The sequence below is a fragment of the Cricetulus griseus genome, chromosome 3 (genome assembly GCF_003668045.3).
Source record: "Cricetulus griseus strain 17A/GY chromosome 3, alternate assembly CriGri-PICRH-1.0, whole genome shotgun sequence".
Classification (NCBI taxonomy): Eukaryota; Metazoa; Chordata; class Mammalia; order Rodentia; family Cricetidae; genus Cricetulus; species Cricetulus griseus.
The window spans coordinates 145859350-145931172 of NC_048596.1; the positions used below are offsets into that span (position 1 = coordinate 145859350).

Here is a 71823-nt window from a genome sequence, read left to right on the forward strand (position 1 = left end):
TGACTGCCCTATAAAGCAAAGGATCTTAAGGATTCTGGTAGGATAGCAGCTTTTAAAGCTGTGTGTGCGTGCGTTCGTGTGTGCGTGCGTGCGTGCGTGCGTGCGTGCGTGCGTGCGTGTGTGTGTGTGTGTGTGTGTGTGTGTGTGTGTGTATGTTCAGTCTTCAACTAATATAAATCAGCAGTATTGATGCATTCCTGTAATTTCAGCATCTGGGAGGTAGAAGCTAGAGCATTAGAAGTGATCATTCTCAGCCACATAAGAAGTTCAAAGCAAGCATGGACTGCATGAGACTCTGTCTCAAAAAACAAACAAAACAAAAAACAAAACAAGTATACCAATTTTTTGTGTGCTTTGACACCAATATTTAATGTAGTTAATGTTAAATGGGACATCAACACATAAAGTCAATAAAACTGGAGCTCCACACTGCTTCTTGTGTACTTTCTAAAGTTTCACTTTAAAGTCAGGCATGAGAATATAGTCGTGAGAGAGAGTCTGCAATGACTTAACTAAATTCTTACATAACTGAAAGGGTCTAAGCTGTGACAAAGTGTTGCACGTGATGATTCCACAGGACTGGTTTCTCTGAAGCCACACTTGGTGGCATGTAAGTGAGTCTTGTTGTGTCTTCCTGGAATCTTCCTTTGGTGTATGTGTGATCCCGTATTTTCTTATAAGGATACCAGTTCTATTGTATTAGTTTCTTCTTTGAAATCCCTATCTCCAAATACAGTACCACACTCTGAGATTTTTGGGGCTAGTTAGGTTGTAAATGTGGATTTTAGAGGGATCCAATTCAATCTTCATTTTGCATTCCTCTTGGGTGATTCTCGTGCTTACATTGAGAATCTATATTCAAAATGAATATAGATTTATTTCTTTATTCTTTATTTAGATTACTATATTCTTTAGTCAGAATTTAGAGGGAACTGATATAATTGTCCAGTAATGTTGTAGTGGGTAATAGTACCAGTTTATTCTTATTCCTTTATTAATTTGATTTGTTTCCCCTGGAAACTTTCAGATCTCTTAAATTTCATGATTTCTTTTTGTCTCTTAAAGTTTATATCACTTGTAATTTAGTGGATCATTCCATCCAGAAAACCCAAGTTTTTCTTTTGTCTGTTTGTTTTGTTTTAGCTTTGGAAATTTTTAATTAATTCTTCCCTCTAATGCCAATTAAAAACCAGAACATTGTCTTTTTGTGTATATTCAAAAATTCCTTAGCTCAAGATTGCTTAGAATAGTGGTTTTCAACCTGTGAGTCATGACCCTTTTGGGAGGGGGTTGAATGCCTTTTTCACAGACTATTACATTATGATTCATAACAGTAGCAAAATTATAGTTATGAAGTAACAATGAAAATAATTTTATGATTGGACATCACCACACAAGAGAAACTGTATTAGAGGGTATGCATTAGGAAGGTTGAAAACCACTGGCCTAGAGTGAATTTGCATTACATCCAAGTATATTCAGCCACTTACTCATTCACTAATTTTAAAAAAAAATTCCATTTTTTTCAAATTTTTGTTTCACTATATAACCCAACCTGGTCTTGAACTCAAGATTTTCCTGTCCTAGCCTCCTGATTTCTGGGATTGCAGTTGTGTGCCACCACACTTGACTCTGTATAAATTTTAGCACATCTAATTTCTTTACCCGGCCTATTCTTGCTTTCTGGTTGGTAGGTCATCCTGAACCTCTGCAGATGTTAATGACACTAATTGACAAGTCTATTTTCTCTATTCTGTTCTCTTGGTTATTGGTTCTTTTGACTTTAGGGTTCCTCATAGTTAGTGCTAGTTTTTACAATGAATTCAGGATTTTTGGCTGTCTGTTTATAATTCTGAGAATTTCTGTTTGTTCACCTCCTGGTAGATAGCATTTCCAAGTGAAGGAATTTCCCTTCAATTGTGGGCCAAGGATAGCTTATGCTGTGCTGTGTCGTCTTTGGCTGCAGAAGGAATTTCCAGCCCCTCTGGAGGTCACTAGGTCTCTGGGAGTCTCTCTAGGCTACTTCTTCTTCCTCTTCCTTTGTTTGTTTGTTTGTTTTGTTTTTTGAGGCAGATGCATCTTCTTAAAACAGCTGGTTCTCCAACATATACATGAATTCTGCAGGCTTAGGCCGAGAAACCACATGCCCCCTTTTTACCGTCCCTGGAGGAGATAATGCCTAACAGGTCATTGGGACACACAGGGCACAAAGGGACAAAGCATTCAAATGCAGATCTCTAATGCCAAAACCCTTTACACAATGACCCTTAGCTTGATCATGGTCTGTTCAGCAAACATTTTTGAGCAATATAGCGTGCGTGCGTGTGTGTGTGTGTGTGTGTGTGTGTGTGTGTGTGTGTGTGTGTGTGTGTGCATGCGCGCACGCGAGTGCCCTCTCATATTTACATCTATATCTAACTTACAATCAGATTCCTATAGAATGCATATTTTGAAGCACATTAACACTACACACTGGAAAGGAAAAATGTAATAAAAGTTCTTATTCTTTTTCTCTTACTCCATTATCTCACATGTTCCCCAGGCTGCTGCTCATCATTCCCGACTTTAGAAATCACAGCTCTGCACTGTGTCACACAAAAGAAGGAATATTTTTAAAAAAAGAATCTGCAGCCTAGGAATCTCTGCTTCCATCTGCTCATCCAAACTCGTCTGAAAAGAAACATAATTGGACCCTGATGTATTCAATGTCAGCCACATTCTTGAAGTAACTAGGGCTTTTTGCTATTTCTATGCACCAGTGATCTGACATTTGTCTTTGGTTCTCATTTCAAAAAGAGAATTAACCCTAACCTGCCAGTCAAAGGTTGATCCTGGCCCTGTATCCTGTCTGTAAAAGGTGCAGAAATGGACAGATGGACACCTGAGTGTGTCACATGGTGGTTTCTACCTAAGCTGGGTAATGACACTGTCTTTTTTTTTTTTTTTCTGAAAGGAGCTGAGACTGGAAAAAGCAAATAGCTCAATTGTTCACATTATCTGAGCAGTTTTAGTTGGTCACTTCTGTGACGACAGTGTTTGTTTGTAATACTCCTCAGCTTGAGAGCCCTCTGCTGCATCTAATTCTCTTGGGTTCATTTCTGTCTCTGTCCTTTTATCTCTGCTTTTATCTCTGAAGCACAGGGAGAATATAGGTGCAATCACCCCTTCTACAGATGAAAAAGCTGGCTGCAGTAGTTCCATGCCACTAGTAAACAGCCAAGTCAAGGCTTGGATCTGGTCCTCTGCACCAAAGGCCACAGCTTGGTGGAAATTTTCACTACAGTGGTATTATACACTGTATACACTGTGTGGGTCTGATGCCCCCACACAGAGAAAGTACAAAGTCAACTTCATCTTACACGAAGAGGTTAGCAGGGCTTTATATAATTAGTCCCTTGGAGTCAGGAGAGGCTGCTCTTATATTGAAGCCCCTATCAGTAACCTTGAGTAATGCAGTCCCTGAAGTGGCTACCACAGGCAAGCAAACTGACAGGGCCAGTGAAGTAAAGCACCATTCAGTCTGTGAGACTGTCCTAGGAGCTATTTCAGTGAGCTGAATAGATGCTCACTGGTCAGCTGTATCAACAAGATGTCCAATGTCTTTTGAAGCCATCCCTTCTTTCTCTTCCTGTTGCTCCTCCTCTTTTGTCCTAACGCAGATGTCTTGCTAGACTAGAAGCCCTCACCAAGCTTCCCACCTCTTTCTCATCTGACACACCCACCAGAGTCATTTGAAGCAGATCTGACCATGGAAGCAGAGGCCTTCAACTGGAAGGCCTCTTGCTTGTGCCCCACTGCCATGAGATCATGTTCAAAAATTTAACATGGCATTTAAGTTGCTTCATCTTACTCCAAACCTGCTTTCCAACTTCTCCTCAGCCCTTCCTTTATCCTATCTTTCAGCCTCTCCAGTTTAATCGCTGTTCTCCGAAAATAGCCAGGGCTTTCATGCCTCTATGATTGCTCATGTCCTGTGCTCTGCCTGGAATGTCCTCCACCTTCACGTCCTCCATGGGGAATCTTCCTCATCCCTCAGAAAGCAGCACACATGATGCCTCTTCGAGAGAGCCTTCACACCTCCCCTTTCCAGGAGGGATGTGCCTCTCTGGGTCCTGAGGCCCCAGAATTGTCTGGGGAATTTTTAACTCATTAGCTCTTGAGCTTGTGAGGGCCTAGGAGAGTCTTGGTGATCTGTGAGTCCTTGGTTTTGATACCTAGCATGCATTCAGAAGGTTTTGTTTGAATTTTTTGTTATAACCCCAGCATTCAGGAGGCCACAGCAGAGGAACTTGAGGCTATCCTGGGCTATTACATAGGAAGAAGACCTTCGCCTCTCCCACAAAAAGGCGAATGTATTCATATAACTGAATGATTCTGATAATTTGTTAAAAGTTAATGTATTATCGTTTGCATGTGTGTGATGTATGCAGGTGTGCACATGTGGAAGCTCAGAGGACTTAAGTGGAGTAGGTCTTCTCTTCCACCATTATTCAAGGTTTGAGACTGGAACTCAGCTTATAAGGTTTTTCGGCAAACACTTTACCTTCTTTGGGCGATCTGAAGAAGCCAAATTCCCACCATATCTAAGATAAGCAGCGACTCATAATGTAGAAATTCAGTTAAAAACATTACTTATCTAATGGTATAGTCATCTCATTGACAGCATTGAACGGCAGTTAAATGAGATTCCACTGTGGCTAAAGCTCTCTTATTGGCATTACTTAAGTTTACACTGTCCTGATGGTGCAAAAACACTGGATAGCTGTTTTGTGGGGGTTTTTTCCATGCTGGGAACAGAAGCTAGTGCCTTTACACATTAGGCAAGTGCTGTCCACTGAGCCATACCCCTAGCCTATCTGCAATGGGTGTCTAGTTACAGCTTTGCTGCTAATTAGCTGGGCACCTCTCTAGTCTCTTTATCTGTAGGGTGCTCACACTAGATGAGTAGACTTCTGAGGCTTCTTCTAAGTCTATAATTTGATGATCCTTATTTTCCAGTGATATAAACTAAGCCTTTATTTCCCTCTGAGCATGAAATGCCTTTCTCAACTGGAGTGGTCAATCTACATTGTCATTAAAAACACCTGTGTCTTTGGTAGTCCTATTAATAAGATGTATTAGGAAAGGCTCAGGATAGCTTATAGCGTGGGAGTTCTTCATATGGAGAGAGGGAAAAGCCAGAGCTCCCAACAAACAGGAATTTCATGTAGTGCCAGAGCAGCCTTTTCCTTCCGAGATGGATGTTAACAACCCAAGGAGAACTGAAACACTGCAGAGACAGCTCGCCTAAACTGAGTGTGTGGCTCACACCAGATCTTGACGGGGGAGGCAGGAGGACTGCCATAAGTTTGATGCCAGCCAAATCTGCAAGGGGAATTCCAGGCCAGCTAGAACTTTCTGGTAAGACTGTGCCAATCAATCAATAAATTAATTAATCAAGCTTTCTAAAAAGCTGTCCAAAATTGACATTCAGACTGGTGTGTGTCACTGTGTCTTGGGACACAAACGGACATGTGACAGCCTTTCCTAAAAAGCTGATGTTTTCATTTCTTGAAACTAGTTCTCATGTTTTAGTAAATATTGGGGTACACAGTAGAACTGGGTAGAAGTAACAAGGTTTCCATATATCTGTAGCTCAGGTTTGCTTCAAACATAGTTCAGGGAGGCCATGACATGATAGTAATCCTCCTACTTTGGCCTCCTGGATGCCAGGACTACTGATGTGAACTGATACTCCTGGTAAAAATAGGCTGTGTTTTATTTGTATTTCCTTTATTTAAAGATTAGAAGACAAAATAAATGGCTTTGATAAAATTTAATTATGATTTATAATGTGTCTCAGAAATTTATTGAGGATCAGATATCTTGGGGATGGCAGACTTCAAACTTGATTCTGAAATATTTTGCTGCATATGTTGTCACAGGCCAAAGGATTTCAACTGATGATTCATAAACCAAAGAAAAATGTATCTCTTAGTGAGACTGTATAGCGTCTGTCAGTTGCAGTGTGACTGCCGAGACAGTGAGAAGCTATGTGAGTAAGAAACACTGTTCTGAGATTAGCTGGGATGTAAAGACATCCTGGGAGAGGAGTTTGCCTCTCATTTGAGAGTACAAGAGAGGAAGTGATCACGTGGGTCATAGGATCAGTAGTGCTGGGAAGAGACTGAGCGTGGTGTGAACTGCAGAGCTTTTTATAGCTGTGGATTCTCTTATAGCTGCTGAGAGATGGTGAGAGGAGTTGAGTGATAGCTATTGTTGATTTACTTGGTAATGTTTCAGGTCTACGAATTCCTTTGGATTGTGGGTTGTCTCCAAATCCTAGACTTTCTAAGCACTCTAAGAATTCTCAGAGGCTATGGAACCAGAGCAGGCTAACGACAAAGGTTGACAGCAATGTTGACTGTCTGCAAGGAAAGATTGCATTATGCATTCTTTGCTTGATTGTGAAGTCAGAAACTTTGGGAACCATTTCAATAACAAAACCTTTCTTTTCAGACTCTAAGGTAATTGGAAATTTTCATATTCAATTATGGTGATTGAGAAGAAATATTAGAAATGAAGGTCATACTTTGGGGAATGATAATCTTAGACATTTGTCATGTGACAAAAAACCCAAAGAACCAGAAACATATACTTAGAAAAGACCTGGAGATGATGGGGATATGAAACCTATGGGAAATCTTCAAATATTTGATAAACCATCATATATAAGGAAAGAATCAATTTCTTTCAAGAAAATAAATGGAGCTGGCAAGAATGGACTGGAAAGAAATCAGCTGAGTGGTTAAAAGCACTTGCTGCTCTTCCAGAGGTCTTGAGTCCAATTCCCAGCAACCACATGGTGGCTCACGACCATCTGTGATGGGATCTGATGATCTATCCTGGTGTGCTGGCGTATGTGTGGACAAAGTTCTCATGCATAAAATACAGAAACAAATAAATGTAGAAAGGAAGGAAGGAAGGAATCAAGGAAGGAAGGAATCCTAGCACACAGGAGGCAGACACAGGTGAAGCTCGGAGTATGAGGCCAGGCTGATCTGCAAAGCGAGTTCCAAACGTTGTCTTAGGAAAAAAGAAAAAAAAGAAAGAATCCTGAAACCAATAAGTGAAGAGTAGCTGATGCATTGATTTTATTTCAACATAAAAGAAAAAAAACGTAAGCTATTTTACAGGTAATGCTTTATTTTCCACTCTGTAGCAGCGAAAGAAAATGAAACATCTTACAGTCCACTCTGGGAGATCAATGCAGTGGCTCCCACCTTCCTGAGGCTGAACGGATGGGCAGCTTGGCAACCTGTAACCCATTTCCCGAAGTCGATGGTGGAAGACCTTCGATTTTCAAAAGCAGTAAATTTTTTATCACAGGAGACCTTCAGGTAAGGTCTGGCACCAATCCAGATGGAGTATGATACAGCAATTTGAAAACTATATCTAGCTCCATATGCTTTTTGATGTATTGTTTTATGAGTTCAAATGAGTGCATAGACTCAAAGGATCACCGCTCTTGCTGTTAACTCTGTCAGCTTGACTAGATCTAGAATCAACTAAAATACAAGCTGCTGGAAACATTGGTGAGGAAGTTTCTAGGTCAGATCTTTTGAAGTGAGAGGACCCACCTAAATATGGGTGGTCCCTTCTGCCATATCAAAGGGAGATGGAACCAGAAAACTTTGCATTTGGCCTGTTTGTCTTGCTTCACTCTTGCTGGCAGTTTCCTCCATCCTGTTGGCCGTCACGGTCACAATCCTTTACTGACATTACTAAAATATTATGTTATAATAAAGACCAATAGCTCTCCAAGAAGTTCCCAAGCCTTCAGCATCAGATTGAGAGTGCTGAGGCAGTCAGCATTGTGGATTGAGAAACTATTGAATTCTCGGTCTCTCCAAAATGAGACAGCCACTGTTGGATGTCCCAGACCATTATCATTAAGCCAATCTAGTAAACGCTCTTTGAATATGTACACTTGTTCTATCAGTTCTATTCCTCTAATGAACCGAGACTAATACAACCCTAGATTGTCCTATGCTTTCTTTTACGGTCACATTGACTTTTGTCCTAACCACTTGTAACCACTAATCTGTTCTCCATCCCAAATGTTTGCCCTTTCCAGATTGTCATATAAATCAAATTATACAACAGGCTGGCCTGTTGGGTCAGATTTCTTCCACAACAAAAAAGCAAGGCATATTATATTCATAGGCAAAACAGACTTAAAGACACAGAGAAAGCAAGCATCAGACACCAGCTGGAATACAGCAAATATGTTGGAGTGATCAGACTAGGAACTTTAAATAATTTTGATTCACATGAAAGAGGAGCATAGACAATATGTAAGAGTGGGTAGGCAATGTGATCAGAGAAATGAAAACTCTTAAGAAGCAAAAAGGGAAAAGTCCTGTAAAGAAATGAAGGTTGCCTTTGGTGGGACCATTAGTCCACAAGACACAGTAGGGGAAGGGTCAGTGAGCTTCAGCATATGCTTGCCGACTCCCCAGACTCAAAACAAAAAGGAAAAAACTGGGGATCAGTTGGACAGAACAACTGAACACTGTGGGTCAGTCAGGAGAGATGCTAACCCACAGAACAAGAACACCAGGCTGGAGAGAGGGAGAGATGAGAGAAATGTTTGGAGCACTGATGACTGAAAATCTCTCCAAATTAATGTCAGACACCAAAGGACACACCAAGCAGAGTAAGTAGAGAGCTATTTGATTTGCTTTTTCTAGTTGGGGACAGCTATGAATAAATGTACTATGACTATAGGGTCTTATAAAATGTCTTTTTAAAGTGCTTAGCTTTGTTTTTAAAGGTAATGTCTGAGAAGATATTCTGAATATTTGTGTAAATCAGTGTTGAGCTTCACAAGAAACAGCCAAGATACTTTCCAGTGGCTTTATTAGTACTGTGTGAGTGGTCCAGCTGTGGACATCCCCACTAGCACTGTGTGAGTGGAGAGTGGCCCAACTGTGGGCATCCCACCAGCCCTTGGTAGGGCAGTTTGTTTGGTCCCTAAGTGTTAGTGATTCTAATGGTAATGTAATAGCATTTATTGAAATTTTAGTCTGCAAGTTCCCAGTAAGTAGTGGCATGGAACCTCTTTTTTTGATTCCCTTTTTCATATACTTATCATCATAACATTTCTTCTGTAGTAAGTCAACAGTTCAAATATGTTTCCTATTTTAATGTATTGGGGTTGTTTTTTATTGTTAACTTGAGGGTTTCTTTATTATTATTATTTTGTTTGTTTGTTTTTGTTTTTGTCTAAATGGAGGTCCTTTGCCAGATGTGTGATTTGCAAATATTTTTCTCAGTCTATGACTAGTTTTTCATTTTGAGCATTATCTTTTATGAGCATTTTTGAAGCATCATTCTGAAGTCTTGTTTAGCAATCTTTTTCTTTCATAGGTTACATTTTTGGAGTTGTACATGAAAGGTTTCTACTTAACCCAAGGTAGCATTTCTCCTAAATGTCTGTTAAGTTTATATTTTATGCTTAGGCCTGTTATCTGTACAGAATAATTTTTTGAAGGGTGTAAGGTGTAGATTGGGTGTCATATTTTTGTGTGTGTGGCTACCAACTGGTCTAGCCCTACTGATGAAAAACACTGTCCTTCCTTCCCTAAACTGCAACACCAACTGACTAGATAACAACAGTTATTGTGAGTTTATTTTTGGACTCTCTAGTCCATTCTATTGGCTCTGGGCCTGACTAAAATTTCTGGAAAGTCAGACATTATGCCTATTTGTTCTTTTGGGCCCATTCAGTACATTTCTTTTTTTTCAGGTGAATTTTAAGCTCTAAAATTCCCACTGTTCTTTTCTTAGAGCTTCTACTACTCTGATGAGAGCCTTTGTTTGCACGCATTTCAGGAGAATTCATCTTTATTCACGAAGGCATCACAATAGCAGTCACTTAATTTTTTTTTTTGTAGTTGTTTCCTAACTATTGATTCTCTTCCCTTCAAAGCTGGCCAGAACTTCCTTCCCTTTTGTTTTGTTTCTTTTTTACCTTTACATTGGCCAACTAATTTCCAAATATACCATACAGCTCTGAGTATTATGTATGAAATCTATGTTCCTGTTAAAACCCTCTAGTGGGTGTTGTTTTCTTCATTGCTTGTTTTGGCAGTGATCACCTGACGTGTCACCTTCTGAGGGTGGAGGTTCCAGTGTTCCAGGTGAGAGATTAGGGGGAAAGCAGGTATCCCCAACTCACTGCCACGCTGCTCACTCTTTCAGGTGCCTGCAGCATTTGCACTGTCAGTGGAGAGAGCCTGTGTTAGGTTATTCTGCCTTGACTAATTTAAGAAGTTTTCAATGACAATTTGGATACTGGAAGATTTTCCTAGATTATTCATCTTCATAGCTAGCAACTAAAAACACAGACACAGGTTCAAGAACTCTACCCTATACCAGCCTTGGGAAATAGAAACCCCAAAATTTATAGGCCACACCTTACTGGTCCTTGTGGGTGTTTTTTTTTTTTTTTTTTTTTTTTTTTTTTTTTTTTTTTTTTTTGATATAGCCATCCTAACACTGGTTTAGGGGCCCAGCATTAAGGTTGGAATAGTAAGCGTGTGAACTCTTCAAGGTAAGATCTCCAAGGTCCTTCAAGACTCTGCATGTGCCAGGATGACTCACTCACACAGCTTCTCCTTAGCTGGGTGCCAGTCTACTCACTTCCTCCGATCTCTGTGGCAAGCTCTGGATCACGTGGGTCATAACAGAATCTCCAGTGCATGCTGTGGATGGGTCATAACACAGAAGATGTTCTAAAGAGAACAGAACAGTTCTGGAATGGAGAAGTAAAGTGAAGGCATTAAACCCAACAAGAGAATGAAAGGGATCCCAGTGTGTAAGATTCCTTTCATGGCAGTGGCCACTTCCTGAAATAGTAGCAGCAGTCAATTCTAAATCTGCTTTATGTGCTATTAGCCCAGAGGAACGTCCTGTGTGTTGAAGTCTGAGGATTAGTGGTTTCCCTGGAGCCCCCGTTTCCTCCTGAGGACCAGCTCTTTCCCATATGCTTGACGACACTGGCTGAACGCCCTTTCCACTTATGCACCCTGGGTCATTAGTGTGTTTCAGTGAGTTTGCTTTTCATAACGGACCCCAAAAACAACTCCTTAAGATCATCTTTAAAGGTTAATATAATTTCTTTTCATTTTTCAAAACTTTTGCTAGCACAAATAATAGTGTTTTGTTACATTTTCATGCATGTGTACATTATGTTTTGCCTTACCCAACACCCCAATTACACTCTCCTCTCAATTACACGGATGCTCTTCCCCTTCTTAACTAGTCACCCTTACACTTTCATGTCTTTTGTGGGGAGCAGTGAATTTCACTGAGGTTGCTCACAGAGGAGAAAATTGGTTCTGAGAGGTTAAGTACCTTATCTAGGGTGCCCAAGGGGCACTAGACACTGGACTTCAGCTCCTAGGCCATGCTTTTTTACCTCAGTGAGCTGAGTGAGTGCTTGGGCACAGTACCTCCAGGCATTTTAACCAGCTGGGTCAGAGGCTGCTGGGAGGTGGCTGAACTCCAGTTGATGCATTTATAAAGGGAACTTTGATCAAAGAACACTTCAGCTGTTGGATTTGCAGCTTTGAAAGTACTGGCCAGTAAAATGGCCACAGCTTGCCAAGTTGTGACTTAGTACATCCTATTCTCTGGTCTGTGAAAATTGATGGCCTCTGGCTATGTTCCCCCAACCCCCACCCCCGACCCATTTTCTCTGTAAGTCCCACATCATATATTTGGAGTTTAATAAGGAAAGCAGAACTATTGTGAGTTAGGAATAACTTTTTTATTCTTAAAACAATCATTTTACATAACAATCCCAGTTCTCTCTCCCTCCCATCCTTCCTCCCCATCATCTTCCTATCCTACCCCCTCCATTCACTCCTCAGAGAGGGTGATACCTCCCATGGGGAATCATCAAAGTCTGTCACATCATTTGGGACAGGACTGATGCCCTCCTCCCTGTATCTACCTGAATAAAGTATTCCCTTTTTAGGGAATGGGCTCCAAAAAGCCAGTTCATGCACTAGGGATAACACTGGTTCCACTACCAGCGGCCCCACAAATTGCCCAAGCCCTGTAACTGACACCCAGGTTCAGGGGTCCTACTTCAGTTTGCTTATCACTCCTCCCTCTCTACAACTGGACTACAGGAGTTCGGCCCAGTGCTTAGCTGTGGATCTCTGCTTTTGCTTCCATCAGCTACTGGATGAAGGCATTTAAGGTAGTCATCAATCTCATTATAGGGGGAGGGCATTTAAGGTAGCCTCTCCACTATTGCTTAGACCTTAGCTGGAGTCATCCTCATGGATCCCTGGAGATTTCCCTAGTGCCAGATTTCTCGTTAAGCCCATAATGGCTCCCTCTATCAAGGTATCTCTTGCCTTGCTCTCCTTCTCTGTCCTTCCCCAAACTCGACCTTCCTGATCCCTCATGTTCTCCCCCCCCCACCCCCGCTTCTCTTCTCTCTCCTCTCTCCCCCCTTTCCTGTACTCCTAATTTACTCAGAAGATCTTGTTTACTTGCCCTTCTTGGTGGGAAGGTCCATGTATCTCTCTTTTATGGTCCTCCTTGTTTCCTAGCTTCTGGGGTTGTGGATTGTAGGCTGGTTATCCTTTGCTTTGTCTAATATCCACTTATGAGTACATCCTTAGCAATTAGGGAAATGCAAATCAAAACAACTCTGAGATATCATCTTACACCTGTCTGAATGGCTAAGATCAAAAACACTAATAAAAGTTTATGCTGGAGAGGATGTGGAGTAAGGGAACACTCCTCCTAGGGTTGCAAAACAAACTTGTGTACACAGCTGCTTTGGAAATCAGTTATGCAGTTTCTCAGAAAATTGGGATTCAGTCTACCTCAAGACCCAGCAATACCACTCTTGGGCATATACCCCAAGGATTCACATTCATACTATGTTCATGGCAGCATTGTTTGTAATAGCCAGAACCTGGAAGCAACCTAGATGCCCCTCAACCAAAGAATGGATAAAGAAAATGTGGTACATATACACAATGGAACATTTACTCAAGAGGGGGAAAAAAAAACAATGACTACAGGCAAATGGATGGAACTAGAAGAAGGAATAACTTAAAGGAAGTAGACATTAACACATTTGGGGGATGAGAGAGGGAAGTGGAGGTTTGAAATGGCAGGTTTCTTGATCAGTGAAGCCATAGATCAGTCTGAGAAGCTAATGTCTAGGCACTGCAGAGAGCTGCAAAGACAGCCAGAAAACAAAATTTCTGGTGATAGGCTGTAGCCACTGCTCAGAGCAGAACTTGGCCACTTAAAAAAGTGGAAGACAAGGTGGAACCATGGGCAACTGTTTGTCTGTCACTGCATTAAACATCAGTGACCTTCAGAGAGCAATGGTGGCTTTGTTTTTGCTTCCAACATCTTGTGCAAATTCCTACTTGGACCAACTCAAACCACAGCCATAGCATAGCAAAATTTTATGTGATGTTCTGAAGTAAGCCACTTGATATCAATAGACTCTGATATGGAGCCTGAGATAGTAGAGATGGCTGCCATGTGTTGGGATTAATCAAGTTAAGTTCTGTTCTCATTTGTCATGAGCAACTTGGAGTCAGCCTATTTCTTCACAATCTGAAAGTATATGACAGATAGAGGAAGTCTGATCTCTGGAGTGTGATATGGTGGGATCAGTGCAGGTGTTGTCACCAGGCATAGCTGCACTTACACACTGGTCTTACAGGCCTACTGTGAGGGGGAGACTTACACACTGGCTCTGCAGGCCTACTGTGAGAGGGAGACTTACACACTGGCTCTGCAGGCCTACTGTGAGGGGGAGACTTGCACCTTTAGCCTTCCAAAATTAGCCTCCTCAATGTGGGTTTGATAATAATTATTTTGTATTGCTGCTTTTGGGTTGGCTAACATAAGGCCAACAATGTTTATTTCTTACAACTTCCAAGCCTTACCACTTCTGCCCAGGGCTTCTAGGAAACTGTTTTCCAGAATATCTCTGTGTAGAAATGACTGTCTTGTCCAAGGGTTGAACTGTTAGTGAATATAGACACAAAATTTCTATTTGACATACTTCCAGTAACATCGTGGTTCTCATTTGTGCCTATGGGGATAGGGAGTAAGAACACTAATTGTCAGAGGGAGATCTGACCTAAGCTATGGCCCTGTTCCTCATCACAGAGGAAAGGAACCTCAACACATTGTCAGAAAGGAATCTACTGATTTGGAATGGCTTGCAAAGGCAAGTTTGGAGACATGAGTTCCCTTGGAAGCCTTCAGATTTTCTGGGTCAGGAAAGATATCCATCATGAGGGAATACAGACAAAGCAAGTAGAAGACGATGTCAAAGCCGGAGACCAAGAACTGTAAAGCATAGACCAACTGCCACCAAGCCTGATAACCTGAGTTCAATCCCTAGGTCCCAGACGGTAGAAGGAAAAAACAAACTCTGCAAGTTGTCCTCTCACTACAAGTACATAGCCAGTACACACAGACACAGCAAGCAAATAAATGAATTAGAAAGCAAATGAAAATAACAAAAATTTAAAATATAGGACTAGAAACATAAAATTCTGGGCCATTGATCTCAGAAGGATGCTGATTTGCCCAATTAATAACTTCTGAAGCTCTACTATTGTATCTGCAGTTGTCTAAGTGCTGTTCATTGTGTTTGTATTCAGAAATAATAGGAACCTAGTAGCCATGAAGAGGAGCTTAAACTGTGGTAGAGTCCTGTTTAGGAGCCTAGGAATCACACCATATCATTTTAAGAAGTTCCTAATTTAGTGTATCTAAAACAATAACAACATGTTTCTTTTATTTTTTTTTCATTACCTTCATGTGGTCTCGGGTTCACTATGTAGCCTTCTAATTCTCTTGCTTCTACTTCTTAAGTGTTAGGGTTACAGGCATGTGCCACCATGTCTTTTTAAAAGCAGGACTGGGAATCAAACCCAGAGTTTTGTGCATACCAACTAAGCATCCTACTTATGTACATCCCCAGTCCTAGAAATATTTTCATTCAGGATAAAATTTGAGATTTTCACACAGAGAATATTGTGTGAAACATAGCATTGAAAGACAACGTTTTGCACAACAGACCAAATTGCCTATGTGTAAAGCTGAATGCATACATTAAGCGCACACATGTACCTCTGCTTAGGATGGGATTATATCCTGGTAGGTCATCCTATCCTAAGACAAAAGAAACAATGTGTTTCAGCTCCTAACAGCATCACAGATCAGCTGCACAATGCTCTATGGGAAAATACCTGGTTTCCCTCACAATCCCATAAGCCCGAAAGGTTCAGTGAGGCTATTGCAATGCCCATCACTAGCCCAGGACATGCTTAAAATTCAAATCCAAAGCCCTGTTTCTGATGAATGCCTATCACTTTATCGCTATAATAAAGCCCCATGTCATAAAGGGAAACATAAACCAGGTCCCGTCTGCAGTATCTAAGCATGCTGCCAATGGCTTGGCTGGAAGGTGATAGTATTTCCTATCTGTTTTTCTACAAGTTGACTATTGTGATGAGACCTCAGTCAGTGTCTGGTCCTGTCAGCGATTCACTGTAGCTGACCAAAGTAGAACATGGAAGTGTAAAACCTCTTCTGATAAGTGAATTAAGGATTGATACATTTTTAACCTGTTTCCTTTGAGAACTACATGTCCATAGATGATAAGTATGAAGCATCTGCAGTCAGCCCACACTGTCATGCAGTTAATATGTAAGCTTTGCCATAAGTTCTAAGTCTCTTTCTCCTTCATCTTGGGAACACCGATCACCTGGAAAACTGGCTTCACGGATGGTTTTAAGTGGGTGGTTTTTGTTGTTGTTGTTTTCTTGAATCAAATGTATTGCTCTGGTTTCCTTTATCTCATATCTCATATTTCAACTGTCCTGTTCAAGTCTTTGAATTACCTTTTGTACCCGAGTGAGCTGCTTACATTTTCTGGTGAGACAGATATTCTGAAGGCCTTGACTGTGGTTTGTTTCTCTGTTATCTGGTGACTTTTGGTTTTCCATCCACAGAAATAACTGGCTGCTCCGAGCAAGAGAAACTTATTGGAGAAATAACAAAGGCTCAGGGAATCAGTAGATGGCTGCAGCTCAGATTTGCACATAGGTGGGTGCCTATGCAGAGACTGAGAATCGAGAGCCACGGTGCAGAAAGGAGTCAGAATGATCAGGTGATTGGTAGATTGGGGTACAGCATCCTACTCCAGGAGTTCAGGTAAGGCTAGATGTCTGATCCACTCTTGGTAGGCAAGATGTGGCCTCCAGCTATGGCCCACTGAACTCCAATCCTACTGAAATAAAATTCCTAAGAAGAAATGAACTGAGAACATAGTTCAGTGGCTAGAGTGCTTGTGTAGCATACATAAGGCTGTGGTTTGATCCCTAGCACTGCTTAAACCAGGAGTGCAGACACAGGCCTGTTATGGAAGCACTCAGGAGCTTGAAATAGGAGGATCCTATTTCAAGGTCATCTTCCTCTACATACTGAATTTGAGGCTAACATAGGCTACATTAAACCCTGTCTCAAAAGGGGGGGGGGTTAGAGAGGGAGATAGGAGGGCAGTTTGGGAAAAGAAATTATTGTTCAGTTAAGTGTTCACTATTGTAGTGCCTAGCACCTTGAAAGTTGTTCCCAGCCGAGGAAATGGAGCTTGTTCCTAGAAGAGTCCAAAGAGTCACATCTCTTTCTGTGAATGCCATCAAACAATGAACCATACTGTGACAGGCAGGGAGAGAATATTTGTGAGCAACGGTGGGCTATGTGGCTGCATGTATCTACTGCTGTTCAACAGAATCATCACAAAGTTAGTATCTTAAAACAGCACCCATGTGCTAATCTACTTCAGTGCACCAGGCGCCTGGTATGGTCCAGGGTCCTCTGCTTGGTGTCCAAGGCTTCATTCAGCCAAGGTGACAGTTGGGGCTGTGATCCATTTGAGGCTCCCACATGGAATAATCTTGCTAGGTTTTTATTGCTGTGACAAAATATCTCAGAAAAAAATCGAAAGGAAGAAAGATGTTGTAACCAACAGCTTCATGGCTGTTTGACTGTTTAGGGGGCTGTGTGATGCAATGATGCTCACCACCTAGTAGCCCTGAAGCAAGGACTGCCAAAAGGGCCAGGACCAAATATGCCTTTCAAGGACTGCATTCTCCCCCCCCCCCCCAGTGAACTACCTTCTCTAACAAGGCCCCACTTCCTAAGATTCCTTGTATTTCATCCAATTATGAATTTGTCAGTGGTTTATTCATTCATGCTCTAGTCCACCTGCTAGAGATCCCTACCTCTGAACACTCCTGCACTGGGGACCAAACCTTCATTCAACACATGAGCCTTTGGGGACCTTTCATACTCCGATCTCCAGTCAGGTTGTTGGCAGAATTCAGTTCTTTGTGGCTACAGGTAGAACTCCGAGTTGTTTCTTTCTGGTTGTGATAGCTGCCAGCTACCTTTAACTACAAGAGGCTGTCCATACTTCTTGCAATGTTAGACTCTTGTAGTTATGTCTTCAAAACCAGCAAGTGGAAAAAATTCTAGATGTGAACTAGTCTGATATAATCATATAAACACATGCAAGATTATACACGCATCATTCTGTTACAGTGTCTTATCAATTGGAAGCAAGGCACAGGACCTACTCATACTCAAGGAAAAACATATAAATACCGGGAGGTGGTGACCAAGGTGGTTCTTCACATGGAGGATTGATAACAAGTACAGAACAGAGCATTGCTTTCCATGCTGTCTACATGGGCTGCCAAAGGCAATTTAAGGAGCCCCACCTCCTAAGATCTCATGTCTGTCTGGGTTGGTGTCTGTGCTATGTATGCAGTTAAATCTAATGGCATCTGGTCAATTATTCCCTCCCTATCTGTGAGTGGGAACTCTAGTGCATGGAAATGCTTCATGGATTTATAGCTTTCTCAAGTATGCTCTCTCAAGTGCTGTAAAGCAGGGGCCGGTTTTTGCAGGACCATGTGCAACTCTGCAGATAGGAAAACAAAGGAGTAGTTTCTCAGAGGAAATTCCTTACACTGGTTCTCTAGTGCTGAGGAAGAAGGCTCTCTAAGTCAACCGGAAAATCTGTCATCTTTCCTGTGCTGAGCCACACAAACAATGCACACTTAAAGGGGGTGACCGTGTGAATGTTCAGAACAGCTCAGAACCTCCCAGAGCTGGACTATTTCACCCATTGTTGGATGGGAAGGTTGAGTCCTAGAAGTAACTGCAGACTTGTTGCCTTAAATTCTGTCTGTGGCCTTGTGCTCCTGGCTCCTAACATGCAACTGAAGTGTCCTGTAGTTCCTGACATCAGCAGATCTGAAGGAGATACGATGCTCTTGAAAGACCCCAGCCACAGGAGACTCTTAACTTCTCCACATGCAGCTTGTTCCCTAATGGCTCAAGAAGATGAACACTGAACATTCTTTCTCCTGGAGCTCCCTGGGGATATAGTACATGGTAGTTCCCTGACTAGTTCCTTCCCTAGAGCTGGACCACAGATAAGGTGTAGGACGACAATGGCTGACGCTCCTCTCTGCAGAGCAGGCCTGGGATGGGTGCTGGACAGAGCCAGGGTTGCCTTAGCTCCTCCCGCCTTCCATCAGCTTTCTTGGCCTCTCATCATCATGTGGTTCATGGTTCTAGCAAAGCTTAAGGATCATGGTGGGGAGAGCTGGGAGAATGAGGGAACTTCCTATGAACTCAAGTATCCAAGAATGCCCTACCTAAGAAACTGCCCCTGAGATTATTATTAGTTAAGTTGTCATTTCCACCCAACAGTGAGTACCCTAAGTGGCCCAATGAAAATGTTAACTACATTTGAGAAGAGTTTTAATTTCAACAACTTATGATTAAAAATACATTTTATAAATAATTTTTTTCCATAGACTTGATTGAGGAGGGTTGTAAACTCTACAAAAAGACAGACTGCAACAGCAAAGGATTAAAGAAATTACAAAAAATAGAGCTATCGCCTCCCTATGTAAAAATACATTATACATCACACAGCATTTCCTTTGTGCAAAAAGTTTGAGCAGGTGCTGTGTTAGGTAAGTCAAACATTTACTGAAAGGGAAGTAAACTTTAATAAAGTTACTTTGCATAATAATACAGGCACAGGTGAAAAAAAAAGAATCTTCCCCCCTAGAAATTAATGTACCTTAGTTCAACATTTTACTTTATAGTATTGAAGGCTGAATTTGGCCTTGTACAAATGTGTGTGTGTGTGTGTGTGTGTGTGTGTGTGTGTGTGTGTGTGTGCACATGCGTAGGCATGACAAAATATTTGCGGTGATATTGAGTAAAACCCCAAAGTATTTACAGTATTTTCAAAGGTGGTATCCTCTCAATATGTATGTCTACATCATCTCATTAAATAGCTCTTTAGAAAATTAAATTAAACCACCATCTTCTGTCAATCAGTGGACATCCTCAGTTGAGACTTCCAGTTTACGCTGTGGGACAAAGAGGGTTCCAAAGGAGGTTTTGTTAGCACCATCGAAATCCATGTAGGGTGAGCTGGTAGGCTTGGTTGGTCCACCTGGGGTACGGAAGAAACTTTCAGCCACCAACTGGGAACCTTTAGGTGTCACAGGAACAGGCTGATTGGAAAGAGCAAAGGAAAAAAGGGATCAGACCGATAGCAACCCATGCTCCCCAAGCAGACTCAAGACAGGGCTGGATGACTGACATGCTGGGGACTAATATAGCAAGGTGAGCCTTTGAACTCTCAGTATTGTTGCTAGGAGGAGACAAAGCCTCATGACAACTCAGTAATATGGACTCCTTGGGCATTCTTGCTGGGCCTGGAAGGACGGTTTGCCTTCAGTCATTCACCCTGTCATACTTCCCTCTCTAAAGAAGGAAACATGAGCCTCCTATGGGACAACTGATTCAGTAATTAAATTAAATGGTAATGTAGCACTTGGGAGGCAGGCGGATCAAAATGTCAAGGTCAAACAAGTTTTAGGCCCATTTTTAAATTAAATACAAATACTTTTACCTGTTGTGGTCCTGTCCCAGCAACTGATTGTCCATTTAGTTGGCTCTGGCCCAGGACTGGCGAGTCATGGCTGGTGGCCCTCCCTTGTCGAGAGCTCAAGTTATCTGGTATGACACTAGCTGCTTCAACATGTGGGGACACAGGGACTGTGCCAGCTCCAGGCCCAGGGCTGGCAGACATCTGCACACTGGGGGAGATGAGTCCCAAGTGCTGCAGGGTAAAGTTTACAATGGCTGAGCTTGGGTTCTGGGCAGGAACAGGGTGGCTTGAGTTGAGAGCCGGGCTGTTCCCAACAGGTACGGCTGCCACAGAGGTTGGGGAGACCATAAGTTTCAAAGGTGTCACATGAAAAGAGGGAAAATTCACAGCAGTGAGTTCAGATGATGCCACGGGGATAACACCTGGAAAAAATGGGGGTGGGGCTAAGTATTAAAAGCCTGAACATTTGTTCAGGACAAGCGAACTGCAAGCCAGATCATGTCTGAATAGCATCTGGCATATACTCACCTGCAATTGGGGAGCCGTAGATCCTGTGGTTTGGGGAAAGTGTACCTGAGTTTTCTGTGCCAGACAACACCGATTCTGCCCCCAGGGATGAGCACTGGGTGAGAGGGATTAGGTACCCTGATGGGAACAGAGTCTACAAAATAAGGAAAAAAACATTTATTTTACATACATACCAAAAGAACTGGGTCAGGTACCCCTTCCAGAACCACCTCTTGGTTATTTTTCTAGAGCAGTTTAGGACATAGGCAGTCTAGCCACCCAACTAGCGCAGGCTGGCCTTGAACTCTGGGTCCTCCTGCTTCAGTTTCCCTATGTACTGGGAGGACCTGTGTGTACCACCAATTTCCAACTCAGAACATACTTCTTGAGGCTCAGCCAGCATGTCATCTTCACACTGGCATCCCTACTCCTACAATCAGATTTCCTGATATGATGGAGAACTACCAGAGCAAAGTTTAACATGATAAACACCACATATGACCCTGCTGGGTCATTAGTGGGTTGCTCTTTAGTTTTGAAGGCTATTACTTCCCCAAGAGTATTCTGAGGGACCCTGATTCTTGGGGATATAAACAGGCACTACTTGAGTCATTGCCAAATAGGCTTTGGAAAATCTTACACAAAATGAGGCCCCCTGTAGTAGATCAATATTTATCCCTAGCATAGGAATGGACTTTGGGAGCCCATCCCCCATAGAGTGATCCTCCCTGAGCCTAGACACATAGGATGAGCCTAGGCCCTATCCCAAAGAATATGACAGACTCGGAAGACTCCCTATGGAAGGCCTCACTCTCCCTGGGGAGCAGAAAGGGTATGGGATAGATAGGTAGGGTGTTAGTTGGGGGGGCAGGGGAGGAGGGGAGGGAGAGAGAATTGGAATTGACATGTAAAACAATCTTGTTTCTAATTCAAATAAAGTTAAAAAAAAATCTTTACTGAAGAACTCTGAAACTTCAGTGATGGATACTGTTAGTAACATGATGGGGACACTGCATGTAGCCTTTCCAGTCAATTTGGCAACCAACATTTTAGTGGGCCATTAAGGAGGACTAATATGCAAAGGAAAAGTTTCAAACAATACTGATTTAGTAAAAGGAGTGGTTGAACTACAGCCCTAGACCGTACCCAACCTTCTTTTTTTCTTTTTCTTTTTTTGCAAAGGCTTCATTGGAATGTGTCCCACCCTTTGCATAGGGACCTTTTGTACCTCAACAGGGACAGAGTTGAGTGGGTGCAACAGAGAACCTATGGCCCAGGAAACCAAACACATTTGCTGGCTGGTCCTCTGGGTTTTCTGATTTAGAACTAAGGAATTGCACAAACACAGTTTCCTTGTACTTTTTGTTCTGACGAAACCCAGCAATCTGCTCACATGCTAAGCAAACTGCACTGCACCACAGCCCAAACTCACAGGCAGAAAAGAACACCAGTTGCCAAGAGAAAAGTCCCAGATGCCAATAGACACAAGCTTCTGCTGCTCGTTGGATTGATGTAGCTCCCACCCTATTAGATCACTGCGCTTTCTTTCCCAAACACAAAGAGTATGTGGGTGGCTGGAGTGCTCCCCGAAGTCTGCTTTCCCCTCCCTGGGTTGGGGCTGGGGAATCTAAAAGCAGCTGTTAGAAGCAGGGGCCTCCCTCACATGTTTCTTCTTCTCTCCGTAGTCTCAGCCTACACTTTGATCCCGGCTCTTGATGGGTCTTTTTCTGGGGAACCAGTGAACTCAGAATCCATAGGGCTGAAAGATTTAAATTGTTTCTCAGGTGCCTGGTACTGTTCAAAGCTGTTGGGAGTCGGTGCCTTGAAAACTACATGGATAGAGAACTTTTAACTGCTTGGTTTGGCTGTTTTACACGGAGCTGCTAATGTTGATAGCCATCCTCTCTGGTGGGACAAGTTACTGTGATTACTGGCTTGACTCATTCAAGTCTTTAGTAAAGTCTGTATTACTCCTGAAATAATTAAGCCTCAATTTCAACAAACTACATCTACGACAATTCTTTTAGCCTACAATTCTACTTTTTGAAGTTAGCAACATGAATGAATTTGATGTTTCTCCCCTTGAATGTTGCTTCTTCTAGCCTTCTGAGTCCCCATTTTCTGATCATTTATCCTGTTTTCTCTGCCCTCATAAGCTACTATCAGATATGCTTGCATTTATTTGAATAATGCCTTCTCTCCATCTCTACATGCCTGGGTTCTCAGAACACACTTATTGAATGAATTTAGCACATGAATCATTGTCTTTATACTGTTCAGTATAAGCTAAAGAAGAGCCAAAATGAACTCAACAGAGACAAGAAGTAGGATTCATGGGAAGTCTAAAACCTCTAATCTTGGGTAACCAGTGAACACCAGCAAACCATTGCAAAATCACACACACACTGGCCCAGAGACATTATGGCCCTTCCAGAATACTGAGTTAAGATAGGCCTTAGGATTTCCTCCTAGCATGTGCATTAAGTGCAGAAGAATACCAAATGAGACAATGGATGATATGAATGGTTTCCACGAGGTCATCCCTCAGGGAACCCTGATTCCACAGATTCAAGTTGCCTTAAAAAGCACAGCTCCAGATAACACCATTCTGCAGATACGGTGTCCTAAAGGGATCACAAAGCCCTTTCTGTGTATCTTCATTTAATAAATTCACTTAATCCCACAAAAACTGTAATATGGTCATGGGATGAGTACACAGAAGCAATTGCTATCAGAGGTGGGTGCTGGGTTAGACTTGATCTGGGTCAATTTCTTTTCTATCTAGTAGATGGAGGACAGGGAGGTAGAGTGGGTATGGAGGAATAAATTCATGACAGATAAAGAAAAGCAACATATGGAGAAATAAAATAATTTGACAGCAGGGGCAAAGGAGAGATTAACTTCTGCTTCTGTATTTAGTTTTATCTGTTAATGATACTGTGTATCATGAGTCACTATCCTGCAAATGAAGTAAGACTTTTGTGTAAAAGACCCTTGTGTCCATGATACCTGATGTGTGGGTAGGTGTCCAATAAACATCCATTCTTTCCCAATCTAATCTTACCTAAGGAAAAAACTACCTAGAGGACCAACATCTTTAGAAGCTAATGTGTGCACTGTGCTTCCGAGCTGACAAGATCAACTTGACTTTTCCATTTGAGAAAAAAGATTGTGGGAGGTCTGAGATTGATACTAAAAAAACGGGGGGGGGGGGCAATTCTCTTCCAGGCAACAAACAGATGCCAGGTACATGACGTCGAGCAAACACTGAGGAGTGACTCAGAAGGCACGAGTTACAGGAGGCCCACGTAGCCTTCCAGTGACAACTGCTTATAAACTATTTATGACTCATGACAGGTGTTTGTGCTCCAGGATGGGATGGCCACCTGTGACACTTTAAAAAGAGACCAAGTCAGCCCCTCCTCTGTAGGTTTAAAAATGTCCCTGCTGTCATCCCTATGTGAGGATTAGCTGTCTGGGGCCTCATTTGGGTATGGGATGTTACGGAACAATTCTTGTCTTCTGAGCAACTGCTCTTGGCTATGGCAAACTTCATAAGCCACCAATTCTTGTGGAGCCAGCCATGGGGTTGCTAAAACTTGAGAGCACCATCCGAAGCTGTACTCACCGTTGGGACATTCTCAAGGGCTTTCAGGTCCTCTTTAGGCTTCTTCACAGAACTACTGTCCTCTGAGGTGCTTGCCCTCTTTGTGCCTCGTTCTCCAGTTGTCTCCTTGCTTCCATTCTTTGCACCATGCCTTTCTGGTGCTGGCTGCAGGCTTCCAGGTCTGCAGGAGGCACTGGACTTTGCGGCATCTGGGGTGGTCCTCTCAGTGGGGGCATCTGTAGGGTCTTTGGATCCAGTAGCATTAGAGGAGTGGGTGGGGCAGACTGTTGGACTCAGGCCATGGGGTGGTGTCAGCATTTGGGCTTGGGCGGGTTGCAGGTAGATGGCATAGGATTGGCCCGAGGGGGCCTGAGGTAGGATCACAGGCACTGCAGATGACAATGGGCTAGGGATGAGGGGGACCACCCCCAGGGGCTGGATGAGGGAGGGTGCAGGCAGCTCCAGCTCAGTGTTCCCTGCAGGGTCCAGAGGGGCCAGTGGTTTGTAGTGCCCAGATCTTGCTAGCTTTACTTTCACTTTCTTCCTGGGTTCACTGGAAGAAAAGATTTATGGAACATCACAGAGCTGCATTGCTCCTAAGCATTCTATCTGCTTATGTGTGAACACGCATACATGTGGAGGTCAGAGACTGACATGAGATGTCATTCTCTGTGATTCTCATCTTTTCAGTGAGCCTGGAGTTCATCAATTTAGCTGGGCCCGCCAGCCAATGAGCTCTAGGGATCATTCAGTGTCCATAACTGGGATTAAAGATGGGTGCTGCTATTGATTTAGCTGAGGTGGTTAGCCAGTGAGCTCCAAGGAGGCGCCTCCAGTGGCCACACCTTTACTTTGGGACTAAAAATGGGCTGCTGCCGTACCTGACCTTATATTCGGGTATTAGGGATCTAAACTCAGGTCACTAATGTTTGAGCAGTGGGCACCTTCTCCACCAAACCATCTCCCAGCCCCTGCAGTCTACCACTTTTTGCCCCAGGTTAAAGACACACTTTTATGAAAAACAGCAGCAGTTTTGCTCTGTGTCTTAAATAACTGAGGACAGATATTTTAAAGACTATCTCTCCAGCTTCCAAGGGTGATGCTTATCCTTGCATAAAGCAGTCAGTGCCGCTAACTCACACCAAGACAGCAATCCATCCTTTGTTTAGCTGCGGTGCCAGCCTACCTTGACTGCTCTTCCAGTTGCATCTTGCAAATAGCAGCGAGCTGAGCCATCTTGTTTGGGAAAGGTGGAGAATTCTGAGAACTCTCAGCTGGCAAAATAGAAAGTAGAAGGAAGATGATCACAGCCACAGATTAAGTATTTGCATAGAAGAAAATGCAGGTGCCAAAGGAATAGAGAGCATCCATCTGCTACCTAGTTAAATGGCAATTAAACACTAAGCCCCACAAACTGTTTCTTATCCTTAGTTCACTCAGAAGAAAGACTTGTGAGGGATCAAGCAGACCAAAATGAAGCAGATCAAAGGTAATTCTGAGCAGAGGCCTGCCTTCCCAGGAAAACATACCTTTGTTGCTCTTGATGGGGCTGCTGGGAGCAGAACTGATCTTTCTCCGATCACTTTCTATACTTTTTACCAATTTGATAAGGGATGGGTGTCGAGTGAAGTTGGGTTTTCCCCGTGTAGAAAACAGGTTTTTGGCACAGTTCTCTTTTGCAGACTGCTCCACCTCTAAGAAGGAGGTGGCAAGAGGCATGTCTGGGCTGGAGCCTGAAATGGAAAAGGCCAGTGTGTTAAAGCCCAGATGATCTGCTCCCTTCTAACAGAGAGAATCAAAACGCAGCTCTATTGCGGGGGGGGGGGGGGGGGGGGGGTAAGGGGAACTGGGATTGACATGTAAAACAATCTTGTTTCTAATTCAAATTTAAAAAACAACAGAAGAGAAACAAAACAACAACAACAAAAAAAACCGCAGCTCTAAAATCACATCAAGGGTAAAGGGTAAGAGCACAGAGTGCCCACTGTGTGCACCTGCTCTAAACACTCTGTATCAGGAACCTCATTCAGCGCACAGTGGGCCCTCCACATTGGAAGACTTGCCCCAGAATCCCTCTTGCATGCCAAAGGCTGCAGAAGCTCAAGTCCCTTACATACAATGGCACATGCATGCACAGAAGCTAAACACATCCTCGGGTCTACACTAAATCATCTCTTGGTTTCCTGAAATACCTAATATAATGCACACGGTTTACAAACATCGTCACATGACATTTTTTAGGGGATAGTAACCAGAAAACATTTGTACACGTTTGATACAGACCAAAAAAACATTTCCATTCCACAGTTGAACCCGTCAATATGAAACCCATGGATATGGAGAGTGGACTGTAACTCATAACCAAAGAAATGCCAGTGTGCATTCACTACTGATTTTCCTCTTTTGGTGACGCATAGAATCTTGCTTATTTTCTTATCAGGAGAGTGTTAGAGCTAGTGGAAGGTGGTGACCTTCATGCCTGCTCCACTTGGGTAGTCCCTCTCAAGAAATGCATCCCATTATAGATTTGAGAGCATGGTCACAGAAGACACTGACTAAGGATACACTCATAAATATTGTGAGCCTGGGTTATGCAGCTGTCACTATGGCTCCAGAGTCTTCACTCCAAATTCATGTACCAAAAGACCTCTAACTGAGAGTGTCCAAAGTCATAGCAGCCAACTTGCTTCATGAGAGAACTATAGTCTTCCCATGGGTGGGACTAAGTAGGAGGGAGGGGAAAGTATACCTCTAGATTTAAAAAAGGAACAACAAATGAAAGGGAAAAAAACCAAACAACCACCAAACAAACAAACAAACCCTGCATACACACCACCAGTATTTGGGCTGATGTCTGGGCCTGTCCATTTAAAAGCTGGCTTCCGACCTCTTTCTTCTGTAACATGAACTTTTTTGATGAGATCCAGGCTACTCAGAACATTAGCAATATCATACAACCTCCTAATTTTTGCTGGGGGGAAAAAGGTATGAATAGGGTTAAATAGAATAATGAAAGATCACAGGAATTTTGTCTCCTAAGAAAGTCAGGTATATTCAAGAGCTATTCTGCCAGTATCAGGCAGGGCCTCCCTCCCAACTCCTTTCAAGTTATTCTTTTTTTTTTTTTTTTTTTTTTTTGGTTGGTTTTTTGAGACAGGGTTTCTCTGTAGCTTTGGAGACTTGTCTTGGAACTAGCTCTTGTAGACTAGGCTGGTCTCGAACTCAGATTCTCCTGCCTCTGCCTCCCGAGTGCTGGGATTAAAGACATGCACCACCACCGCCCTGTTCCTTTCAAGTTATTCTAACAACACCACTTGAATTAAAACAAAAAAAATGAGTTTTAAATATTTCAGGAGTCACTGCTGTTCCTGAATTTTGAAAGGACAGAGGCACAGGTTACAGTTGGAAGTGACTCAATGACAGGATCCTGTTTATAAAAAGCTGCGTTCCTAGGTGTCTTCTAATGATTTAGAATAGGAAGAAACAGAAACAGGGGAGCCTTGGAAATTGTGTGGCTTTTCTACCCAGGACAGTTTATAATGAGATTCACATAGTATCATAAGTTTGCAAAGTTCTGTGTCATCCTTGAAATCATGCAAAGCACAGATCTATTCCCTCTACACACCTCACTTATCTTGAAAAGCTTTGCATTAACAGTCTGTCTTTATGTCAGTGTTCATAATACAGAGTTACAAACTGATTCTCCTGCCTCACAGCCCTGCCAGAAGGTTCTGCTTTGCCCAAGGATTCAATAAATGACATTCTGCAGCTCCTGGGATAGCTTCCAAGGCTATGACTGACCAATGGAAGTGTCAGCTGAAAAGCATCGACCCATTGGCAGTGTTAGGAGGTGTTGTCTCAAATTGTACTTTTCCCAGGCACTGCCAGAATTACTACCTTACTCACTCCTTAATTCTATCTTGTAGATGCACTACCAACCCAGGGGTGTCTGGACTTAACTTCTACATACTAGTACAGCTTCACAAATATGGCATCTCAGGGTAGCTATGCCTTGTACACAGCTGGTTCCCTGAGCAGTTCACATCTGGGTTATCCTCCAGGGGAGACAATCGTGTGGAAGGTCGCTCTGGTCTGCTCAGCTCTTTCCTCCACACCTTTTCCTGTGAAGGTTCCCTACAGTGTCTGGCATGGGAACAGAGCTGGTTAGGAACCAGCTGAATTCACAGCAGCCATCTGGCTAAAACTGTTTCAAAGTAGCAAGCCATCTGCATTGCAGGGCCATCGGGGGACAATTTAGTGGGAATTATTTATGCCATCACTCTCAGTATTAGTGGAGAGATGAGATCTAGGAGCTGGACCTACTTTACAACTGATTGCTCATTTAAGCCCTAGGAGTGTCTACCGTGTAAAATGGAGAGAGAGTTACAGTATCAGATGATGCCATAGTGTCGGACCAGTAAAAAGGCTAAGAAGCAGCAGCATCACCACTGTGGGGAGGGTGAACAGAGACATGGATCCAGAGATCTGATCAGTGCCTGATCAAACGGTAGGTGAAGCTTTGTTGTTCATGGATGGATCCCAAACCTCCTGGGAAGTTGTGACACTTACTTTTAAACTTGCTTTTATCCAGATCTTCCACATGGTCCTCCCCAATTAAAATCTTGGCAGCAATTTCTAGGCTTACTATCTGAGGCGTTGACACCAAGAACAGCATCACAAACTTCTGGCTCATCACTCGTAAGGACTTGTCTTTGCGGCTGTTTACGGAAGCTTCAGAGAAGGACAGGGATTGGAGAATTAGCAGTCAAGAAGGGAAAGCAACAAGCCTTAAAAATAGCACCACTGGACCATCCAGCCGACAGCTGTGGCATTCCAAGCATTAAAACCTCAGCACTAGGGAAGTGGGGACAAGAGGACCATCAGGAACCCAAAGCCAGACTGGGCTACAGAGACCTCAACTCACCAAGCCTAACCCTGCCCAACCCCAAATAAGTCACAGTAGCTGCAGAGTCGCAGTCTCCATGGCAGTTTTTTTAGAAGCGCCATGTGACATCACCTCTCACCTGCTCGGAATTCCACTCCAGGGAGTTCTACGAAACACATGTCTGAATGCCCATTCTGGCCAGTGTTTGACTTGATCACGTGGTCCTCTATGCCACAGCTCTTAATAAAGTCAAACTCTTGTTCGTATTCTTTCCTTTTGATCATCATGATCTGCTCAGCATACTTGTTCTCTTCCCCAACGCTCTTCAGTGTCCCGAGAGTTTTGGTGAGATTGTGTCGGCCATGCCAAGTGTACCTGTTTTTGGCAAGGCGGCTCACCATGTGCAAGCTCTCCAGTACATTCACAATGTCATAAATGCGTCGACGTTCAACATCTACAAAGAATGCATGGTGCTGTGTTACCAGGATCAGACTTTCATTGTGTATTTGTCAGCAGGTGCATCTGAATAACACAGTAATGTAATGCACACAGCATGCACTGTGGAGGCAAGAACGACATGGCTCCCTCACAGGGAGAAGTGAGCTGTTTTCAATTACAGTCACCATCTACTGAGGGGTATAAATTGCATCATTCAGGACAATTATATGCTACTGTGTGTGGTGGCCATTGTCACCAGCACTTTACTAGCAAGGACAAAAGTTCAGACTTGCCTCAGTGATATCGAGGAAGTGGCAAGGCCAGGCCTCTAATAGTCTACCTACTGCCATTCTGAACCCATTTCTGTATTCCCCTCATTGTACCCATACCTGCCTGCCATAATCACATCACGGGCATAAAGTGCTCAGATTTGGCGCCAGAGACAGCTCAGTGGTTAAGAGCATTTGCTGTTCTACCAGAGAACCAGAACCAGAGTTCAGTTCCCAGCACCTATGTCAGGTGACTCATAACCACCTATAACACCAGCTACAAGGGATTCAACATTCTTTTCTGGGTTCCAAGACCAAACACACACACACACACACACACACACACACACACACACACACACACACACTCCTTTTTAAGTGCTGAGATTTCAGAAAAGTATAAAATCCATGATGTCGTTTCTTAAAAGCCTACATTGGAAAAACAAAAAACTAAAACCAAACAAACAAAAGAAGCAGAAAGGTACATGTCTTTGGGGTTTAATTTGACCCATGTTCTGCCTACCACCAGTGATGGTGAAACTAGCAATTCTGTGGTTCTTGTAAATCCACAAGGGGTTTCAGTGTTCTGCATGGTGGGAGTCTCCTTATTTCAAAAATTTACCTTCACTGCTACTTTCAACATCTATAACAGAAAGAATCTTGCCTTCCTGGATAGAGCACCCCCTAGTGGCCTCTTGCTGTTCCTGGCAACTGTCAGGTGAGAACCAGCATAAAGGGCTCTACCATGGGCTGTTCCTTCTCCCAGGAACCCTTCTCCCTGATGTCCTCACAGGCCTCTGCCTCTCTTCTCCCAAGCCCTGGATGTCAGCTTCCCAGCAAAGCCTGGTCTGAGCTCTTAGTTTATGATCAGAAAGTACTGCTCCCACACACCCCCAGTCCTTTCATGACATTCTGGAGCTCCCCTCTCCTTTTCAGTAGCATGCATTGCCTGACACACAGTCAGTCTCTACCATGCCCTTTGCTCTGTAACCACTGCTACAGTAAAGACAGGTTCCACTGGAAAGGAAATTTTGCCCTTTGTGTTCATGGATCTATACAAGCTCCTACTGCTGAGTCAGAGTACACACACACACACACACACACACACACACACACACACACACACACACACACACACACGGAGCCAGACAGAGTGTATGTGAAGAGCAGATGGATCCAAACAGCATAGTATTAAATCATGAATTAATGTCCCTGCTTAGAAAGGAAATCTTTTCCTTTATGGGGTGATAGCTACACATTAAAACATTATCCTAAACACATTTTTTCAAGTTTTTAGATTAAGATGCTTTCAGGCTGAGGAGATGGCTCCACTGGGAAAGTGCCAACCAGAGTCTGACCCCCCCCACCTCCACCCCAGCACCCAAGTGAAAAGCCAGCCTCACTCAAGTGGTGAGCCTCAGATCCCAGTGAGACCCATTCTCAGAAATCAAGGTGGATGGCTCCTAAGGAAAGACACCCAAAGTTCACCACTGGCCCTATGAACGCAATAACACATATGTACTCCTCCTCTCTCTCTCTCTCTCTCTCTCTCTCTCTCTCTCTCTCTCTCTCTCTCTCACACACACACACACACACACACACACACACACACACAAAGATATTTTAATGACTTCAAAGATAGCCTAAATTTGCCAGGCTCCTTTTTAGCTCTAGAATCAGGTCTACACAGGACAGCAAAGAGAACACCCATAATTTTTGCCAAAGACAAAATAACCCCAAACCACTGTCCTCAGTCTCAAATGGCTGAGAGGCAGAGTCACAGAAGACACCCCTCAGTGCCACTATGGACATACTGTCTCCTCAAGGACAGGGCCAAGGTGAAGGTCAGAGTCACAGCTATTAGAGAAACAAGTCATAAAACACTTCTTCCTTCCTGTACAGCTTCGGAGACAACCTGAACCAGGAAACACTCTCCACCACTGTTTGTTTGCTCCTAAGATTGATTTACTCTTAAATTAAAAGGACCTCTAAGACTTCTAATTTCCACATGGCCTTATTTGAATCTGTGATAATGTGACGACTACATGAGCTCAGATCCAGGAGTTAAGTCCAGGGAGCTGCCTTAATAACTAGCCATCCTGGCAACCAGCATACTTACTGAGCTCTTCGGCCACCTCGTCCAGGCAGATGTCATTATTCACAGCAGGGTTGGGGTACTTAGGGTACCGCGCTAGGAATTTGTGGCACAGCAACCCCAAGCTTTTCTCTTTTCGACTTGGCTGGGATTTCTCAAATTCGTCTCCAGATAAGTGTTCCTACAGAGGAAAAGATAAATAATGTCTCATTCAGAAACCAAGTTTGATGGATCTATTGGGGACATCTGGGCTAGATGACTAATACCTCTTACCCACACACACAGTTTGGAGCACTGCAAGGTTGGGGATGGAATAAAAATGGTCTTAAAGAGAATGCTGGGATGCAGATCACCCACAAGGTCCACAAGTCCCAATGTTGTACTCCAAGGGTACAAACTCCTTCCATGCCTAGCAGGTCAACAGCAGCCTTCCACTGGCTCCTGATTGCTTGACCCTCCATATTTACCTCCCCTCCCCGAGCAAGGCCCCAGCTTACATCCAATTCCTTATAAACCTACGTGCAAACAGTCTCTAGCTTCAGGTAATCCACGGTTGTCTGACAGCCCCCTTTTCTGATCTCGACTTCGGATCTCTGGGCTCACGGCACTGATGAGCATTTTTAGGTTGGCTGTAGGTGTCCATGGTTCTCCTTGGCAAACTTCCTTGGGCTTGGTTGGCGTGGTTAAAGGGCCCAAGTCAGGCTGGATCTCAGCCAATACTACGTTGGCCTTCGAGGACTCTTGCAGGGGGCTTTTCATCAATCCCCTTTTATGTGGCTCAGAAAAGAGGTTTTCCTGGTTTGGAAGGAAGTAACAGCTGAGTTCATTGTAAAACAGAACCTATCAGAGAGCTTTCTGACTAAAATTGGCACAAGCAGGTTAAATTAAGTATATTGACAGCCATTTCCTTTTATGTTTGAGACAAGGTCTTAGGCCCAATCAGTCTGGAACTTACTACATAGCAATAAACTGACCTTGAATTTACAATCCTGCTGCCACAGCCTCTAGAGTACTATGATTAAGGCATGTACCACTATCCCTCCCTGCTACTGTCCATTTTAATAACTAAACTTCCTACTTTTAATTTGGAAGAAACCATGGATCTAAATGTATTCACCTTTGTGATCCAAGAATTTAAATAAATAAATAAATAAATAACTTTAACTACAGGCTTTGATTTTAAATTTTATTTTGAAGTAGGAGAGTTATAAAGGTAGCTTAGAGCTCACACCTTTTCCTTACTAGAACCAATCCCTCTACGTGACCTAAATTCCTAGAAGCAGCCTCTACTCATGCCAAGGAAAGGCCTTCAGGCCCCAAACCATTCTCCACCCAGTGGAGTGGCTGTATACAGTGGTGCTCACGGACACACCACTGACCAGTGACAGAACCAAGCAGCAAAGGTGAGGGTGCCCTTATGGCTATATTTATCAAGGAAGGGCCTCATGCCTACCAGCAAGACTTTTGACCAGAAAAAAAAAAATCTGCTTTCAACATCAACTCTTGAGGCACAGATACACAAAATTAGCCTAGTTCCTGCTTAGGAGACACAGTGGTAAGTTAATAGCAGTTCATGGGCTAGTGAAGACTGGGGCTTTCACTTTGGGGACTGCATTATTCTTTAAAAAGAGTGTACTTGGAAGGCAACAACTCAGAGAACAGAGATGCTTACTGCTCCCTTGGTAACTTTAGGAACATGGCTTGACAATCCTCTATTACATGACCACGAAACTAAGGGCTTATCAAGCACTTTCCGGTGTGTATTTCTGCTGAATCTGCCATTGCTACTTAGCAGAAGAGGTCATACAGGGCTAGCACCTGCATTTTCTCAGTTCAGTATGGTGCCCTCAGGAGGTGCTGACCCCAAGAAAAATTGCCAGGAACAGGATTTAACTAACATCTAAAATCTTGGGGGTAATTTATATATAAATTCACTTTTTTTTTTTAAATAAAGGAACACCAATCGCCACAACCCCACTGTCAAAGTCTTTCATAATTTTACAAAATACTTGTTATAAACAACATTCTGAGGCCTAGGAATTTAAAAGGTGACAGCTTAGAATGTTATCTTACAAAGAAAGCCAATATTAAGTTATGTCCTCTCTAAATTCCAGTGGTTTGAGCAAAGGTTGTAATACAACATATAAGTTATTTTTTTAACTATTAAAAAATACCTTCCCCTGTGTATGTGAAAGCTACACTAAACTATTGAAAGAGAAAGGTTACTTTAGCCCTATTCCTTCAAAAATTCAAATTTCCTTTTGATTTCTGTGACAGTCAACCAAAATGGGACAACATTCATGGCACTATCAAAGGAAAAACCTAAAGCATTACTTAGGATGATACTGCAGCAATGTAGACTGAACTTTAAAAATACCTTTTGGTTCTCCATTTTGTCAATTTCTCATACATTTAGTGTGCCTTTAAAAACGAAAAATCTGAAGTTCCTCCCCAAATTCAAGTGGTTCAAGTAGTCCAATCGATCCTTTTAAAGTTTTTTAATATCCTTAAAGGAAAAAAGGAAAGAGAGACATAAGATCTGCTGAAAATGCATTCACGAACACAAGAGGCCCCGGAAACAAAGAAACGAAAAATAAGAAACCAAGTTTATATTTGCCCCCTCGAGGAAAGACCGCGCCTCTAGGCACACCACGCCAACAGACAGCAGTAAATTCCTCCATCAAACCCATCTCCTGTCACGAGACTTCAAGCAAACACAGAATCCGCAGTGACAGTCCTCTCTCACGTTCAAAGATACCTGTAGCAAGTACCTACCTGTACACTAATCCGGGCCGTGGACGGAGCGTACGAGCCCGGGTACCGACTGAGCACACACACACCGAGCCTGCATCGGGGGAGATGCTGAAGTTTTTCGCCTGACACACACGTGCACAGGCTCAGAAGGAAGGACTTGGGAAATGGCCTGAGAGCAACTCCCCAATTCAGCCTTTGCGCTCTAAACGCACGATGGGGCATTTACAGAGCGCTTTGGGATTTGGACCCCTCTTTTAGAGTTCTTTCAATGTGCGCAGCACTGCAGGTGGAGTGTGGTCTTCCTAGGTGCCTGGATCACCGCGATGCACAGGGGCACGGTAAGTTGCGCTACCAGCCAGGTACAGTCCCCAATAGTCGCCTGCTTCCCGCCGGGCGCACACACTGGCTCCTCCTCCCCGAAAGTACACCGCCCCCGGGGGCCGCCAGACAGCATCTCACGGTTTCCAGGGCGACGGCTCCCAGCCAATCAGAAAGCCCATTGCCAGCCTGCGATTGGCTAGAGGTCCCCAGGGCGGGGCCGGACCTTCCGCCTTCGATTTAAAAATTTGGCGCGGAAAGCAGGACTGTGGCTGGCACCGCCCCCGAGGGCGCGGGGCTGGAGCGCGGACGAGCCCCTCCCCCGCCCTCTGCGCGGGAGCTCGGCTCCTCCCCACGGGCCCCTGCTGGGCGGGAGGCGGGAAACGGCCGCCTTCACCCTACCCGGCCCGGGATCCCGCAGCCCCGCCGCGCCTGTCAGCTCCCCGCTCACCTGTCAATCCTCTCCGGGGCTGGCGGCTCGGGGCGGCCCGGGCTCCTGGCTACGCGTCCCCGCCGGTCCCAGGAGCCCGCGCGTCTCAGGGAGACTCGCTCAGCCCCGCCGCGCAGAGGTGGGTGCCCGCGGACGGCACCGGGGCCAGGGCTGGGGAGGGGCGGCGGGCGGGTCGTGGGAGCGTGGCCGTCCCGGAGCAGTCCAGCCCCCGATTTGAAATTAACCCGCTCCCGGCGCGAGCGGCTCCCGCGGGCGCGGAGCCTCCCCTCCCCCACGCCCGCTCTCTCGGCCCGGGGCCCCGCGCGCCAATCGGCGCCTCTGCACGGCCGCCGCGGCGAATCAGGCTGTAGGCACCGCCCTCCGACCCCGCCTGCTGCCAGACTTGGGGAAAAGTCCTCAAAAACTTTTCCTATTTTTTTTTTTTTTTTTTTTCTTTTTGCAAACACCCTTTATCCGAGATCGAAGTTGGGGGATGAAATTTGGCTTGACCTGGCTGGCCAGGGCACGCGAGCTCCCGGCCATCCTCAGCTTGGGGCTATGTCAACCGGTGCGCAACCCGGGATCTGCTCACCTGCCCTCTGGTCCCCCGTGGGACCCTTCCCACTGCCACCCTCTTCAGGACTGCTCCGCTTCTGCCCCACGGTTTCCAGAACATGTGAGGAGCAAGGAGCTTTGGTGTCCGAAGCTGACGGGCTCGGGACGTTGGCTGATCGCTGAACACAGAGGTGTGGGACGAGGAGTAGCAACGCGGAAAACCCGCCAAGCCTGTCCCCAGCGTCCCGCGTCTTCTTTTCCCTTTTCTTCGCTTTTCCCGCTTTCCCTTTACGAGCCTCAGACATCGGCCTGGCGTGCCGTACAGTTCTCGGAAACTTCAAAATTAGAAGACCCTTTCGTTCAAAATCCTTATTTTGCAGAAGTGGAAACTGACTGAACCGCATGTTGCCTTACCCCCTTCCATCTAAGACTGTGGTTTGGGCTCTTTCCACTTTTTATTTTGTGTCTTCAGGCTCTAGAAGGGCTCAGGACCACTCTAAGTTTCATCACTGAGGTTGGCCATCAGTGAAAAGCATCCATTGCTGACTCCTGTGTGTCAGCGAAATACTGTGTTTTCCTTAGGTGGTTAGGGTATGAAGTAATGCCGCTGCGGTGCTCAAGCAATGCTCGATGGGCCAAGGTCTAGGTAGTGAGCCAGCGTTCATCTTCCTGAGCAAGGTAAACGCATAGTGGCCTCCAAGATACGGTTACATCTTCGTGCCTCTGTTCAATTTTAGTAGCTGTCAGAATGCGGGCCCAGGGGTCACCCAAGTAACCCCCAAACCAGGATTGGACCCGAATGCTCAAGTGCTGTGCAGAAGGGGCTGGCTGCCTGTAGCCTCAGATGTGGATATAAACTAAAGCCCTGTAAACTAGGGAGGCAGGATGCTCACAAGACAGATAAATCTTACTGAGCCCAGGTACACCTTTTAGAGCATAGACAAAGTTTAAACATATCACGAGAAGTAGTGTGTGGGTTTCTGCCTAAGCCACTGTCTGTCAGGTTACTTCTCACCCTTCAGTGCTTAGAGCCCCAAAGGATTAAGTGATGCCCAATTTATATCTAGAGCCAGAATCAAAACTCAGGTCCCCTGTTGTCACTTCATTTATTCCAGTGTACTGTCTTAGAAAATTTTCGGGGCAGAGGAGTCAGTGACTTATAGGCCAGGTCACAGCCATTTCAAGGCCTCCCTCAACACAGGAGGAAAGGCAAGATAATATAATTCTTGTTTAATAATGGCTGTTGTGTCAGTTACAGTCAAACTCATGAAGCAGGATGAAGAGAGATTTGGAATCTTGATGACCCTGTCAGTCATGAGACTTGGAAAAGGAAGCAAGAATCTGGGGATTTAGCTCACGGCAGAGTGATGACTTAACACGAGAAAGGCCCTAGGGTTCATCTTCAGCATCGTATGCACAAGTCCAGTGTGTCAACTTGAAGTTCGGCACAATTATAAAGGAAAGATGACTACAGAAAACCTTCATGCTTACTGCTCCAACAGGAAGGGCCAGAGGACAAACTTGAAGTCATTTTTCTTACTTTCCCTTCAAATATGTTTTCTGGTTATTGATTATATAATCCAAGAAGATTTTCATGCTTTTGTGTCTGGTCATCTGTGTTGCATAATAGCCCATATCTCACTGAGTTAGGCCAGTTTTTCCACTCTGCTGTCATCCTCTGGATTGCACAACTGTGAGGCTTGTGTAACATATTCAACAATAAATAAGGTATTATGAAAAAAGATATAAAAAGTGGGGGATGGTAGGTGTCATCTGAGGGCCCTAGATTCAAAGGTAACCTTTGGGATTTCTGGTCCCATCAGATCCAATCATGGAAGGGTGAGAGGAGCAGACAAGCCCTTCCCCATGACTGGGATAGGATGAGGGGCTAAGGATAAGCTTTTTTCTATTGGTAGTCTGAGACTTTTCTGTCTCTCATAACCCCCACCTCCCAGGTGCTTTTGTGACTAGCTGACTCGCTATGAAGATTGAGATTTAGACTTTGTCGTATACATTGGTACAGCCACCCAAAACCAGCTCTTGGGAACACTAAACTAAACAAATCACCAACAGCCGTTCATAACCAGATCTCAGCCCTCCCCTGTTCCTTGAACAAATGGTGTCAGGACCCAAACAAAAAGTGTTTCAGAGAATGAACAGGAAGGAGCAAGGGACCTAGGAGATGGGAGAACTGGCACTGGTCCTGGCCTTTCTGGCTGTGAAGAGCTTGTCTTAGTTAGGGCTGAAACCCTGCCTGTTATACTTGCTATGGGCAGCTCCTCCTGAGGCCTGGGCACATATCTGCACATATTGCTGCTGTTTATTGAGTAATAACTGTCCCTACATTTTTAAAATATCTCGAGGAAACAACATAAAATCTAAGGGCCCCTTTATAGAACTGGAGTCTGAATTCTGTCATGGGGTGAGTGTGTGTAGACTCTAAAGCTGTTACAGAGTTGAGGTCATGTCCTCTTGTGCTTAGCAGGAGGTTGGAAGGATAGAGCTTTCCCGGTTCCAGGACACTGCAGAAGTACATGTACAGGTTCCGGGCAGTAGAGGCAGGGATTGGTCACACACAAAAAGTCCTAATCAGAGCAGACCCCTGTAGCCTCCCTAATGAGCCATTGCTGCTTTTCCTCAAAGCCTGGTGGGGAGGAACATCTGTGTGGATTCCCCCCCCCCAGGCAGATGCCTCACATCCTGTTAGTGAAAATCCCTAACCCTGTGCTTGCCTTTCTACTATGGACTTCTCCCTCTGACCCCACTGTGTCCTCCCAGGGAGCAAGGAAGAGGACTTTGTCCTCGCTGGGTCTCCCCAGCATCTAGCCAGGAGCCAGGCCCAAGAAAGGGGCTTGGTGAATGCTGGTTGGTTAAGGTTCTACCTTAGAATGTTTTCCACCAAGTAGGGAGGGAGCTTTTTGTTTGTTTGTTTGTTTTTCATCTCATTGCCTGCAGCATCATGTCCAATTGTGAACGAACACCGAGACTTCATAGAGTGAGAAAAGTGGCGTGGCGCTCATAATGACCTCCTGATTAAAAATAATAGAGGACACATGTGCTCACACACACCTTAGCTAGATGCTTCTTACTCATTCCCTAAAACATACCTGAATGTCTGAATGTCTGCCTCTATCTCTGAATCTGGGGCCTATGTTCAGCATCACCTTCAGGCTTTCCTCAGATCCCAACACTAAAGGCAGCTCCATTTACTCATGGCCTTCTCTTTCTCTTTCCCTTTCCAGGATTGTGAACCTGCTTTGTACAAATCGGCTGCTTATTTGAGAAATTGTGGCTTCTGAGTCATTGGCAGTGGCTCTGCCCCTGCCCCTCCTGAAGTGGTTGCTGACATTGACATAAACGGGACTGTGGAACGTGAGCATGTTCTCACTGGCCTTGGAGCTGCATGCAGAGGGAGAGCAGGCTCTGATGATCATGGCCCTTCTTCCCAAATGAGGTTATGCACAGTCACCAAGAGCTTTAGCAACCCACTCCTAAATCCTGAGCAGATAATCTGCTCACTCCCAAGCCCTTCTGAACAACCCTTTAGGGGTCTGATTTGACTATCAGCCTCAAAATGTTCAGATCTGTTGTGGTAGAGTTTTACCTTTGTCACATGGTAAATACAGGATCTACCTTACTTCTGTAGACAGAACACTCAAGGTCCTTCTATTTGAAAATGTTAAATATATGCCCCAAGCGTTTGTCAATGTGGTAACTGGTTTCAGTAAATTGATGGTCTCATGGCCACAGTTAGGGATGAACTGCATCTGGGTTTGCCCCTGTGCTTTTGGAATAGGCTTCACTTTATTACAAAGTCCATCTCTGGAATAAACTGTTACAGTTTTAATGATAGTGGAAGTATATGCAGCAACATTACTGGGCTAGGATAGAGCTCAGAGCCAGATGTTTGCCTAGCACCCATGAGTCTGGATGTGGATTCAGTCACTGGCACCAAAATAATAATCATTTCATTGATAGAGAAAGTTGTTTGCTGGGCTGGCTTACTGTCACTGTGATAGTCATAGCAGTGTCAGACTGTGGATGGCTGCATTTGGAAAACAAGCATCTTCTAGTCAGTCATCTCATAGAATTGGTGATACTTGAAGTTAGGATATGAGTCTAGAGTGATTAAGAGCTTTTGAAGAGGATCTGGATTCAATTCCCAACAACTCCAACTCCCAGGGATCAAATGCTTCTGCTTCCAAGGGCATGTACACCCCACCACCACCACCACCACACACATAAAATTAAGAAATAAAACTTAGGATTTGAAGTAAAACAAACCTTGCTTTTAAAGTCCCATATTATTATTGAAACTTTGTAGACTTAAGCAAACACTTCCTCAGGAACCCACACACACATACACTAAAAGAGGAATTAAAATATATCCCTGGAGGGGTGTTGTGAGGAATAGATGAGTTAATGCATGGAAACCAGTACAGTATTTAGCATATACTAAGTATTCAAAGCATATATATATATATATATATATATATATATATATATATATATATATATATATATATATATATATGTAATCTAGTCCCAAATAATCCATACACATGCATAATCTGGATTTGTTTTTAGTTTTGCACTTTCTAACCACCACAGTGAGATTCCTGGTAGCCAGATAGATCATGACCATGGAGCTTTGGCCAGGAAATGGTTTCTTCTGATCCACTGCCTCTGCATCTTCTGTCCCTTTCCCCACCTCCCTGTTCTGTTTGCTGCAGGTGCCCTGAGTTCAGTGCTCATTGTGGGAGGGATGTCCAGTGTCTCAGAGCCTTACAACCAGAGGCCTTATGTGGGTGTCGTAAAGATTTAACATCTAGAGATGCCTGAGAAAGATACCCTGAATAACTCTTGAAGATAAGGTGTTCTTACTGGAGTTAGTAAGTGGGTTGTAACTTGCCTGGCTCATCTGTGTGTTGGTCAATATCCTCCTCTCCTGAGTTTTGTTCTGCCCTTACTCCCAGAACACAGACACTTACATGCTGCTAGTACAAGTCTGGCCAGAGTTGGAGTCGGTAACTACTCACCAAATGGCTTAGAATGCAGAAATTCCCTCCTCTCATCCTTACTTCAGTCCCTACCAGGCCTATGGCCTTGAAGCTCCTGATCACTCTGAGCCCCAGTGTCCTCCTCTGTGAAAAGGGCTTCATTGGTAGTGTGGTAGCCAAGGGGACATGTGGGAAATAACTGTTTGGAAGTCATAGTTGCTGTTTGGTGATAAGGAAATAACCTTAGAAATCTGCTCAAGTTCCTTCCTAGCTCATTAGTGCCACAGAAGAAGCTAGTGTTTGTGTGATCATAGATTGCTTAAGCTGCGGTTGTCTCCCTGAACATGAGGAGACCTGTTCAGTTCCATGCCGGTGTCAGGCTCCTTTGGGAACTAGAATCCACCAGGCTCTGAAGCCTAATGCCCAGGGCCCATCCCTGTTTTGTAGGTGGACAACTTTCTGGCCCTTAGAGGACTTCCTCAGCGCATTCATGATGTTTCTCCTTTGTTTGCTTTTGAGATTATATTTTGATGTCTTCCCACTAAGCCTTTCCATATAAACCACTCCCTACTGTCCTTCAAACTCATGGTCTCTTTTTATCAATTGTTGTTACATGCATATTTATTATATTTGTATATGCATATATATGTTCCCAAAATAACTGTTGAGTCCATCTACTGTTACTTGTATGCATGTTTCGGGGATGACCATCTGTCAGACAACCAATTGATATGCTCTTCCCTGAGGAAGGTCACCTTCTCTCTCCTAGCTACACTCAGTTGCCTGCACTTTTCTGTGTAGGATTGAGGCCTCATGGGCTTTTCCCCCCATGCAATTTGGCATGTCCATTGGTGTCATGACATTTTTTAAACTAGCAGCTATTTGGCTCAAATGGGTAATCGCCTGCACTGAGACATCAGCTGGGAGCAGACGTCTCCAGTGACAAAAGAAGAAAAGAAAAGATTTGGTCAAGATTCTTGTCAATAATTTCCAAATTCCAGTGTCCTGTGGGGCAGGTGACTTGTATGAAATTTCTGGTGACTAAACCATAGTGCTTTGAGAGATGGGGTAGATCACTGGTCCCCTTGGGTGGGCTTTCAGGGAGTGGCAGCAGCCACCTTTCAGGCTATTCTGGCCCCAGACTCCGGTGTGCAGCTGTGTCAACAGGCCTTTGAAGTCCACATACATGGGATGACTAGTCAGCAGCCCCCGAGACCGTCACCACAGACTCAGTTACAAGAACTCACAGAAGGCATGTGGGAGGAGGCTTTGTCAGAGGGTGGGGGAAGAGGACCCTACCCAGACTCTCAGATTCATTCATTCCACAGGGGTTGCTGCCAGCTTTGCCTGCAGGTTTACACAGTGATCTGGTTTATGTCATTCTGACCTGGGGAAGCGCTTCTATAAGGCTTAAGCTGGATGACAGTGCTGATGGGCCACAGGATCTGGGAAAAACTTCTAACTCATCAAAACATGAACAAACATGAGCAGGGGGGACTTTTGCTGTTAGACTTTTTGGTATTCTACATTTTAAGGATTTCTCATGTTTCCTGAGCAGTCTCCCATGTGGCAGGCACTTCACATCAGTGCCAGCTGGCTCACTCATTTGTGTTCATTTGTCCCAGAGAAGGTGGAGGTTCAACCCCCATTTCACAGAGGCAATAGATACTGAGGGTTAGAACCTAAGGAAGGAGCAACTAGCTTCCTCCTCTAGGTAGAAAAGAGGGCTAAGTTCAAAACCATGTAGTCATCTCTCTTCTTCTTCTTCTTCTTCTTCTTCTTCTTCTTCTTCTTCTTCTTCTTCTTCTTTTCCTCATCCTCCTCCCCCCCTCAGGCTTTTTGCAGCACCCTCCCCCCAAGGGAGTGGCCACAGAGTTTCTTATAGCCCAGTGGTTTACTTCTCTGTAGCTCACACTGACCTCAAACTCACAAGAAGCCTCCTTTCTCGGATTTCTGAATACTGGGATTATAGGTACGCACCACCAAACTGGGGCTATCTTTCTTGCTCTGTTCAGCCGTCTGGTTACTGAGTCACATCCGTTTGCCCTGTATCCTGTCTTCATTCTTAACCCTCACTTGCACACTTTTGGATCAACAGCAGCCTGTCTGCTCCCTTTGTCACCAGGTTCTCCATCCCATCTGCTCACCCTGACCAGATCCATCTCCCTATAACCCTGGGTGTGTGAGCCAGACACACTGCATATGGTGAAGTCTTGATATGGACTCTTCTTTCCCACTCCTCAAGTTCTCTGAGCTCTTTTCCAGGCTTGCCCATCACTATCTGTGCTAATTTAAAACTGTATTGGTTTTGCTGTTTGTTTTGTTTTAACTTTGGAATCTTTGCTTAGGAAGTATCCTTTCCTAAAACGTTATACACCCTTCTACCCTACAGCCTTCTCTGTATAGAATCTCCCAGCCAGGCTTTGGAGAAATGGTTCTCCTCTTGTGGGTTTGAATGACCCTTTCACAGGGGTTGCATATCAGATATTCCGGATATTTACATTACAGTTCTTAGCAGTAGTAAAATTACAGTTCTGAAGTAGTAATGAAAATAATTTTATGGTTGGGGTCACCACAACATGAGAAACTGTATCAAAGGGTCGCAGCATTAGGAAGGTTGAGAAGCACAGCTGTAGAGAAGCTTCGCCTAGCTGCCTTGTTGGGACAGATCTTCCACATTTTGTAACATTTGAGCAGTACAGTTCACATGCTCCTGCAGTGTCATTGTTTGTGTGCCAGAGTTTACTTTATCTCAAAGTGAATATGAGGTGTGTGTCCCAGTCGGTGTGTATGTGCCCCAGAATGCCAGAAGGTGTGTGTGTGTGTGTGTGTGTGTGTGTGTGTGTGTGTGTGTGCGCGCGCGCGCGTGTGTGTATCAGTTTGATCACTGGCATAGTGCAGTGAACATGGTGGGCCCTTTTGAAGTGGTTGAAGTAATGACTGGAGGAAGCACAGTCCTGAGGAACAGTCACTATACTGTTTACTGTGGCTGAAAGTTTCCTTAGCCCTAGTATCAGGCATCACTCCTGGAAGCCTTGCAACAGCCTTGACAGGTGGTAGCCCTGTGTCTCGATGAGAGAAATAGGAAACAACCTTGTCAAAGGACTAGAGATGGGCTTGGGATTCAAGCCTCCAGCGCCCCAGATTCCACCACAGCCCCGGGACTTGCCACAGATACCTCTATTAATTTTCTCATTCCTGAAACTAAGTACCTGACTATACAAAACTTAAGGGGGGAAAGCATTATTTTGCCTCACAGTATGGGGGAGCACAGTCAGGTGCAGGCATGAGCAGCTAGTCACATTGTATGCATAGTTAGAGCAGAGAGGATGAACACTTGCTTTCTCCCCCTCCTCCATGGGGCCTCAGTCCATCAATGTGCTGTCCACATTCAGAGTGAGTTTCCCGTCACAAACCAAATACCCAGAGCTGTGTCTTTAGGTGGTTCCAAATCTAGTGAAGTTACTGTGAAGATTAAACATCTCACCACCTTTCCTGAGGCTCTTTGCCTCTCCCTAGGAGGGCCTGGCAGGTCAATAGGCACATGCTCAAAACAGCTACTTCACATTCTCGGTAAACTACATGCACTTGGCAACTTTGGACATTGTAACAAATGAACAAGAAGAAGGACATGGACAGAGTGGGAATAACCACCCCCGGATGCCTGCAAAATTGAACTTGGGTAAGAAGGGAAGACAGGAAGTGTGCTGATCACCGTGAGATGTGCTTTATCTATGTGCAGGTTGGTGAGCCAACATAGCCAGCTTGCAAGTGCTAATGTTCCTGGTGGCAGGTGCTGTGTGAAAATGAAGCATGTTTTTCACATCCTAAAAAATGTGGTGTTTTCAGTATGCAGTCAGACTGCAGGCCTGGGACTTCTATAATTCTCCACCTTTGGCATGAGATGATTACTTGGTTAATAATCCTAATCTGTCCAGTGCATGTATGTACCCTGTGCTTATCGCTCCTGTCTTATAATTAACTTTTATATTTTCCTTAACTTTACAATTCAATCTGCGCACCAGAGTGACTGCAACCCTGTCTTTATCTAATTTAGCAAGCATTTGCCTGCACCGCAATTAGACTCACATGTTGTATGATCAACGTCCTTTGCTAATTGCATAATTCCTTTTGAGCTTAATCATCACATGGCAGCCTTCATTTTTTTTTAACTGTCTATGTGGTTTACTGTCGGTTGTGAGCTGCATGCAATGTAGAATCTCAGTTGGAAGCATCTGCAGCCACACAACGAAAGGTCTTTTAGAGTCAACGATAAGGGAGGAACTGTCTTCCTGCGTAGTGAAGAAACTGACACAAGGATGTCAAAGGGATTTGCCTCTCCAAACGGCTCATCATTAGCAGTTCCTGAAGATGTGGAAGGATGAACACATCTGCAGAGAATAGCACTCACACTACCCCAGTATGGGGACTCATGAATAATTCAAATGGGACCTGACAATTAACGAAGAGCTCTAGTCTGGACAAAATTAGTCTAGGTCTGAAAGAAATCAGGTGACAGGCCAGGAAGGGTCCCAGGATAGTCTGAAATTGTATCCTCCAGTAACTCAGGCTCCAGGCTGCTCATTGCCTGCAGATGTGTCATTACTGTAAGGGAGGCAGGCTTCGTTCTCTCCCCTTCCTTCCTGCCTCTTTGTGAGTTGTTATTCCATGAAGGTAGATTAGAAGAGAGTAGAAGCCTCACTCAAGAGCTGGGGATCCACATGGAAAGAATCACAAAGTTGCACTGAAGTGAGTGTAAGATGCTGCTTCCTTGGTTTTGAGGCCCTTTAACAATCTGCTCAGAAGGGCTTGTTCAGAATTACAGAGTTGTTGAGCTACGGTCCCTGGACTGAGTTCTATGCCTCTTGGCTCCAGGCTTGGGTCACACAGTGACCTAATGGATAGTCCAGAGCCCAGGCTTTCCTGACTCCTGCTGTGACTCAGCACCTTGTCAGGGTTTTGAACTGCCCAGGACTGAACTGGGAATGGAGATATGCAGAGGCTCAAACCTTGATCTTGTCTGAGATATGAGGGTCAGGGAGAAGGTCTGATAGAGCAGGCACCACTCCCTGGGGAGGAGATTCTGAACTTAGACTTTAAGAAAAAGCCATGGAGCCGGCTATAGGACCTGGCCTATTGTAGGGACATTACCTGCTTGGTGAACATGGTACACTAGCCAGGGAGCGCATTGTTAGACCAAAATGATGTAGTATTTTAATTAAAGTTTTTTTGTTTTTGATTTTTAATGACATCAATAGACTAGGTACTGGCACCTGAAGTTCTTGAGACTGGGAAGATATGTGACACCCTTTGCTATTGCATGGTAGCAAGCATCTATAATCCCAGTGTTGGGTGGGTGGAGATCGACAGATCCCCAGGACTTGCTGATTAGACACCTTACCTACTTGCCAAGTTCCAAGCCAATGAGAGACATTGACTTTTAAAAAGACAAGGTGGACCACATCTGATGAATGATATTAAAGAAACCTCTGGCCCCTGTGCATATGCAGTTGCATGCACACAAACACATATACATACATACAAGCATACAAAGCAGACAAACTGCATTACAGCCTCTGCCAAATTCCTAAACTGGGAAGACTGTGTGGCTCCTGCTCTCATATTAGCAGTCAGGGCATGCTTCTGTCAAGGTCCTCACCAAACTCTGTCAGACAGACCTTAAGTATCTCCTGACTGTAATACAACATCCAGGCCAGAGTGTGGTGAGTTTGGGGTGAGGGAATATATCCTCAGTGGATTGGATGCTGTTGAATTGCTCAGACCTCATCTTGTCTGCAGGGTAAGAAAACACATGGACTGGACAAAGAAGCTTTCTATGACAGCTGGGTATATATCCTAACACCTGGAAGACAGAGTCAGGAAGATGGACGAAAGTTCAAGGCCAGCCTGGTCTACAGTGCTACACAATGAAAGTGACTCATTAAAATAAAAGGAAGAAATATATGGATAGAAAACAAAGCAAAATCTAGTGAAAATGTAGCCTAAAGTCTACATTTAAGCTAAAAACAAAGAATGGATAAAACATGATGGGGTTAGCCTGTTCAAAAACCCAATGGAGGAGGCCACAGTGGACCATGGCTGAATTCTTCACACAGCTGCAGAATGGGGTTGGATTCCATAAGAAAGCAGGTGCATGCCCATACAGGGAGCGCCCTGTAGCCTTTCTTGGGGTCAGGTCACATCCCAGCATGATGTTTGCTTGAGGAACTGGTAGCTATAGCTTACACTGAATACCAAGCTTTATTTTACAAAGGATTTTCATGATCATTTTCTTGTTACATCATCCTAATGAAATGGTTGGTGTATGGTCAAGAGCAAGTTGACTTGTCCAAGGTCACCCAGGCAGTGGAGTGACAGAGCCCAGGCTTCTGACCCCATGTTGGCACTCCTCTACCACACTGTGTTGCTTTTATGCAGACCAAAGCTCCTGCTGGCAGCATCTAAAAGCAAAGCTGACATAATGCTTGTCAAGTGCTGTTGACAGTGGACATGCTCAGATGGGCACATCCCCATCAGCCCAGCTGACAGTCATGGTTCAAAAACCATTTTTCCTAACTGGGGCAGAGTATGTGATGGGCCATCTCACATCCCAGAGCACAGTGACTCTCTCATTTCAGAACAGACCACAGGCACTGCCCATCACTTTCCCTCCGAGTGCCAGGAGAGGCACATGGCTATGCTTTAGATCCAGGGGAGGACATGTGAGCGGGGATGAAGTGGGAGAAGTGCTGTGGACCTGTCCATTCCCAAGGGCCTGCTAAGAACATGGCTGGAAAATCTGCACATTTGTCTGCCTTTCTTAAGTTTAACATAGAACGTCTCTGGATAACGTCTGTCCTGGCCATCTGACTCTGATACATCCTCACATTGTTTTGTCATAATACTATGTCATTACATAAGGTCTCTGCTAGTGGTAAGCATTCATTCCTCCTGGAAAACAGGGAGGGTAAGAGTTATTCCCTTAGTTTTCATGAGAAACAATGATGTACATACAGACATACATGCACACATACACATCTTGATTTCATTCAGCTGACCTTTATTAATGCACTCCCGTGTTCTAGGAACTGCGAAATGCAGGGGAAAACAGGAGGGTTTGGAAAGCTCCTGGGAGAGTATACAAATCCACTCAGGAAAAGAGGCCACTATGTCCAGGGCTTTTAGAAAGGCAGACCATGGAGTGGGAAGATGGCATGTCGTGGCAGTCTATGGCCAGTAGGTGGCACTCAGGGTTCCAGGAGGTTCAAGAGGACGCAGGCCAAAGCTTTCATTTCATATCCATTACCGTGCTTAAAATCAAATTCTAAGACATATTGAAAGGCTGCATTCAATTTGATTTTAATTCCATTTATTTGCCGTTAATTGTTCCATGCTTTTCTAAAAAATGGTCAAATTAAATCTGGTTGTGTTGCGGCTTCCTGGTAAGTGAAAGGCATGGGCAAGGAAATTAGCCTCCTAAATACGTTAGCACCTCTAGTGAATGGTATTAGCAAATGCTTGTGAAGAGCTAATGTTATCAGGGAAAGATCTGGAAGGATGTACACAAAAATGTTAGATATCGCTCAGGGTGGAACTCCAGATGGTTTTATTTTTTTATACTCTAGGCAAAAAAAAACAAAAACAAAAATTCACTTTAGCACTTTATTTTGCCTGTATGTTTGCCTGCATGTATGCCTATGCACCACACATATGCACGTCTGGTGCCCACAGAGAAAGGGGCATCAGATCCCCTGGAACTGGAGTTATACTGTTGTGCGCCACCACGTGGGAGCTGGGAATCCCACTGAATCCTGTGAAAGAGCAGCTCTGAGCCATTGCTCTAGCCTTGCAAGTTAGTATTTTTATAAACAGAAGTGGAGTGTTATTTATGATTTATTAAAGCTTGCTTGAAGATTCAGAAATGGGTCTTTTATTACTTTGTGTTACACAGAAGTACAAAAGTGACTAAATATGGGGAAAGTCCTTTCTCACTGGAGGTCAGGGGGACACTTCAGCACCAAACAGTGCTCAGGATATGGGATTAGGACACGGTGGTGGGACTGGCTTAGATGCAACAGCACAGGGCCTTTGAGAAAAGAACAGTGAAGCTTTCAGTCCATTGCTTGACAGTGGGAAAGGCTTGTCCACACTCCCTGGTTGTTTTGGGCCTGCCTCCCTGACTGTGCTTTGGGACAGATTATGGGTTTTTTGTTTGTTTGTTTGTTTGTTTGTTTGTTATCCTCAGGGCCCAGTTTTCTTATCTTAAAACTCAGGGTTACCAGAATTGGAGGAAATAGGGAAAATAGAAAAAAAAAAAAAAAGACTCAGATCCCTTTGGATTTCAGACAAGTGACAGATTGATTGATTTCTTTGCATAACTCAGACAAGGTCCCTTCCATGTCTGACTCCTCGGCATCCCCCTGGCATCCTTAGGAGCAGGTGTTATACTGCTCACATGGCAGCACAGCCATGCAAGAGTGTTTGGCGTGTGTGTGTGTGTGTGTGTGTGTGTGTGTGTGTGTGTGTGTGTGTGTGTGTGCTGGAAGGCTGGGAGGAGGACCAAGTATGTCTGCAGTTGAGTCCTGGAACCCACAGGTAGGGAGGAGCTTTCTCCATTCATCCAGGCATCAGATTTGGCAGCTGGAGGAAGAGGTGCTCACTGCATCTGCTGAGGGACTGAATGGATTTGGCGTCCAGCATGGGCCCTTTGCTGTGCTGATCTCAGGCTAGTTGCCCCATGTCCTCCTCAGCTTCCTCACTCCATTCTTCCATCCAGTCCTGCAGAGATTCAATGTGGTCCCAGATGTCAGAAGAGGAGACACAATGAGTGTCAGAAGAAAGTCGGCAGGTAAAAACCAACAGAAGTTTCCTTACCCTGGATGCAGCTTGGCAGTACAGAGCTTGCCTAGCACGTGAGAGGTCCTGCAATTGCTGTCCAAGCTTGTGTGTATATGCATGCACACACACAAGCACACACACACACACACACACACACACACACAGAGAGAGAGAGAGAGAGAGAGAGAGAGAGAGAGAGAGAGAGAGAGAGAGAGAGAGAGAGAGAAAGAAAGAAAGAGAGAGAGAGAGTTTCAATAGTGATGAGTGACATAGTGGTAAGAGGATGGCAGTGTCATCTGATAGGTTACTGTGGGGGCCGCTAAGTAGAAGACCCCACAACTGACTATGAGTCACTCCATGAAGTGCCTAGGAAGCCACATCTAGACAGAGGAAAAGCACATTTCTTACCTCAAAATGAAGACAGGAGACTCACCTACCTCCTGCAGAGTATCAGGAGAAGGGATTTCAAGTTCTCCCAAACTTAGCTCACAGCTCATCAACTCCAATCCTACATGAGCTAAGACAATTTGATGCTTTAGATTTAGGGTGAAGGTACTCAACAAAGCCTGTGCCCCTGGTAGCTCCCACCTGTTTGGGACAGTCAGTACAGACTCCTGTTCAAACACTTTGATGTTGCTGTAACAGCTGAGCATGTATCTTGTTCTGGAATGTTCCTCTACTTTATTTTTCTTTCACCAATCTCAATTGCCAGAGGAGGAGGAAAAGAAAGAGGAGAAGGAGAGGGATGAAGAGGAAGAGGAGAATGAGAAAGAGAAGACACCATAGGTTCATCACAATGAAGAACTGGGGTCGTGGCTTTTGAGTGAGAAAAGGAAGTTCAATCTCCTTAAAGGTGCTTGAGCCTAAGTTGCACAATGCACCTACCCTGTACCCTGGTCTCCTCATCTGCAATGGGCATGGCAGTACTGCCTGTTAGGGGATTTGAGAATTCACTGAAGCGAAAGCACCGGACACAGGAACTGCCAGGGAAAAAAATCAATTTTCACTTATTCTAGTTGCTAAGCTTCATTCATTTGATTGATCAATATTTATTGAGACCTACTGTGTGCTAGGTTTTCTTCTAGGGCTAGGGGAAACAACACAAAGTTACCACCCCCGCCCCCGCCTTGTATGGGGGAGCTAGTAAATGAGCAAAGTGGCACTATAACAAGTAGTGATAATTGCTATGGAGGCAAAATAGGGAAGGGAGAGGTGTGAGTGGGGGTGGGTGGAAAGGAGAGGAGCAAACAGTCTGTAAGTGTTCTTGGTCGAGCCGACAGCAGATGCAAAGGTCCTGAGGGGTACCGTCCTTGCTTGGGATCTTCCAGGGAACAGCAAGGAAGTCGGTATTCAGAAGCAAGTCAGAGGAGAAGAGTGGCAGAGATGAGGTAGAACACAGGGGGCTTTGGCTTCCCAGCTGCCTCAAGAGCCAGGGCTCAGCAGACACTTGAGCAGAGCTTGAACTTGGTGGTACTTCCCCCCAGGTGACTAGCAGGACCCTGGAGCTGAGGACCAGGGATGATTTCTACTCAAGTCCAAGCATAGGGCCTTTAACTCTCCTTCCCACCATGCTGAGCGTGAGATGTACAATGGCTCGAAGAGTCAGGCCTCACTCTCAGTCTCAGATACGTCACTTCCAGTGAAAACAGAATTCATTCAGTCTCAGGAAACCTACTCCTGACTTTCAACATGAGTGACTGTCAAGGGCTCTTCATGTATGAAATGGACCCTCGTTAGCTATGGCTTCCAAATCTGTGAGTTTGCTCATTTGCTAGAGTGAATTTGTAACCCATAAATCAATGTTAATTGTGCTTTCCGGTCAGTGTTAGACATGTACACAACAGCAGAAAACTTGAGTCACTCTTTCCCAGGGGGAGTGAAGCCAGGCTATGGCTTCCTTTGTGCTTCAGTTGTCACAAACAAGTGCCTTTTGTGTGATCTACTTAGTGCATGCTTTTTGGATTTCTTTTTCTTACTTGTGCATTCATGATTCTACTGTTTGAAATGCTCCTGAGCAGGCCGCATGCTCTCCAGCGTTCTTAAGTGCAACATGCTGTAGTGTGCTTTACCAAGGAGTTTTGTGTTTGACAGGTTTTGTTCAGCTCTGTGCTACAATGCTTGTTGGAGGAGAATCAATGTTAATGAATAAGTATGTGGAATAAGGTGTCTTGAACAGAAACACAACAGACAGGGCTATTTATCGATTGTCAGGTGAAAATATGACCAGAGGCTGAGAATATGACAAGATCCTAGCCCTGCACTTCAGCAGTGGTTCTGACTCACAGTTGGAGGCTTTATAGAAAACAGGTACCCTGAATAATGAGAATTGACTGCATAGGGCCAAATGCTTCTCCATAGAAGTACACTGGGAATGGCTGTATGAGGATATTAGTCTTACTCCACACCTCTCAGCATCAGACATCAGGATTTGAAAAAGTCCTTTCTAATTTGGTAGGCAAAGGGGCTATCTCACTCGGTCAAGTGTTTCTGGACTCCAGGTCAGGGTGGATGTTTGGATTGGTTTGAAAGAGAATGTCTCCCTTAAACCCAGGCATTTGAACAAATGCCATTTGAGGGCATTTAGGAGATGCCATCTTTCCAGGACATCATGGGGGTAGACTTTGAGATTAAAACAAACAAACAAACAAACAACTTGCCCCACTTCCAGTTTGCTCTCTCAGCTTCATGCTGTGGTCAAAGCTGTGAACTCTCAGCATCTTGCCCCTGCCACCATGCCTGCAGCTTGCTGCCATGTTTCTGCCCCGTAACCCTCTGGAACAGTAAGCCAAAACAAACCCTTCATTCTGTACATTGTCTTGGTCTTAGTGTTTCATCACAGCAACAGAAAAGTAACTAGTAAAGGTGTCATCTTGTTTCCAGGACAAAATTTGGTGAATTTTCTTCAAAAGGAAGAAAGGATCAAAGTGTGACCAGATGACAAAATAGGTCACAGGATTTGCTTCAAATCATCGGAAACCATGGTACGTGTAAGCAGAGGCCAAGCTTCCTCTACACCCCCTGGGGAAACATAGCCAGCTCTGTCTGATGCCATTGTCTCAGAATAGTTAAAGCACAGTTCTCAATGAGACATTTTCCATCAGGAGACAGGATGCTCATAGGATGTGTGGGCTCAGGCAGCCTTCATAACCCTTCCTCATCGTCCTCCTTTGTCGAAATTGGGATGACAACCTCATTTCCTTGTCTCATACACTTGCCTCATGGGTAAAACAAGTTAGTACATGAACAGAACTGAGAACGAAGCTTGGCGGGGTATGCTAGCTTTGTATGTCTTCCCAGCAACCATACCACATCCCTACTGGCTGCTGTTTTGAATGCCAGTAAGACTTTCACCCAAGAAATGCTCATCCCATGCAGGTAGCATGGCTTAGCAGACAAAACTCAGAATGAGGAGTCAGGAATTCTAGTGCTGTTTCCTGTTTGCTGTTTGTGGGACTCTTGGGACCTCATCTTTACCTGTTAAAAATAGAAGCAACAGCCAGGCGGTGGTAGCACACCCCTTTAATTCTGGCCCTTGAGAGCAGAGGCAGGTGGATTTTTGTGAGTTCAAGGCCAGCCTGGTCTACATAGAGAGTTCCAGGAAAACCAGGACTACACAGTGAAACCCTGTCTCAAAAAAACAAAACAAACCAAAACAAAACAAACAAAAATGAAGCAACTGTGACATCCTCCATTGCACTCTCACATCTCTTAGTACCCTCCTAAGTATTGTGCAGCATCCCTATGGGCTGCTGTCACTAAGTGCCAGCAAGATTTGCACCCAGGGAATCCTCAGGCTCTTCCTACAGGTGCAGCAATGGCTTCAAGGACAAAACCCAAGTTGAGGATGCTTGGAATGGCCCCACAGTACAGAGAAGGAAACAGCAGCCTGGAGGCCAAGGGCCTTTTTCTGAGGTCTTGGGACTTCTGAGAGGATGACCTTTTGGACAGATCGGGTCCTTCCTTCCCCTGGTATAGGAGGGATTTGGTTTAGGTTCTCCACCTTCTGTCTGCAGGAAGTCGATAATCATTGTGGAGGACGTCTATGATCATTGTGGGTTGGGAAAGCCAACTTACTTTGTAGGTGTGGCTGTGCTTCATTTTGACGTGCTGCTGATAGTGCCCACAGCGCAACAATGGATGTGCCTACAGTGCTACAATAGATGCAACTACAGTGCTGCAATGGATGCACCTACATTGCAGTAGGCAATGGAAGGTTCTGCATTGCCACAATGGAAGTGTCTTCATTGCAACATTGTACTTACCGCTTTTCATTTTTTTAAAATACTATCCATTGAGCTGGAGCTCCATACATGCTACACAAATACCATACCATTGAGAATATCTTTGCTGCTTCTCTCCCCATTCTTTTTACTTCCTGTTTTTTTTAAGACAGTGTTTTGCTAAATTTCTCAGGCTGTTCTTGAACATACTCTGTAGCCCAGGTGGGCCTTGGATTTGTTATCCTCCTTCCTGAGCCTGTTAGGTAGATGAGATTACAGATGGACACCACTAGTCTCAGCTATGCTTTGCCTCTTCTGAACATCACCCCTCTTCTAGTTCTCATGAAGTATGTGACTGAGTCACCGGCCTCAACCACCATGTTTCCAGAGGAGGATCCTCTGGGCTGAACATGTGAACAAAACCCACATCTGCCTATTCTTCTTTCTGTCTCTTTTTCTAAATCCACAGTAAATAAGTCTTCCTTGGGGGAGTTATGCTCTTTGCACAGTTGTGCAAATCTGATCTTTTTATTCACAGCCACTTTGGCAACTGGCTGGTGAATGTACTACCCACCACCCAGGCATGGCTGGATAAAATGATCTGAGCCCCCTTTCCTGTATTTCCCATCCTGGGCATAGCAAGCTCACTGTGACCACTTTCTTGCAGCATGGCTCTTGGCCATGGAGATTCAATGCCCCATTCCTTTTCTGGTGTAGTCACAGGTGTGATATTAAGTCTTCAGGTTTCTGTTTTCCCTCAGTCCTGGCTATTTGGCTGCTGAGGTTCCTGGTCCTATCCTTTCTGAATCTGAAATGAACTTCACTTACTCATGTCACTACCAGTGCAGTAAAAATGGTATCCCCAGCTCTGTGTTGCCACTGGAGCCTATATTAGGATCTTGGCCCATCCGAGGAGGAAGAGTTATGTGAGAAATTAGTGCTTCATAAGACCACAAACTATACTGGCTAGTTTTTTATTGTCAACCGACACAAACTAGAGATGCCTGGGGAGAGTGAGCCTTGGTTGAGAAACTGCCTCCATCAGATTGACCTCTGGCATGTCCGTGAGGCATTTTCTTGATTACTGGTTGATGTGACAGGTCCCAGCCCACTGTGGGTAGTGCCACCCCTGGACAGGTGATCTTGGGGTATATCAGAAAGTAGGCTGGCATGAGCAGAAACATGAAAGACAGTTGGTAGGCTCCTCTGGTGGTTTCTGCTTCAGTTTCTGCTGATTTCCTGCCCTGCCTTCCATCAGTAAAGGACTGTGACCTGGAAGTGTAAGCCAAATAAACCTTTGACTCCCCAACTTGCTTTTTGTCTCTATGCATCCCCACCCTGCCACAGCTCTGGGATCTCAGCTGAGTGCTTTTAAGTGGATGTTGAACATCCAAACTCAGGTTCTCATGCTTGCACAGCAAGCAGTTTACTCACCTGATTTTGTACCATGGCTACTATAACTAGTGCTGTAACAAGCATGGGATATAGGTGTCTCTGATACACTGTTTTCACTTCCTTTGGCTACACAGCAGTTGAGTATCAGAGTCATATGACCAGCTCATTTTTCAGTTTCCTGAGGAATGTCCATACTGGTCTCTATTATGGCTGTACTGACTCATCTCCCACCAAGAGCACATGAGAGTTTACGACTCCTCATACCCTTGAGAGCATTTGCCTCAGAGCTGTTCTAGCTGCTGTAGGGGAGGATTTCTAGTTCCGCATTGTGGATACTTCTGATGGGCTCTGGGGAGACTCTCTGGCCTAGAAGGACCAGCCACTCTCTTTGTTTCTCTTTAGTTCTCCTGTTACACACACACACACACACACACACACACACACACACACACACACACACACACACACACACACACACACACACACACACACACACACACACACACACACACACACACACACACCTGTGAAGAGAAGCACACTAGGTGTCAGAGTCAGCTCTCACACTGAGAAGAAGAGATATGTTCTAGTCCCAGAATGGGAGGTGGAGAGAGGAAAACCTCCTTCCTACCCCACCAGCCCTCTTTATGACATTGATTCAGAGTGAAAAAAGTAATTTTAATTTTAAACTATCAGTGTTCATTTATGACTCATATTAATCACACGTTAAAAACCTCCCAATTATTAAATTATAGAGACATGTATTCCCTCACCCAAACAGAATAATTATTTACTAAAATAAATTAACATATAGAAAAGCGTTGGCTATATGGAGGCTGAAACATAACATAATGAGTTTATCAGGCTTTTTTGGGGGGTTGAAATGAATACAAGATCACAGTGAGGCTTATCCCTGAAAGCCCCGGCCACTTGCTGTTCCGTTAATAAACACAGCTCGAGTTGTTTATCTGTTCCATTTCCTTTATCTAGAGGCTCTGGTTTACCATCAAAAGCCTGGGTCCGAGTGGGAGAAGGATATGTTCACACAGCATCCCCTTTTGGTCCCCAAAGTTGCTCATTTTGGGTGCTCTTTGTTTTTTAATAGGCCTGCCAATCACTGTGCTACAGTGCGCAGATCTGATCTACATTGACAATATCCTTGTCAGTGGGAAATGCATTTCTAGGACATCAGCCTTAGCAGGGTAGGGGGAGCCAGTCAAGGGGAAACAATTATGCAAATTTAAATTTCAAACTCTCTGGAGCCCCTGCCACAGCCTGGGAAATGATAAAGGTCTACTTTCTATCTCTCTCTCTCTCCAGGGACAGCAGTCTCTCTTGTCACAGACAGACCTTCCAGGGGGATTCTTGAGTTATTCAAGCTTCTGCAAAATGGCCCCTGGACCCATGGTTGGGAAATGGGGACTTGATGGTAACTTGCTTAAATGCTCCTGCTTTTTTGTAGCCACTCACAAAGTCACTGAGCCACCTAACTGCTTAGGCATTGCATTAACATTCACTGAAGGTCATTCATTCATTCAACAGCATGTGATGTTTGTACTTCAAAACAAATCTAAGAAACTGGCTGGAGAAATACATGGCTCAACTTTCAGGAGTGTACACTGCTCTTGCAGAGGATCCTAGTTCAGTTCCTAGCACTCACACAGGGTGGCTCACAACAGCCTGGAACTCCATCTCTGGGGGCCCCAACACCCTCTTCTGGCCTCCACAGTTAGCACACTTACATCCATATATGCCCCCCACATATACATATAATTAAAAACAAAAATAAAACATTTTTAAAAGATAAGGAAGATTTTAAATATTTTCACTTCCCCCAAAGTGTTGAGTATGTGCAGTTATGGACATGTTAATTGATTTAATGATTCCATGATATATGCATATATTAAAACACAACATTACCCCAGAATTATATTTGATTATTTCCAGTTAAAAGTAAAAATAGAGATACAATACAATTTTAGGATACAATACAAGGATCTTGTAGTTTACTTTGTTTCCTTAAATATGTGTTATCAGACATATCCTGTATCAGGCGCTAGAGTGGGAAAGAGAGGGAGACATGAACTCATGACAGCCTTTGTTTGCATGGCAGGTTCTTCTGTGGCTTGAAAGTGCCATCAGAGAGCTCATATTTGGGGATGATGGGTGAAAAAGTGTACAGATGATCATAACATGGTTTTGGAGGGTCATGGGTGTGTTATGACTACAACTTTATATAATTTTCTGCTTTCATGACTCTCTAGGCACAGAGCTGGGGGAGGCCACTTCTGATGATGTGACATGGGGATGTATCTATTCTTCTTGCTAGCTTCCTTTGCCTCTCACTTGTTCTGATGGCATGTTGGAGGACATTCTGGGAGAAAGTAATGCACAAGAAGCCAGTGGTGGCCTCTGACTAGCAGCCTGTGGCAAAGTAGAGGCTCATTGCAACAACCACCAACCAACAACCACCAGAATAGCCTTGGGGGCAGAGTGGCTCCAGCCAAAATCTCCAGCTTAGCTTGTGAGACCTAGGTAGCTTCTCCTGTATTCTTGCTCCAGACACTGTGCACCACCAAATGTTCTCAAAAGCCAGTTTGTGTTGCTGAAGAAAAATGCCATGTTCTGGAGACTGAGAAATCCAAGGTCACTGTCCAGGTCAGGTGTTGCCTTCTGGCTTCCTCATACAAGTGAAAACCATGCGCCTGATTTTCTTCTAAGGATACCAGTCCCACCATTGGGGCTCTACCAATGATCAAACAGGCCTCACATCCACATGCCATCACATAGGAAGTAGGAATTCCACATGTGAATTTGGGGAGGACACAGTCTGTTTTCGTGGCAATAGCTTTTACTATATGATGGGGGAAGTTTCTGTGTATATGTTTGTTTTATTGGTTTATAAATAAAGCACTGTTTGGCCAATAGGGAAGCAAGGTAGGTGGGGCTAGGAGTTGAGGAGGATTCTGGGAAATGTAGTAAAGAGGAGGGTCACCATGTGATCCAGGCAAGAGAGGACACAGGCCACCAGCACCCTAGGTAAGTCTTTATAAAATATATAGATTAATGGTTATGGTTGATGATTGAGACTGAACTAGCAAGTGGGAGGTCCTAGTCATTGGCCAGCATCATTGTACCTAATATAAGACTCTGTGTGTTATTTGGGGGCCCTAATATGACAGCAGAACTAAGGCAGCTGGCGGAAAGAGTTATTGTTACAACTATAGGCATAGGGGAAAGACAGGAAGATTATGTATCAATACACAAAGAAGGAAAGAATGGTTGGTGACAAGGTGCTACTCATTGTTTTTCCTTTATTTATTTTACATCCTGATTGCAGTTTCTCCTCCCTCCTCTCCTTCCATCCCCTCTCCCCTCCCCACTATCCCCCCTCCATCTACTCTTCTGTTTCTGTTCAGAAAGGGGCAGGCCTCCCATGGGATCAACAAAGCATGGCATATCAAATTAACTTAAAACTAAGCACCTCCCTTGTATTTAGGCTGTGCAATGCAATCTAGTATGAGGAATAGGTTCCCAAGAGACAGCCAAATCTTTAGGGACAGCCCCTGCTCCCATTGTTAGGAGTCTCACAAAAATAATCCAAGCTACACAACTCTCACATATATGTAGATGGCTAGGGCAATACCATATAGGCTCCCTGGTTGTTGTTTCAGACTCTGCAAGTTCCTGTCAACCAGGTTAGTTGTTTCTGAGGGTTTTCTTGTGACATTCTTGACTCCCTGTTTCCTACAATACTTCCTCCCTATCTTCAGCAGGGTTCCCTGAGTTTGGCCTGATGCTTAGCTGTGGGTCTCTTTGTCTGTTTCCATCAGTTGCTGGATGAAGGCTCTCTGATGACAGTTTGAGGTAGTCACCAATCTGATCACAGGAGATGGCCAATTCAGACTACATAATCACTATTGCTAGGAGTCTTAGCCGGGGTCATCCTTGTAGATTTGTGGGAGTTTCTTTTGTCTCAGGCTTCTACCTGATCCCGAAAAGTGCACCCCCCTTTTCCAGTCATCACTTTCAGTGCTCTTCCCCTCCACCAACCCCCAACTGATCCCTTGAGGTCCCTTCCCCACTGGCCCCCAGTTCAATCAGAAGGTACCTTCCATGTTCCCTTCCCAGGAAGATCTATGCATCCACCCTTGGACCCCTGTGTTAACCTGTGCTACTGGTTGTTAATGGAGGGTGAGAGATGATGAGAATCACATTGGGTGGTGAGGGAGCACCAGATGAAGTTTTGCTGAGATCAGCACTTCTCTCCCTGGTGGAAGATTCTTGGTGATAGCAAATCCATGTCTCTGTTACTCTGCCCTTTATTTAGAAGAAAACATTTGCTGCTGGGCTGCCAACTGCATGCCTACAGCTGTATATCTTTGGCCCTGGTACTTCCCTCTGAGCTGCTGAGCATCTATATGACAGCCAGATGTCCCTTGCCATGCTGGTGTCAGCACTGAATCATGCCACACATCCTTTGCTCACATGGTAAGCCCCTCTGTTAACTGAAAGTGGCTGTCAGATGTCATCTGAGCATCATCATCCCCAGGTTAACATGCCCACCTCCCCAGCATCACACCCCACCATAGGGATTTCCTCTCTGTCTCCACCAGCATCAATTATCACCTAAGTAGAGGGGTCCCCAGAGGATGGCTTCTGTAGCTGCTGCTAGACACTGTCCTGAGACAATGCTGTTAGTCCCTCGAGTACAGCATGCCTTCCACTTTCATCTGCTTTCCGCCTCTGCCTTCCATCATGCTAAGACTAGGTCTGGGCCTGTTCCAGACACCATCTTCTCCTATTCTCCATCTGATGGGTCAGACCTAAACTCAGACTCATCTGGAACCGTTCTCTGTTCTCTGCTTTCTGAGAGAATCTGTCATCTAGTCCACCAAAGTTTTCTTCTCAGGGTATCTTTCCTCCTGTCATGTTCCAGCACCATGTTCTTCTCAGATCACCCTTAATAATCCATCCCAGGGTCTGGCAGCATCACCACAAGACAATGTCTAGAGGTAGCTAGACAGGGAACCATCCTCTGGGGACCCCTCTGCAGAGGTGATCATTGAGGCCAGTGGAGAGAGGAGAGGAAATTCCCAGAGCAGGCTGGGATGCTGGGGAGGCAGGCATGTTTAGCCTGGAGATAAAGATGCTTAGCTGGCAACTGGTGGCTGCTTTCAGCCAACAGAGGGAGTGAGAGATGTGGCATTGATGCACTAGGGACAACAGCAACGCAGGAGCAAGGAGAGACTATGGAGATGGTCCAAGTAAGAAGAGGTTAAGTAATTTTGCTAGGACCTTACAGCTGGGAAATGGTAGGGCCAGGATTTAAAATCTTGTCCTTGAACTCTATAATGCCACATTCTGTTCAAGAACCAAGATGGTCCAGCTCCTGTTGCTGATAACAAATTACCCCACAACTTAGGGGCACAGGACAGTCACTTATTAGGCTCACAGACTCCATGGGTCACAGACAGGGCACAGGAGGAATGACCTGTGTCCAATTCCTAGAGTCTAGAGTCTCTACAGTATCTAGGACTCCTGACAGCTCATTTACCCCCATGTGCAGCGTCTGAGGCTCTTTCTCTCTAGATAGGCCTTTCCAAGAGACCTGTCTGCATGGATTCATTTGTACTTTCTCCCCACCTGTGAGCAAGGGATCCCCAAAAGAAAGCAGGAGGAAGGAGTCCTGTTGTCTTCTATCACTCACCTCCAGAAGGCAGGAAACATCACTTCCATGGGGCTGTATTCAACAAGGCTGCCTGGAGCCAAATAAGGGGAACAGACTTCATGTTGGGACAGAAGACTAGCAAAGCTTTGAAGGAAGATCTGTGGCCAGAACTATTACTGCGGCTGGCTACCTCAGGGAACTCTGATACACTGCACAAAGAAACCTGCAGTTTGGAGGGTGAGCTCATTGAGGTCAGCCTGGTCCTAACCTCATTTAGCACTCAGACCACTGAAACCCATATTGCATGTGTTGAATCACATGAATAAACAGATTACCCAAGGGTTCCATGATTAATCTTCTGATTTCTTATTCTTACTGTTTTCTCTTTTACCCTGACAGATAGAACATCCCATCTTGTGTAAAAAGGGGGTTCGATTCTCAGCTTTACCAAACATGAATGGCATTCTATCTTTGGCATCTGCTTCTTATGTGGCAAGAGTCTGAGAGAACATGCTCGAAAGACTCTCGGCGTGTATTAGAACCTCCATCAGAGCCAGAAGTTCTTAGAACAGTATTGCCCTCTCTGTTTTTGTCTAATTATGCTCAATACTACTTGGTTTTTAACTTTTTCTGTAACTTTCTAAGGATTCTTCATGGAGGTTCGAGCGACTGTGAAACTGGATGATGATGACGAATGAGACAGGTCTCACTATGTAACCCTGGCTGGCTTCAAACTCAGAGATCTGCCTACCTCTGCCTTCCAAGTGCTCAGATCAAAGGCCTGGACTACCATGCTGTCCTTAAACTGTATTCTCGAGGCTTATTTACAGGATTACTTTAGGCTCCAGTCATATAGGGAAGATGGGCAGAGCCTCAATAGTGACCTTTGGTTACACATTTTCTGTTTCCTTCTTTCTCTTCTTTCCTTCTCCCCCTCCCCATCCTCTTCACTTATAGTTCTGTTCTTTGTAGCTCAGCATTCTCCAGCTGATCCTCAGTTGTGAGAGAAATTACAGTTTTGACCTTGCTTCCTGCTCAGGTTGCTGGCCTCAGGTGGCTGACCTGAAGCCCAGCTTGAGGGAGGAGCCTGTGGCATCCAGCAGCAGAGTAGGGATAAAGACCTGCTCGTGGCCTCACTTCTGTGCACAACTCTATCTCCCTCTCTCCAAGAGCTTCTGTGGAAACAGAATGAGATCCTAGACAGGACAGGGTTTCTGCAACTCTTACCATCTGTGTGGTGCTTTGTGATTTCAAGAAAGTGGAGGGTGACAATAAATAGCCAGGCAACCTTCAATTGATACAGCCCCTAACTGACCACGGGGCCTTGAGAATGAAGGGGTGGAGCCAGGGAGTGGGGAGATGGAGAGAAGGGAGTGGAGAGGTAAGAGGAAAAAAGAGAAAATATCTCAGGTAATACTCCGAACTGATGATGCATATGGCAGCCAACATCAGGACCAGATTCCAGCACAGGGGGAGAAGGCCATAGCTGGAAGGATTCTATGGGGAGTTCCTCAAGCTTCCTGTGTGTGAGGAAGTCTTGACTAGCCGGCAGAATTCTGAAGACAGGGGTTGAGGTCAGGAAAGGAACATCCATGTAAAGCAGGCCTGGTGAAGACAGTGAATGCTTGCCTCTTTCAGGCAGCAACACTCATGTGTTGAAACCCATGTGTTGGTTCTCAAACCACAAAGAATAAGCTCATTACAAGGAAAATTCACAAGTATAGAGTAAAAGGAAAACCACACAAACAAAGAACTAAGCAACTAAATAATAAAACAAAACACTCTTTTTACAGGAGTGTGTGTGTATCTATGTACACACACACACACACACACACACACACACACACACACACACATATATATATATTAGGTAGAAAATATTTGACAAAATAATTGTGAGCTGTGTTTTGGAAGCTGGTAGCCAGCCAGCTGTGCTTCCCTGTTTGACCACAAAGAACAAATTTCATCAGTAAACATCCCCATTTGGCAGTGATGTGAGAAACACTTGCTCTCTGTATGGGTGTACCATCATTCGTCTTGCCCTGTCCTGTTTAGGACACTTGGATGGTTTCCTGGCTTCAGTTAGAGTCAGCAACATGGTATACATCTCTGCCGCTCAATCTCTTCATGCATCTGTTTTTATTTCTTCAGTGTGTATTTCTAAAAACATAAGGAATTAAAAAAAAACTTTTGGAAAAACTTTAAGATGTTCTCAAAATATCTAATTTCTTTAACTGCAGCCAGGTTTGCAGGTACATAACAATGGCCAATTGCAATGTGTCACGATGTGCTGAGGAGGTGAGGCTGACACCATCCTATCTCTCCACTGATTGACACCATTCCTATTTTATACATGTACAGCTGGGGGTCAGCTGATTAGTTGATCTTGTCATTGCTGGGACCAAATACTTGACAAGCAACTTAGAGAAGGTTTTATTTTCACTCGAAGCTCAAAGGCATACAAGCCCATCACAGTGGAGGAAATGGCCACAGGCCCTCAAGGCAAATGGTCATATTGCACCTGCCGTTAGGAGGCAAAGAGATAGAAGCTGGTGCTCAGTTCCCTTTCTCCTTTTTATTCAGTCCTAGAACCCTATAGGACACTGTTGCCTGCATTCAGTGTGGGTCCTTCCACCTTAGTTAAAGCTCTCTGGAAACACCCTCACAGACATGCCCAGACATGTGTTTCCATGGTAGATTCTAAAGTCAGTCAACTGACCAAGAAGATTAACCACCAAAGATGAGCAATCAGACTTGCTCAAAGTAATGCAGCCAGGTGTTACTGCCCTGGGGCTCCAATCCATCTTAGGCAGGTTCAGGACACCCTCTTCTCTGTAAGCTGCTCTGCCTCCACCGAGCATCCCGGGAAACTGGTATCCTAGGACACACCTGATTCATCTCCTCCTTTTTTGTTTCAAGATGAATGTTTATGTTCCCGTTTGGCTTCTGCTTCCACAGGCTAAAGAGGCTCCAAATGACTGAGAACCAGTTTTGATTAATTAGATGTTTGTTGCCAAGGAATTAATTTGGTTCTCCACCCCCTTCTCCTGCTCAAAAAGCACACAACAAAATGATTTTAGTAGCAGGGATAATTGGAAAAAAATGTGGCATTCACTTGAAAGGAATACAAATATTTTAGAGTACTATTATTATTATTATTATTATTATTATTATTATTATTATTATTATTGTTCTTAGGCCCACCCTGTGGAAAGAAAAGAGGATAAGGTCTAGCAAACCTCAGAAGAGCATACTCCAAGCTCATGGCCAATTCCGCCTTTACCCTCTGGAAATCGAAGAGATTGACGTGAGACTAGCTGAAGTCTGTTGGAACTGCCAAGCCTCATGTAGTAACTAGGGAGAGCCACTCAAAAGCTGGGGCAGAGTGTGCACAGGCAACAGCAGATGGGCCTCTTTCTGATACCCTGCTCATGGGTGGGTCTTAACTTCTCTAAGCCTCAGCACAGGTTTACACTTTTGGCTTTGGAGGGAGGCTGCAGAGCTGAGCAGTTGGACTCCTCCACTCACCTCCCTTTTTCCTGTGCTCATCGTGGACTTTTAATTTTCCCCTGTGTTGTGCTACAATACCCCTTAGTTGCTTCCTGAGAGAAGATTCGAGAAGATATGTGGCTGACATGATGTTGAAATTCATCATGCTTTTCTTCCACTCCGATCAATTCAGACCATAATTTGAGTCCAGAATTGTGGGTGGAGAACGAGTGTCTTTGCAGATGTTTCTGCTACCACATGCTGCTCAGTGTGGCCCTTGGCCCAGGCTCTCTCTGTAAGCTGTATGCTATCCATCTGCTGTGGGGAACACAGAAGAGAAACGTTCAAAGCTTTTATGTTAATTTGATTGAGCCCTCCCTTTTTTTGTCTAGTGAGGCTGATAGTAAAATTATGAGCTTTTAATTTATGCATCTTTTCTGAGTTTGTTTTTGCTAGTGATCCTTTGGTGTTGGTCTTTAGTTGTATCCCTCTCTGGCAGACTGAGAACAAAGTCCGGTCCTTGGCCATGTCATAGTATGGTGCTTGAGAAATATAGTCCCAAGATGCAACTTGAGAGAGTCTGCCCATCTGAGCTATGTTTATAAGCAGTTTCCTTCCAAACTTTTTAGGGTTTGGCTTTGTATGCAGCGCTGCAAAGCCTTGGGATCTTTTGTGATCCCAGTGATGGACCCATGTAGCTGCTTCATCTGAGTGGTTCATTCATCCAGTCTCTTGTTCATCCTACTCTCATCCCTCTCTACCTCTGCTCTCTTCAGGAATTCTTTCTGGCCATTGCTCCTCCTTGCTCTTTGTTGAATCTTCTGCTTTATTCTCATACTTTTGGTAATTTTTTTCTTCTTAGACTTTTCCAACTTTATCCCCCAACTCTTTGTTTATATAGACTGTCCTATTTTTAATTTAAACATCTTATCCTTTTTCATAGTTTTCTGTTCCTTTGGGCATGCAATAGCTGGGTTTTTGTTGTTTGTTTGTTTGTTCCACTGGTTGTTTGAGAAAGGATCTCACTGTGTAGACAAAACTGGTCTTGAACTAACAGAAAGCTGCTTGTCTCTGCCTCCTAGTGCCGGGATGAGAAGTGTATGCCTAGCTGCAATATTATTCTTTTAAAAAGAAAATTGCTAGGTGTACTTTCCCCCCAAGTCTTAGCTTCCTTTGTTGTATCTGTTTCCTTTACCTTCCTTTCTGTTGGTGTCACTTTAGTTCTTTCTGTTAGCTGACAGTCACCTCCTTTCACACTGACTCTTTTCAAAGAGTTTTCAAGTTGTCCTTCATATCTAATAATAAGGTGTTACAATTTAGAAGGATGGATTTGCGTATTACCATGGTTTGTCTTGAGGTAGGCTTTGGTATTGGGCATTTGGTGAGGAGTCTGGTATAGGGGGAAACCCAACTTTTACTGAGTCTTTTTTGGAACTGTTCAGTTTCTTCAGAAAATAAGTTCCCCAGGGGAAAGGGTGGTGATGGGTGTGGTCGTAGAGGTATGTAGCTGCTACTCTTTGCATGCCCAGTAAGAAAGATAGGCCAGGACTCATGTGTTGACACAAATGGTCTTAGGCATTGCCTGCCCTTCCTTATGGCTGCTTTGATCAAATCTTAAATTTCTCCAAGGTTCCAGGACTGAACAGGCAACCATATGTTGAAATTTCACATCTATGAACATGCCCTGTCTAATTTTCTTTGCCCGAGGAGGAAAAAAGATCAACATCTGTGCTCAGTTGTTTATTTGTTTATTTTTGTGACAGGTTCTCATTATGTATACCTAGCTAGCTTGGAACTCACTATGTAGACCAGGCTGTCCTCAATCCACAGAGATTTGCCTGCCTCTGCTTCTCAGGAGTGCTAGGATTAACAGCATGTACCAGTCTGACTATTTTAATTTAACTTTCTTTTTGTTTATTTTTGTGTCTTACACATCATGCATCTGGATCCCATTCATTTCCCTGTGTAGACGAAGCTGGCCTTGAACTAACAGAAATCTGCCTGCCTCTGCCTCCTAGTGCCGGGGTGAGAAGTGTATGCCTAGCTGCAATATTATTCTTTTAAAAAGAATAAATGCCCTCTACCTTGAAATGCCCCATCAAAAAAAAAAAAGAAAAAAGAAAAAAAGAAAGAAAGAAAGAAACTGAAGAGAGAGAGAAAAAAAGGAAAAAAATCTCATCATGGAAGCTATAGTGTGGCACAGTGAGTAAAACCCTCTTGTCCATATATCTTTACTTGCAACTGTTCATTGCAAAGAATCTGGTTCAAAGCCTCTGCTTTCTGTTACACTATCGATACTGGGTCTTCACTGGCCTCTTCTTGGATATCCTGTTGTTGCCCTGTGTTGTAGAAATCCTGAAGCTTTGGATCTGCAGAAAAGGTCCCTTCACGCGTTCCTGACGATAACAGATGGTGTGGATATTAGGGTGGGCCAACTCATAACCCTGGGTCTGGGCCTGGGTAGTTAGTTTCAGGGTTGATCAGCCCACCTGCTCTCCCAAGTCCTCACCACCAGGGTGAGCTCTCCGGAATTGTCCCAGCTAATCCAATCCTTGCCAGTTCTCCGGCTTTCACACCTTCAGGGCCAGCTCTACTATGTTGCCCAGTCGAGGTACAGGGGCCACTCTCTAGAGTGCTGTAGCTGGTGAGGAGCAGGGACAGCTCTCCTGTTCTTATGGCCTCTGGGTCTGCTCTCCCATCCACCACAGATGGTGAGGGGGGAGGGCATCTCTCCCCCTACCCATACCACCATATGGTAGATGAGGGGTGGGGCCAGATCTTCCACGTTCACATTCTCCAGCCCGTTCTCCCTTACCCCTGCCAATAGGGTCAGCCCTGGTGTGCTGCCAAGACAAGGTGCAGGGCCCACTTTACCAAGTGCTGCAGCTGGTAAGGGGGAAAGTCAGCTCCCTTGCCCACCATAGGTTAGCCCAACTGTTTCTAAGCACTCATACTATCAGAGTTAACTTTTGAAACAGTCAATGTTTATGTATCCATTAGTTTTTGCCAATTTAGGACTTCATCACACAATGTAGAATTGGATGGGGATGTCTCCCAAATCTTCATCCAACTCACTGGTGAGGAGTGGGGGAAACATAGGATTGAGCAAGATCAAAGAGAGAGTCGGCAGTGTGTTACTAAGGCTCCTTCCCACACTAATGAAAGTGGACATGGTGTTTGCCTCATGCAGTGGGTAACCTGGTGCTCAACTTCAACACTGGGATAGTCAACTGCCATTGAATGTGACATCCTTCAAAAGGATGATAGGGTAGTCTATGAGTTTTGTCTCTGTGAGCCACACTGTTTGCTGTGAGTGACTATTTCCTACTGCTCATTAAATGTGATTTAAAAAAAAAATCACCCAGCACTTTCCAACTTGTCCTGAGACTGATGCTCAACTAGTTGCTGTTGGTTTTGGAATATGCATCATTATCCTTGTTAAAAACATCACCAGTCCGGGGGCCCTCCTCTCTTCTCACAGTTCTAACATGAATGCTGGAGACATTCTCTCTGCCTTCAGTTATCAACAGTGTGGACTTGATCTGGTATTCTCATTTACATAGCCTTAGATCATCTTACCTAGGTTTCAGTGTCTCCTTAACCTACATATCCTGTGATTTCTACTTTGAAGATGATTGCTTTGGCAGTGAAAATATAAACTGAAGGAGATGGCAGCTTTTGCTTTATCTTTTTCATTCTGTGAACATGACCCTGAACCAGGCAGTTGGTTTCTTCTGGGTCTCAATGTTGATTTTCATCAAGGGAGGCAATAAGATAATACTTGGTAAGAGCTTCAAACTTGACAGTATGTGTTATGCTAATTGGTCACCCCCAGGACTAACCACACCTAAAGGAGAAACTGTCAAGCAAGAGCGGGAGCCTCCGAGTGCTGAGAGCCGCAGGTGAGGGCCCTGTGGGACCCAGGTGAGGTCAAAGCGATGTCATATGATTGGGAAGTTCCCAGCAGAAGCAGCAGTTGACCACATCTCGTGTCTGTTACGTCACCCCTCCCAGCTGGACTGGTTTTTCTGTTGTGCAGAGGTGCTCAACCTGCCCCTGCCTGAGGCTCTGCATTTGTGTTCTTGACACTTGATAACCCACTGTTTGCCTAAATATCCACATTTGCAGCAACTTTTCTTCACTCTCACGTGAATGGGTGTGGTCCCTGACAATGCTAGACAAACTATCTCCCCTCCCCTACTGCATTAATCTATCACCTCTTCGTCACATATCTTTACTAAAAATGTTCTTGCTTGCTTCCTATGCCCTTCTCTCTCAAGTACAAACTTCACTTAATGCTCAAGCTGGAGTCAGGCTTAGAAGGTACAGTGCCTTCATGGAAGAAGCCAAAGAAGGCAGGTTTGCCAAGCTGCCCGTTTTCCTCAGGATCATCCCTGCGTACCACAAACAAACCCTGGGGATCCCCATCCTATGCACTAGAGGATGCACAGCAAATGACTGCCCATGGGTCAAGTTTGGCATTGTCTCTTTTTACAAATAAAGTCTTATCAGAACACAGTCATGATCACTCTTTTCATACCATCTACTGCAGTGCTGAGTGGTTCTGGCAAAGCCCACATGTCCTGCAAATCTGGGGTATTTCATGTTATGGACTGTCACTCAGGAGGAACATCTCTGGATTGCCTTTCTTCTGTGTAAGTTGGCATGGTGATGGCAAGCTGCTTCGGGGCTTCTGGTGAGGAACTGTCTCCTTCGTCTTGGTGTCTGGTGCAGGGCTGAATCTGTTCACACAAGTGCTGGCCTTCTCAGTCTGCTTCGTTCCACTTTGACCTGAGTTACCCAGAGAACAGAGAACAGTGTGTTTTCTCTAATTAGCAATTATCTGGGTGACTCACAGTATGAGCCACTCTGCCTGCCTGTCCTTTTATCCAGAGAAAGAGGTTAGCGAAATACCTTGGTGGCACGAAAACTAGACTTTTAAGTGTGAGATTTTATTATTTTTATTATTTCTCTTTGCTTAAATCTCTGTAAGATCATGATGTTTCCAAGGCAACACATTGCTTGGGGGAAACTGGAGAATATTCCCGATGCAGAGGATAACATCCATCTAGCAGACAACGCTATCCGCGCACAGATGTCCATGTTCAGAGGGACTCAGCTGTCTTGATTAGGATTGGGAAGGCTTGAGTTTCAAAGTACAATGGTCACTATCCCATCCAGTAAATATGAAAACCATTTTCCATGTGCAGAGAAGTAACAGGCAGACATCATGGTGTAGGTTGTGGCTCCTGTTTATCTGTGGGTGGGGTGACTGTCAGAGAAGCTTATTGTCTCACTCAGGTGAAGCATACACAAGTTCCTCTATTTTTCATCCCCCAAAACTACAAAGTTGTTCCAAGTGCCAGACTCTTTTCTCAAGAAGACTCCTTTCTTTAAAAACCTTTTAAACACCATTGCAAAGACTTTAGTGTAGAAAGCCATATAATGACTTAAAAATATCAAATCACCTGACTGAGCTAACCTTTATTAGTATTTTAAGCCCTCCCAGACTTCTGAAACACACACGCACATATGTATACATATGTATTCACCCTGGATACATAGGTGCAATACATACACTATGTTATAAACTGTTTTTTTTTTAATGACTGAACAGGATGCTGTGAGGGTTTTTCTCACTCTCCTGGAGTGTTGTGGGTGGTACATGCTCTGTGCCCAGTGACTCTGTGTCAGAAGTGATGCTGCTGGTGAGCAGCTCTGTGACCTGGAGTTCTATAGCTTCTCCGGTGCCTTGGGGTCCTCCTCTGTGAAGTGGGGCTGTCAGGGATGAGACCCATGAAGTTAGGTTGTTATGATGGTAAAAATCTGTTAAAGACACAAAAGACCTTGGTGCAGGGCCCAGCATATGGACCCGTAGAGATGTTCATTGTTGGCATCTTCCCAGGTTACCACATCTATCTACAGCCAGCCACATTGGCTGTGTAGGGTGGTACTGCACTGCTCTGCATGCCCTCTTCTCTGTGCTCCCTTTGGTGTTATGGTGTTTAGTGTGGTGCACCTCTGTCCTATGTTTTGACGAACCACAGACTTAGTACTATTCGAACATATGGGTGGATAGCAGAGAGGAACCCAAAGGTCTCAGGGGAGGGAGTCATGGGAGTGTGGGAAGAGAGAGAGACTGGACTCTGTAGCTGTGGTGCTTAGCAGAGAAGAGGGGCTGCTGGGACCGTGAGCTCTATGGAGGCCCGATCTTGGGTCTCCTACTCTGGACATCACAAGTACCCTCCTCAACATCTGGAGAGTTTACTACTCAGATACGAAATGAAGATTCTCTGAGTGTCTAACTCCTTGGGTCCTCATGATCGATGAGCCAGGTATTTATATTAATAAATATTAGATGTTATTAGAAATTGGAAGCCAGTATTTTACACACAGACAGAGACAGAGGGAGAGAGTACTTACACATGGCTAAACATGTTTCTAGCTTATTGCTCCAACAATTACCTAATAAATTGTAAGTTTGTGCCTTTTCCCTTTCTATTTCCATTGCCCCTTGCAAAGTAATAAGCTTCTGATTCATAGGTTGTTATTTTAGTTTTAATCTTATTTTTCTTTGAGACTTGCTATACAGCTCAGATCGACCCACCAGTACTTCTGTCTCCATTTCCTGAGCTCTGCGATGACAGGCACATCCCATCAATGCTGGTCTCACACACCCTTTTGTACCCTATCTTTCCATCCCTCTTTTGTCAGATGGAGCCATAGTGGGCTCTACCTACTATGGAGACAGGAGGAGGGAAAAGGCATGTGCTTCTTCCTGGTCACCATCACCCATTATCCCAGCCACCCATCACCCCATCCCTCCATCCCTCCAGCCACACTGCTTCACCATGGCAATGACAGCTCATTTCAGTAGAACAGTTGGCCCTGGTTTGATTTTCTTCACACTCACAGCATTCTCATCAAGCTACCCCAGCTATGAGCATCCTTCCTAGCTCCTAGCATGTGGCTCCATCTCTGAGCGCCTCTGTTCTGTTCCTGGGTTCTGTTCCTGCTCCTCTAGAGGTGAGTGACAGTACTTCCTATTCCCTGTCTCCAGGCAGCTTCAGCATCCTCTTTGTCTTGCAGTCCTCTGATTCCCAGTGAAAAAACTATTCTCATCAGATAATCTCTTAAATTTCCTCATGCACTTTCCATGTCCTGGCTGGACTTTCTCTGATATCCTTTCCAAACTCCACTCTCTCCAAATGAGCCAGTTAAGAAAGCATTGTTAATTTTAGGAGCAAACTTGGGGGCTCTAAGGGAAGGATGTGGGTGCTTTGCCTGTGCCCTGGCTCTGGACTGTCTCACGGTTGCACCTGA

The 71823-nt window shown here is 44.5% G+C and overlaps 2 protein-coding genes across 4 annotated transcripts; one reads left to right on the plus strand and one right to left on the minus strand.

Annotated features, from left to right (window-relative positions):
• Nucleotides 1–18862: 18862 nt before the first annotated feature.
• Nucleotides 18863–35488, minus strand: E2f8 (E2F transcription factor 8). 3 transcript variants are annotated; one of them, XM_027410488.2, is made up of 13 exons: nt 35354–35488; nt 34208–34336; nt 32350–32625; nt 31855–32011; nt 29168–29482; nt 28713–28874; nt 26977–27114; nt 25673–25876; nt 25330–25417; nt 24165–24696; nt 20558–20690; nt 20051–20451; nt 18863–19649 (listed from the first exon to the last, which is right to left on the minus strand). In XM_027410488.2, exons 2-13 carry the CDS (start codon nt 34220–34222, stop codon nt 19467–19469), a joined length of 2604 nt encoding a protein of 867 aa, XP_027266289.1. In that variant the 5' UTR covers nt 34223–34336; nt 35354–35488; the 3' UTR covers nt 18863–19466. The 3 variants fall into 3 exon arrangements, with proteins under 3 accessions (XP_027266289.1, XP_027266288.1, XP_027266290.1); XM_027410487.2 differs by lacking the exon at nt 35354–35488 and adding an exon at nt 34606–34999; XM_027410489.2 differs by lacking the exons at nt 26977–27114; nt 35354–35488 and adding an exon at nt 34606–35000.
• Nucleotides 34908–39734, plus strand: LOC103163946 (transcription initiation factor TFIID subunit 4-like). Its single transcript, XM_035441655.1, has 3 exons — nt 34908–34922; nt 35192–36078; nt 39130–39734. The coding sequence occupies exons 1-2, from the start codon at nt 34908–34910 to the stop codon at nt 36068–36070; spliced, it is 894 nt and encodes a 297-aa protein (XP_035297546.1). The 3' UTR covers nt 36071–36078; nt 39130–39734.
• The last annotated feature ends 32089 nt before the right edge of the window (nt 39735–71823 follow it).

What these genes read in the sequence shown, in the direction of transcription:
- E2f8 (XM_027410488.2), bottom strand. An exon ending in CCCCATCAAGAGCAACAAAG is followed by an intron (nt 25,418 to 25,672) that starts GTATGTTTTCCT and finishes CTATTTTGCCAG; the next exon opens with CTGAGAGTTCTCAGAATTCT. An exon ending in CTGGGACAGGACCACAACAG is followed by an intron (nt 19,650 to 20,050) that starts GTAAAAGTATTT and finishes CTTTCCAATCAG; the next exon opens with CCTGTTCCTGTGACACCTAA.